Source organism: Panicum virgatum, chromosome 4N (genome assembly GCF_016808335.1).
Source record: "Panicum virgatum strain AP13 chromosome 4N, P.virgatum_v5, whole genome shotgun sequence".
NCBI classification, from domain to species: Eukaryota; Viridiplantae; Streptophyta; class Magnoliopsida; order Poales; family Poaceae; genus Panicum; species Panicum virgatum.
The window spans coordinates 22,969,696-23,041,784 of record NC_053148.1 but is presented as its reverse complement, the minus strand read 5'-3'; the positions used below and the strand labels follow the sequence as shown (position 1 = coordinate 23,041,784).

The window sequence follows — 72,089 nt, the reverse complement described above, 5'->3', positions numbered from 1 at the left end:
GAAAGAAAGACCTAGCATAAACCAAGCAAGGGATTCATGTTGCTACCTGCATGCAACAATTAACAGAAGTATGTACTCATCAGTTTCATAAAGTCTAGCATCTAAGAACATACCATGAAGTTGCAGAGACTTTTCATCCACAATTCCCAATGTACTGTTGTAAATATAAAAGCATATAGTTTGATAGATGCTAGGTAAGTTTCTGTAATTAATAACAACTCTATGTGACTACGTGTGTTTTGAAGGGATTGTCATTAATTGGTTATGTCACAATATGAAATGTGAAAGGAGACCCCTCAATTTTTATGAAGAACAGGCCAAGGACTTGGGTATGAAGATTAAAGATTAAGCAGATTTCTAGTATCAAGTGACACAAGGAGATGAATGAAACTTGATTTAGTTCAAGTTTTATAGTTTTTAATCTTCAATCGTACTATTATGGGGGTGGGGAGCTGTAAGTTAGTAGCTTGACCTAGCAAAGCTTGATCTTGAAATAGTTGCACACTTGCTCGAACTCAACGCCAAAATGTTTAAGGAATTTAAGAAGACACTTAGAAATGCAAAGATTGATGCTGGAACTCAAAGCGAAGTGGCTTGAACAAGGAGCAGCATGAAAGTAGGCAGAATCGATACCCTAATTATTATAAGCAATGGATTACTAAGGATTGTTAAGTCACAAATTTGACCATCAATTTACTGAAAAAATAAAGAAGAGCTGACATTTCTTACATGCATAGTCCCTCCTTCCACTTTTGTAAGGTGCACTGCATATCAAGATTCAAATTTTGCAATCTTTGATCGATAATTTGACTATTGATTTTTTATTTTATAATGCAAACTTTATATGATTGGATTTGTAATCAAGTATACTTTACCGTAATTATAAGTTTATAGCCATAAGTGATATAATATACGATAAATGAATGGTCAAAATTTTATTTGGAAGACCGTGCCATGTTATACTATACCTTGTTATCCTGGTGCCGCCGCCGCCTCCTCCTTTTGCAGCAGTAGCTAGGGTTCAAACGGTAGAGTCTCAGAACGTGAGAGTTTGAGATGAAAGAGGAGAGATTTTGGATAAAATTAGGGGCACTACAATCCTTTTCCATTACTCTGAGTATTTTTCCATCCAATTCGTTTCCACATTTTAAGTGGGCATCCAACTCAGAGTTGAAAATAGGGGTGAACGGTGGCTTCACTTTGAAAAAAAAAACGGGATCAACACTTGAAAAGATAAAATTACTGACTTTGGAAAAGGGACAAGAAGGAATGCCAATAACCCATGTTTATTTTATTTGCCGACATGTTGTGGATAAATTCACGTTTGCGCGATAAAATCAATGACAAGTTAAGAACAAAATCACTCTTACTTAATATCCCACGGAGAAAGGACCCTGATGCAAAAAGATGATCAAAATAAGAACCATTTAACGAGTCATCCTCCATTTTGTTGTTTGGCTACATCATTAATGAATATAGGATTGCATCGTTTTCACTCTATGGGCTAGTTTCGAATCCATGGGATCTCTCGTGATGAGCAATCCATGTGATCCCTGACTTGTTTCCTAAGCGCGGCACCTTTCGGATCCATAACTTTTCCCATGGTGAGCAATCTACGCAGATATCATTTGAATAAGATATTTAATTTTCAATAAGAGGTTTTCCTTCTCTGGATTTAGCTTCCCTTGTCCAAATTAGGCCTAATTGTTCACGGCTCACATGGCTCGCCTACCCTACTGCGGTACTTCCTCTATCACCAATTAACTGTCGTCAATAGTTTTCGTGACGAAAGGTTGACTTGATTTTTAGAAAATATATGCAATATTTGTACCCGCTAATAAATTTATTAAAAAACTACTCACTCCGTCCTGTAAAGATTGTTTGTTTAGGTTTCAAATTTGTCCCACAAAAACTGTTTGTTTAGATTGTAGTAAACTTCATCTAATTAAAGCAATATTAATTACCAAGAAAGAATTGCATTGAAAAGGACATGAAGCCAACCAAATGTTTACGTTTCTGGTTCGAATGCATCTACATTTATGGAAGATCTAGGGAACCAAATAAACTTCGCGGTCTTCAATCACAACTCTATAGTTAATTAGGAGTAACATAATCATTTTACACTACTAGTAGTATGTCTGAAATTTTTCTAAACGAACAGTTTTTTGGGACGGAGGGAGTAGATTCAAATATCTATCTATATTAATTATGTACCATAAATATTAATATTTTGTTTATATATTTAGTAAAGTTGTTTGCCGAGAAGAAAAACAGTATATATTTAGAGCATCTCCAACCGACTCTCCAAATAGATCTGACTAGCTAAAATTTTAGAAAAAACTAAAAAAACAGCATCCAACAGACACGCTATCCCGCCCGCCACGCTATCCCATTCGGCAAAACGCGGGTCTCGGACGGCATATTTGCCTGACCGGCCTCGCTCGGCATCTTGCCCCTCCGTCTCCCTCCTGGCCTCCTCCCGCACCGCGGAGGGTGGCCGGGCGCAAGGCGAAGCCCCTCCGCCGCCCCTGCCGTCCGCTCTGCTCAGCTGCTCCAGCCTCGGCACCTGTGGTCCTCCAGCCTCGGCACCCGGCGTCCTGCAGCTCCTCCAGCCCCGGCAGCTCCTCTTGCAGCCACGGCGGCGCGCAGACCTGGACAGCGGCGCACGGACGTGGCCGGCGGCGCGCGGACCTGGGTGGCAGCGCCAAGCTCCCGGCAGAGGTTGGATTCTCGCTCCTGCTGCGCGCGCGGTGACGAGATGGACATCCTGGAGCTCGCCAAGCTAGCCTTCTCGAGGGTGCAGCTCAACGTTGGCAAGATTCTCGGCTGCATCCTCCTCAGGGGGCCAACGAGGGTAATATGGTGCAGCTCGCCTACGGCTACGAGGCCGCCGTGTCCGCCTACTACTTGCAGTTGATGGCCCCGCCGCCAGGTCCTGCTCCCGTGTTCGCCATGACCGCCATGGGTCGTCTCCTCCGCTCAGCAGCTCGATTAGTCCAGCTCGAGGCGTTTCGGTTCGATTCCTTCCGTGAGAAGCTCCGCCAAGACCTCCCCTACGAGCTCCCCAACCCGGCCGCCTTCGCGTCGAGCCCGACCGCCGTCGCCTCCTCCCGCGCTCGTGGCCGCTGTCGAGCCCCTCGACAGTCCGTGGAAAGGGAAAGGAAGGGATGACATGTGGGATCCACGTGCCAGCGTGTGAGAAGGGGAAGAGTTGCATAAATGGTTAGCTAGACTGTTGGAAAGTACTACAGAGACAATTTTAACTAAATGAAGAGTTAAATGAGAACTTAGCTAGTTTGATTTGTCTAGACTCTCGGAAGAAATAGTTAGCTAGACTGTTGGAAAGTACTACAAAATAGAGAGATAATTTTAACTAAATGAAGAACTAAATGAGAACGTAGCTAGTTTGATTTAACTCTCGGAGGAAGTAGCAGTGAAGAAAAGAATCTGAAGAAATCTACTGTTGCAGCGCATGTAAAAGTGAGTACATACCGACTACGAGTGTCAAGCTTGAAGCAGTTGAAACCAGCTGCACTGCAGTGTACATCCGCCCCGGCCTATCCATCACGCACTACAGTCCACAGTGGTTTTATTTGGAAGTGCAAGAATTCTAATGTGCACATTTTCCGAGAAGAGAATCTCGCATATATGGTGTACTAAATGAAGTCTATTTGCAAAACTTTTTTAGGAATAGATGTAACTTTTCGCGACGAATCTAATGACGGTAATTAATCGATAATTAGCTACAGTGATGCTACAGTGCAATCCTCTAATCGCGCGGTCAAATGACTCATTAGATTCTTCAGGTCACTAGCGCAGGGGTTCTGAAGTTGATTTTGTAAACTGACTTTTTGTTTGACACCGTAATTAGTGGTCAAAGTAGTTACTATTTCTAGCGCGCTACTACCTCCGTTTTTAAATATATGTCGCTTAAGACAATCTATTTAGTTCAAAAATAATCTAATTTGTTTGTCATAAACGTCATATATTTAAGAATAGAGGGAATATAATTCTAGCACGAACCAAAGGACCAGTGAATCAGTAAGCCGTCCGTCCAACCACAAGCAAACCCCAGCCGACTTCTCCGTCGATTTCTCTTCCAAAAGTTAAATTGAAGACAGAGCATCGGAAACTCACTCCCACCGCCGCACCCCTCCTGCCTACTGTCCTGCAAAGAAAAACCCCAGCCCAAACAAAACCCCATTTCCGTCCCTAGTTCCTCCCTACCCTCATCAATCCTGCAGTCTCCAGGAGCAAAGAGCGATCCTTCCCCTAGGTACTTCTTCCTGGCAGCGAATTTTACTTCTGTTTCTTGGATACGAGGTTTGGTGTTCCGATTGTTGGGGTTTGGGTCGCGGAATTTCCCCCCTATATTGAGCTAATGTGGGTATGCGCGCGCACCGCCGCACTTGAAGGGAATCGGGTAGGCTACACTAGCATCACTACCGCATATACCCAAGATACTTGCGAGTAGAAGATCATAGATCGTTACCACTAGACGCGCAGCGCAGCGGAAGAAGTCGCGCGTCGATGTAGAGGAAGTAGTCGATCACGTCCCACGAACCGAACTCCTCTTACTTGATCCCAGCAGCCGATCAGCGCAACAGTAGCAGCAGCGTCTCCACGGAGTCCACACGTACGGGGATGAAACGCGGGGCGTCGGTGTGCTAGCACCGCACGCACGGCATGGGCGGCGGCCGAGAGAGAGGGAGGGGCGGCGGCTAGGAGGTGGCGCAGCTCTCTGGTCGTTGCCCCCCTAGCCCCTCCCTCGTATATATAGGGCGTACTAATGGGCTTCTATCTCATAGGCCCATTAGTAACCCTAATCCCTCTTGGATCAATATCCTCTTGGGCCTTTAAACCGTATTGTGATGATGGGCTCTTGGGCATATCACCAACAATCTCTCACTTGCACTAGAGACAATCATACAGGCAAACTTTCCAACATTCCAAACCCCTTAAGTGTGTGACCCGTTAGGTTCATGTGTAGGTGGTCGTGATCGGAAATCATTTCCGAATCACAAGTCAATAGCGGCACCTAGCAGGGCATAGTGACTCACAAATACACATAAAGATCATATCGGCCGAACCATAGATATACTCATACACTGATCCCTTTGCCACATGATACCAGTCAAGCTCAAAGCGAGATGCGTGCCACCTTTGTGATAGCTCGACCATTCTCTCGATCTAATAGTGGATTCTATTCATAACTAACTTTTAGTCATCATGATTAACTCTTTAATCACTTTGGCATGGCCATGCACTTTCAAATCCAACTATCTCGAGGGGCCCAGAGATACCTCTCCCGTTATCTAGGAGGGGCAAATTCCATCTTGATCCGCTCACATCCCATTCCATGTTTTATGACACACCTTTAAGCTGCTTTTGTAACTACCCAGTCACGGAATAGCGTTTAGCAGCCCCAAGATGCACCACTACACACAGTGAGAAACAATGGCGATCTCAGGTCTAAGGATCCAGTAGGTATAACACTCAAGAACAACTGATGGCACATACAAAATAACAATCCCAACATTGTCTTGGAGTGGGTCAATCCAACACCATGTTCACCAACATGTGTCCACATCATTAATCCGATATCTCCATATCCATGATCCGTGAAACATGATCATCAATTAATGCATGTGCTAGTCTCAACGTCGTTGTTGTCCCACACAACGACATAAACTAGGGATAATTTAGAATCATATCATTGTCAACAAAGAGTTTCACGAACAAGTCACATACTTGATAATCAATGTAAAAATAATCATCCATGGAACAAATAACAATTATTTATCATTACATAAACATACTCATGACACAGAAATCTCCCACGCACACTAGAATCACTGATGTAAGTATCTAATACCCATAGATCTCATGTGCGCCTCATGCTTTGGTTGTGGGAGAGGCTTCGTCAACGGATCAGCAACGTTTGAATCCGTGTGCACCTTGCAAACCTTCACATCACCTCTCTCAACAAAGTTACGGATGAGGTGATACTTCCGCAGTATATGTCTGGACTTCTTAGTTGTTCTAGGCTCCTTTGCTAGTGCAACGGCACCACTATTATCACAATAGAGGTCCACTGGACTGGACGCACTAGGAACAACACCCAAGTCAGAAACAAACTTTCTGATCCAAACAGCTTCTTTTGCAGCTTCGGAAGCTGCAATATACTCGGCCTCTGTCGTCGAATCAGCCACCGTATCTTGCTTGGAACTCTTCCAGCTCACTGCCCCACCATTGAGGCAGAAAACAAAACCGGATTGCGATTTGGAGTCATCTTTGTCTGTTTGAAAACTAGCATCGGTGTAACCCTTTACAAGGAGCTCATCTTCGCCTCCAAATATTAGGAACATATCCTTAGTTCTTCTCAAGTACTTAAGGATACTCTTTACAATTGTCCAGTGAGATTCACCGAAATCTGACTGATACCTGCTCGTAACACTTAGAGCAAAGGAAACATATGGGCGCGTGCAAAGCATAGCATACATGATCGACCCTATGGCTGAAGCATAAGGAATCGTACTCATCCTCTTTTGCTCATCAGGTGTCGTAGCACACTGACTCTTGCTTAGAGTAATGCCATGTGACATTGGCAAGAAACCTTTCTTGGAATCTTGCATATTGAACCGATTCAATATCTTGTCAATGTACGTGTCTTGGCTTAATCCAATTAGGCTTTTTGATCTATCTCTATAGACCCTAATACCCAGAATATAAGCCGCCTCTCCTAAATCCTTCATCGAAAAACTCTTTTTCAATGAGTTTTTAACGGCTTCAAGCATTGGAATATCATTTCCGATCAGTAATATGTCATCCACATATAGGACCAGAAACACAAGTGCGCTCCCACTAGCCTTTTTGTAAACACAAGGCTCATCTTCATTCTTGATGAAGCCAAACCCTTTGACTACTTCATCAAAACGAATATTCCAACTCCGAGATGCTTGCTTCAATCCATAGATGGACCTCTGAAGCTTACATATTTTCCCAGCATTTTTAGGATCGACAAAACCTTCAGGCTATGTCATATGCACATCCTCACTTAGATGTCCATTAAGGAAAGCGGTTTTGACATCCATTTGCCATATCTCATAGTCATAATATGCGGCAATTGCTAGGAGAATCCGAACAGACTTTAGCATTGCGACGGGCGAAAAGGTTTCCTCATAGTCAACACCTTGAATTTGTCGGAAACCTTTCGCCACCAATCGTGCCTTATAGATGTGAACATTTCCATCCATGTCTAATTTTTTCTTAAAAATCCACTTACAGTCGACATGTCTTACACTGTCAATCTGATCGACCAAGTTCCAAACTCGATTATCATGCATGGATTTTAACTCGGATTCCATGGCTTCAAGCCATTTGTCGGAGTCGGGTCCCATCATTGCTTCTTTGTAGGTCAAGGGCTCATCATTTTCCATCAATAATACGTGGCGCTCCTCCGTAATAAGGAGGTTGAGCTTGTCAGTAGCGCGACGTGCCCTTACAGACCTTCATGGGGCTGGTGCCTCAACTACGGGTTGTGCAACATCCGAACGCGCTACATGAAAATATGTTGGCGCCAATCTAGGGCCAACACACGAACGCGCTTGATCGCGCAGCGAGCGACGGCACAATTTGCAGCGCCTATGCTCAGACCGGTCAGACCGGTCGGGGTAACCGGTCAGACCGGTTCGCCGGTGCAGAACGGCGAAATCCGACGAACGCTCGCCCGGGAGGGACCCCGTCAGGGCAAACGCGCGTAGGGTTGTTCTAGGATCGGCAGGCCACCTAGAACGCCTTCAGACGTCGCGGAGACGAAGGAAGAACAAAAGGGTTGGAAGGAGCTAGGGTTTAGAGACAAAAGTAAAGGCAATAAACATAAAGAAAAGTAATATATTGATGTATTTTGATCGATTGGATCCCTCAATCGGCCGTGGCCCTTTATATTTATAGGGTGGGTGGACTTGCCCCGCAAGAAATCCTATTACAAGATCTAAATCTATGAAAATCTCTAGTTGTACTCGGACTCTGCTCGGACCGGTCAAACCGGTCAAACCGATCGGCTCCTGCCGAATCGGCTACATCGTCAAAGACCGGTCAGACCGCCTGGAGCGACCGGTCAGACTGGTTGGTCTAATCTGCTGCCAATTTTGGTCGTCAACATATGCCCCCGTGTTCTTTTGCAAACCTTGCGTGCCAAAGAACACTCTTCTGGACCAAAATTATCTAAAGGCGATGATCAATGATACATCGGCCATTTTTTGTGCTAAGGGCGATAAAAAATATCGGCCATGTCTTGCTTTCCTTCAAGTTGATGATGAATCAATTCGCTTCGGTCTCCAAACTTTCTTCATGACTATTGGCTTTGTTGGCTTGACCTCCACTTCTTGCCCTATCGTTTCTTGCTTGCCTAAACGTTGCAATCTTCGCTTTTGAGTGTGAGATAAACCAGAGGGACACCACCTCGGCTGTAAGTATTTTGAATCTTTATTCACGTCCTTCTCACCCTCTTTGCTGCAATTAAGCTCTTTTTCGACCAGATTATTGTTAATCGGTCTTTGTGGAATACAATTTGGATATATAGAAGGATATTGAATATAATAGGGCTGCATATACATCCTACTATAATCCAAAGGTGTATAATAACAAGGATACGACCAGAACCATGGAGCGATCGGCTCAAAATTTGGCATAACAACACAATTACCTTGATGTATGCGAGAATCCGATTGCTCACTGGATGTTGACGTTGACTTGATACCCTTAGCTTCATCTGGCCGTTTCTTGTGCCTCTGAATAATTCCATCCTTCTCATACTTGGCCAGGAGCTTTTTGAAGCTCGACCTTGTTCTAAATTTGGTCGAGGAGGAATTTCCAGAATCACTGGGAGTACCGGTCAGACCGGTATGGGGACCGGTCAGACCGCCCTGTGGACCGGTCAGACCGTTCGACGCACCGGTCTGACCGGTTAGATTGCTGCCGGTCTTATTTTCTTTGTGTTGCCCCCCGAGTGTTGATGTCCTCGTTGAAGCTCGAGGAGTCTTACTCTGCAGCACCCTTTTCTCATGCCTTTCCTCACCAACCACCACATTTTTCCCTTTAGTCGATTCGGCTTGATGCGGCCGAATTAATACTTTTGGATTTGACAACTCAAGTGTATGAATGGAAAAAGGATTTTGATCAATTTGCATCACAGAAATAACCAATCGTCCTTCATTTATAGCCGATTGTATTTGTCTACGAAGAACATTGCAATCATTAGTGGCATGAGAAAAAGTATTGTGTAACTTACAATATGCACGCCGCTTCAATTCCTCCGCCGATGGAATAGTGTGAGAGAACTTAATTTTCCCAAGCTTTGCTAATTCATCAAAAATTCTATCACACTTTATCACATCAAAGGTGAATTTAATCTCATCTTGCCGATTTTTAGAAATCGGCTTTAAAGAAGTACAAGTGCTGGGCTTATCACTAGATGACCATACAAATTCAGCAGCATATACTTCATTACCCTCATCATCTGAAGATTCTCCTTGTAGCATATGCATACTAAGACGATCGGGTTTAAACTTATACTCTTTGCTTCGGCTTTCTTGAGCCAAAGGCCTCTGCAACACTTGATTAACAGTTAGAAACTCATATCCTTCTAATTTTTCTTTAATATGAGACCTCAAACCATTAAGAGCTAATTCGGCAAGATCCTTTTCAGAAATAACCAAACTATAACATCGGTTTTTTGTATCTCTAAATCTTCTAATAAATTCAGCAACAGACTCATCATGCTTTTGCTTAACCGATGTTAAATGACATAGCCTCAACTCATTTTCACCATTATAAAAATGATCAAGAAATTTACGCTCTAATTGAGACCATGTTTGCACAGATTTAGGAGCTAATGCCGAAAACCATGAAAAAGCAGTGCCAGATAAAGACAAAGGGAACATTCTAATTTTCAAACCCATAAATTCCCATTTGTGCATTAAACTGACTAACATGCTCCCATGTAGTTCTACTATCCTCCCCAGTAAATTTAATAAATTCTGGTACTCTAAAATTCTGAGGATAAGGAATAGAATCAAAACTCTCAGGATACGGCTTTTGACAGACTAGAGTTTTGTCCTTCAATTCTACGCCGAAAGTTTCTTTGAACATAACAGCCAAATCTTTCTTATGTTTCTCAAGTATTTGATTAAAATAAGAATTATTTGGCCTCTGAACATTGGCGCTAAAACTATTCGGCATTTGCGGTGCATGATTCGGCTGTGTATATGATGTTTGCTGCGAATAACTATTGTTTGGCATTGCACCATATGCATAGCCCGAACTTTGGGGAGGCATAGTATACGGATTATAAGGCGCTCCTCCGTAATAAGGAGGTTGAGCTTGTCAGTAGCGCGACGTGCCCTTATAGACCTTCGTGGGGCTGGTGCCTCAACTACGGGTTGTGCAACATCTTGCACATCCCATGGATCTTCAGTGGGTGCTGAAACAGTTTCGGGTGTTTCCTGAATTTCTTCAAGTTTCACCTTGCTCCCACTAAATCCTTTTGAGAGAAACTCCTTTTCTAAGAAAACACCATTGCGAGCGACAAACACTTTGCCTTCCGCCTTATTGTAAAAATAATATCCTTTGGTTTCCCTAGGATACCCCACAAAGAAACATTTGTCTGACTTTGGAGTGAGCTTATCTGACATCAAACGTTTGACATAAGCCTCACATCCCCAAACTTTGAGAAAAGATAATCCGGGACGCTTCCCAGTCCATATCTCATATGGTGTCTTCTCAACAGACTTACTTGGAACCCTATTCAGTGTGAACGCAGCAGTTTCAAGAGCGTAACCCCAAAATGACAATGGAAGATCAGCTTGGCTCATCATGGACCTAACCATGTCTAATAAGGTTCGGTTCCTCCATTCGGATACCCCATTCCATTGAGGTGTTCCGGGCGGAGTTAGCTGCGGAATAATTCCACATTGCTTCAAATGATCACCAAATTCAAGGCTCAAATATTCTCCTCCACGATCAGATCGCAGAAATTTAATTGTCTTGCCTAATTGATTTTGTACTTCATTATGAAATTCTTTGAACTTTTCAAACGATTCAGACTTGTGCCTCATTAAGTAGATATAGCCATGTCTACTAAAGTCATCAGTGAAAGTAATGAAGTACTGAAAACCAGCTCTGGCTATTGAGCTCATTGGTCCACATACATCGGTATGTACAAGTTCCAATAAGTCACTCGCCCTCTCACTATGACCAATGAAAGACGCTTTGGTCATCTTTCCAAGCAAACAAGACTCACATGTGTCAAATGATTTAAAATCAAATGAGCTTAATAATCCATCTTTATGGAGTTGTTCAATGCGTTTCTCATTTATATGACCTAAGCGACAATGCCAAATAAAAGTGGGATTCAAATCATTTGGTCTAAGCCTCTTAGTATTAATGTTATAGACAGATTTATCCTCAAGATCAAGAACATATAATCCATTCACCATTGGACAATGAGCATAAAAAATACCATTGCAAAAGATAGAACAACGTTTGTTCTCTATTACAATCTTAAAATCACCAACTTCTTCCAAACATGAAGAAGAAATAATGTTCTTGCTCAAAGCAGAAATGCAATAACAATTATTTAATTCCAAAACTAATCCGGAGGGTAGAGACAAGTGGTAGGTGCCGACCGCCAACACCGCAACCTTTGCGCCATTGCCGACACGAACGTCCAACTCGCCTCTTGCAAATCTTCTAGTCTCACTTAGACCCTGCAACGATTTGCAAGTGTGAATCATCGATCCAGTATCAAATACCCATGATTCACTAGAAGATAATGCAATATTTATTTCTATAACATTTATACCTGAAGTGGAAGTCTCACTTCCCTTCTTCTTCTTCTTTTCTTCCAAGTACTTCTTGCAGTTCCTAGACCAATGTCCCTTTTCATGACAGTGGAAGCATTCATCTTCAGAAGTAGGGACAGATTTGGCCTTAGGTGCTGGCTTTAGCTTAGAGCCCGAGGACTCACCACCAGAACTCTTTTCCTTGCCTTTACCTTTGGGATTAGGAGGCGTCCAACGCTTCCTCTTTTTGTTCCCCTTCTGAATCATTATCACATGATTGGGATTCTTCTTAATGCTCTCCTCTGCTGTCTTTAGCATCCCATGCAACTCACTCAATGTTTTATCCAAGCCATTCATCTGAAAGTTCATGATAAAAGGCTCATAGCTCGCCGGGAGCGACTGGAGAATAACATCAGTAGCCAAGTCTTGGTGAAGTTCAGAACCAAGTCTGTCCAAAGTCTCAATGTAACCAATCATTTTGATCACATGAGGACTGACTGTGTTACCTTCTGCCAGCTTGCACGCAAACAAGGACTTTGAGATATTGAACCTCTCAGTCCTGGCTTGGTTCTGAAACATCCCACGCAGCCCCTCGATCATGGTATGAGCATCCGCATGCTCATACTGCTTCTGCAGATCAGGGGACATGGTGGCGAGCATCAGACAGCTGACATCAAGTGAGTCATTGCAGTGCTTCTCATAAACTCTGCGATCAGCAGCAGTTGCATTGTCAGGGAGATCATCAGGATATGGCTGCTCAAGAACATACTCCTTTTTCTCTTGCCTGAGAACAATTCTCAGGTTGCGGTACCAATCAATAAAGTTTGTTCCATTCAACTTTTCTTTCTCAAGAACAGAACACAAATTGAAAGCGGAATTGTTACTGGCAGACATGATCTACAACATTAAAGTAAAGCAAGATTTCAGCACTAAGTTTATGTAAAGACTTTCATTAACTGATTTAACAAAAGACAACCTACTATATCAAAGTCATCTTCCCTCTAATGACATGTAGTGGTTCAAGATCCATAATCACTAAAATTCTAGTGAGCTTTAGCATCACGGCTAGAAAAGTAGTGATACAGGTAAGTAACAAATTACTAATCACATCTCTATGCGACTCTTGTTTGTTGGGTGGCATCCAATGCCCCGGCCCCAACCCTATGCCTTAAAGCCCAAAACTGTTTTGATAGCTTTGCTGAGTAAACCAATACTATGCTTGTGAATGTCCGACATCCACCCTATACAAAAGTGATAGCTGAGGGTACTCTACTTTGGTAAACCTACCACACAACGATCAAAATTTATAGGTGCAGCTATTGGTAAAAGCATCAAAACTCAACCTTTTCTGAGGGAAACTATTCTATCATGATTAAAGCATCCACCATATGTAAAAGCATGAAAGAATAGTATGACAGGAAAATAAACATCACAGGCATATAATCATATTATATTGTGAATAGTATGGCCTCTTGCATCACAATGGGCTCCATTGTCATGGCTCCATTGCCATCCGTCCTGTCTTGTGGTGATCATCATCGCCATCATGATTGAAGCCTCCATGAAAAGATACTAAGCTACTACATCTAATAGCTAGTGAAATAATTACATGAGGATTCAAACATCACAAGTCGACACGCAGGTCATTATACAATAATGGTGCAACCTCAACCCGGTTGTGTTAACTTGCGACACGCAGGCCGCACAAATCATCACATAGATCATCACATGACATTGAGGCCATACCATTCACATCACACGCTGCAAAAACAAGTTAGGCGTACGACGTGTTCTACCAAAGTAGCGCTTAGGAAGCCGCTACAGCGAGAAAGCAACGGCGGTCCCGCTGACCTATGAAAATCTCATCAGAGTGATCGCATCACCTCAAATCCGAGCCATTCATAATGCCTCAATTTTCACTAGGTCAATCACATTGACCGTGCAAACTTTGCACTTGAGAAGACTGCATCTACACATGACCTCGATCTGTTGGTCCAATCTGCTGACTTATGCACACAGTTAGTCCCGATGGTGATTCCAGCCGGTAGGGACATGTCGTATGCATAACAGAGAAAGAACACAAACTAATCTTTTGTCACATGCCGCGCAATCAACTCGCTCCAGTTTTAACCCCTTTATGACCAATTGATCTAATCAAACCGTGCAAAAGTAATAGATCCAATCTACTACAACAACATATCACATATATGCAAATGATCCAGACCAAAAACTATGCAAGATGGCTCTGGTACCACTGAAGGGAATCCGGTAGGCTACGCTAGCATCACTACCGCATATACCTAAGATACTTGCGAGTAGAAAATCATAGATCGTTACCACTAGATGCGCAGCGCAGCGGAAGAAGTCGCGCGTCGATATAGAGGAAGTAGTCGATCACGTCCCACGAACCGAGCTCCTCTTACTTGATCCCAGCAGCCGATCAGTGCAACAGTCGCAGCAGCGCCTCCACGGAGTCCACACGTACGGGGATGAAACGCCGGGCGTCGGTGTGCTAACACCGCACACACGGCATGGGCGGCGGCCGAGAGAGAGAGGGAGGGGCGGCGGCTAGGAGGTGGCGCAGCTCTCTGGTCGTTGCCCCCTAGCCCCTCTCTCGTATATATAGGGCGTACTAATGGGCTTCTATCTCATAGGTCCATTAGTAACCCTAATCCCTCTTGGATCAATATCCTCTTGGACCTTTAAACCGTATTGTGATGATGGGCTCTTGGGCATATCACCAACAGCACTCTCATGTTCGTCGCTCCAATCATCTCTGTTTTTTCGGGCGCGATCGTCTCGGGCAGGAAGCTCACGGGTTCCTTGTGCTCCCGTCTCTCCCGTTTGCCTGCTCCTACGGCTACGGTACCCAACGGATGTGAGAAATTTGTTGTTTGAGGGCTTTTTGTTTGGTTCAGTGGGCGAGATTGGAGTGGCCCTGTGGGAGTATGGAGTCGCAGTGGGAGGAGCGAAATGCTTCCTTTCTCCCCTTGTAAAGCATTCTGCAAAGTTCATTCCACGATTGTTGTGGCTTTCTGCGTGCGGTTCGTGTCTTCGTGAGATGAGTCTTTCATGAGAGTTTCTTGATCGACCAATTTTGCGGTAATAATTGTTGTGCAGCTAGGCCCGGCACAAGGCACTTTCATGCAGCTTTGTACAATTGTACTTCCATTCCTGGTTCCTACTTTCTAGTTTGTCACTACTTCTGCTGTTAAAAGGACTAAGGGGCTCGGCTCGTAGCTTTATTCATATCAGATGATAAATAAATGAGGCCGTGCCACAAAAATCATCTTCTAGCCTACCAACGTGCTGATCAGTCATAGATGAAGATGTTTTCCAAGCCGAATCCCAAACATGATGGTTGGATTGCACCAGAGGGAGAGATGTGTGTGGGTTGTCTAGGTGCATCCAGCAACAAATAATGTGGAAAAGGGGTGAGATGGAGATAAATGATATTGTGCATGCCTGAAGGGCCACATGCATACCACAAGTTTTGAGGGGTGGAGGGGTGCTACTGATAGATAGCTTAGTTAGAAGAATGGATCCCCCTCTTTATAACATTGTCGCATTAACAATTGAGATATTTTTTGGATTTGTTTTTCCTAACACCTTTTCTTTTTGACAACTTTGCAACGGGTTGTGCTTCTGATCGTTCTGCATTTTCCCTTTGCCATGCTCTATTACTCCCTCACTTTTTTTTTTCAGGTTAAGCAATGCTGGACTTTGTTGATCTGTCCAGTGATGATGAGTTGATGACGATGATAATGTCAGAGAAGAAGACACTGTTCTTGGAAAAGGTCAATCAGTTAATTTGAAGGCAGAAATTGTTGACTTGGCTAGTGATGAGGACATCTTTGGAGGAGAGCATCTTGCTCATGGACAAGGTGATGCTGCTCGGGGCACATCATTTCTTAAACAGCAGGTCTTTGCTGATGATGGACAACCTGAAGCTGCCCAGTGCACAGTAACGTTACAGATGAAAGAACTTACAGCAGATGATGGGCAAGGTGATGCTGCCCAGTGCACAGCAACGTTACAGATGCAAGAACATACAGAAGGTGATGGACAAGGTGATGCTTCCCAGATCATAGCCACATTAAAGATGCAAGAACTTAGAGCAGATCATGAACAAGGCGATGCTGTCCAGTACACAGCAACATTACAGATGCAAAAACTTAGAACAGATGATGAACCAGGTGATGCTGCCCATTGTGCAACAACATTACAGAGGCAAGAACTTACTGCAGAAGTTGGACATGGTGATGCTACCCAGTGCATAGCAACATTACAGACGCAAGAACAACTTATAGCTGATGATGTACAAGGTGATGCTTCCCAGTGCGCAACAACATTACAGAGGCAAGAACTTACTGAAGAAGTTGGACATGGTGATGCTACCCAGTGCATAGCAACATTACAGATGCAAGAACAACTTATAGCTGATGACGTACAAGGTGATGCTTCCCTGTGCGCAACAACATTACAGTTGCAAGAACTTACTGCAGATGTTGGACAAAGTGATGCTGCCCAATGCACAGCAACAGTACTGATGCTTGAACTTGGAACAGATGATGGACATGGTGATGCTACCCAGTGCACTACAATATTACAGAGGCAAGAACTTACTGCAGATGATGGGCAGGGTGATACTGCTTATTTTACACCAACAGTACAGAGGCAACAACTTACTGCAGATGATGAACAAGGTGATGCTGTCCTGTGCACATCAACAGTACAAAGACAACAACTTAATGCAGATGATGGACAGGATGATGTTGCTGTTTGTACAACAACATTACCACGGCAAAATTCTATTTCAGATGGCACACAAGATGATGTGGATTGCTGCACAACAGAATTGCAGAGGCAGGAATCTGATACAGCTCGTGGAAAAGGCAATGCAGCCCAGCCCACAACATTAGATAGGCGGGAGTTTCTAATAGTAGGTGACAACATGCAAGAGACTATGCAGTTCAGAAATTCAGAAGATGCTACCACATCCTTGTCGAGAACACAAGAAGGGAGTCACAGGGTAACTCAAGCACCGAATGCAGAACCATTACCCCGGCAATTTTGGAAAGCTGGAGAGTACAGATTAGCTACTCAAGCTGCTATCAACAGTATGTTATTAACTTTCCTTTTCAAGCTCATCAGTCTATAAACAATAAAAATCAATCAAACATATATGTCCTATTTAGAATCCACATTCCTTCTACACTTGTGTGAGAACCTCTTACACGAACCCCATTATTCCATGGTGCCCCACCCCGAAACTTGAATTCCATAAAAGTAAAATAGAATATACATTGGGAGTTTTATATTATATGTGTATAAATGATAGAGCTGCAGCCATCCTGCAGTGCAAATTTAAGGAAAGGAAAACCCCAACTGGTTATGTCAGATGATAGTTTTCCCAGCAGCTGGGCATGCTTTTGACTTTTGACAACCCTATTACCATTTGCACCCTCCCCTATTTCTTTCACTTAATTTTTTCTGATGCATGAGTTTCACATTTTGTAGATGACCAAAACCACTTACGGGTTCATCCCAAGTTTCTTCATTCTAATGCTACTTCGCATAAGTGGGCATTTGGTGGTAAGTCATACTAACACTGAAAGATGGAACTTTTATGCTTTCGCATGAGCGCATCTGTGCTCTTAATTGTGGAAATCTAGACAAGCTAGTGATGGTACTGATTAACTTCTGCTATACAGCTATTGCAGAGTTGCTCGACAATGCTGATTAAAATAGTACTCCCTCCGTTTGAAATTACAAGGAGTATTTTGTTTCATTAGGACAAGGTTTTGACTGATGATTTTGTGACACAAACTTGATGTTACTGATGACTGTGCTTTGCATCACATGGAGTAATCATTGGTCAAAACCTTATCCTAATGAAATGAAACGCCTTGTAATTTCAAACTACGGGAGTATCAGAGTACGGTTTTAACTAGCTTCATTCATATTTTTCCTGATTTTGTATATTATCTTTTATTTTGCATGGACAAATGGAGTAGGTAAACAATGGGGCAACCTTTGTCAAAATAGATAAGATGAAGCATTCTCCTGATGGGGATTATTCATTGGTGATAGAAGGTGATACTCCCTTAGTCTCTTTGTCCCTTGGCACTTTAGTAGTTTCTAAATAATTGACACTTCCACAATGCTAATCAGTGTTTTCCAACTTACCCTATTAAACTTGTTCATTCCTGTTTTGTCACCTCATTTTGCATATTATTGGATTTGCCAATTAGAACTTCTACTTAAACAGGACTTGCCTAGTTACTTGTGCATTTTTTCTGAGATACTAGTTTTGTGCATTGGCCTGTGGCGATTATGTACCATCTACCCTGTTTTTATTGTTGATATTCTTATTGTTCTCTATTCAAGACGATGGAGGCGGCATGAGTCCAGAATCTCTTCGACATTGTATGAGCTTTGGATTCTCTCAGAAATGCACCACTTCATCCATTGGGCGATGTAATGATTCCTAAAAATATTTTGTGTTGCTTGTTCCATTGCTATATATGAAATTCACTGACTTGCATAGTCACATATACAGATGGAAATGGCTTCAAAACTAGCACGATGAGGCTTGGGGCAGATGCTATTGTATTCACATGTACAAAAGATAATAGGTATTTCCTCATTTGTATATTCAATTCGTGGCATCAGCAAAAACATTTAACTTGATAGAAACAGGATTAGGGTACACCATAATAGCCCACCTTCAAATAACCCGGTTTTGCCTAAACTATGTAAAGTGAACTACTTCTTTATTGTTGAATTTATTGCAGAGAGTATGATTTCATATGGAAGCCAAAAAGTCTGATTTTGTGATACTTCATTAATTTCTTCTTGTTTATGCCTCCACCCTTCTAAGGCTGCTATAGGTCCTCTAAGAAAATACCCAACTGGTTACATGTGTGATTAGGGTCTAGGCTGACGTTTGTAACCTGGTATAGAATCTAGTTTGGGAATTTCTACCAACTATAGTCTCCAGCAATGTTTCAGTTTTTACATTTCAAAAATTGAGGTTGTTGATTAACGTGCCCAAAGTTAGGAATGAATATATCATACCAAAAGATACCGTGATAGAGAAATCAGCCTAATAGAAACGTTTCTACTATCAAGCATTCGCGTTCGAATAGATAACATAAGCTGTCCTCTTCTGTTCATTATATCCCAACCTATCAACTTCTACTATTAAGTCCTTTTCTGCTCCAGCTTTTAACCGAACCAATCTTCAGTATATTGTTCAGTTATTTTTCATTCCATGACACAACAATTTGTAATGTTTTTACTTGATAGGAGACTGACACGAAGTGTCGGATTGCTGTCTTACACATTCCTTATGAGCACTGGGTGTGATGACATATTTGTACCAGCGGTTAGTTTGTTGAACTTCCTGACTTGTATGTTATATCATTACTGTTCAGGGATGGCATATATGTTATTATTAATTTTAGCTATAACTGAAACTTGTCTATGTATATAATTGGTAGTAAGTTACTATTATGTAATTCTAATTTCTCCATGTGCAAGCTTCCTCAAAAGAAAAAAGCTTGGCCGTTAATTAGTTTTGCTTCATCTCACTCCAACGTAATAGCTTTACCCCATTAGGAACAGTCTTCATTCTTCAGCAATGCAATTAATGTTTACATTTTAACTGTGCCAACCCCATATGGTACCTCACTATATCTTATCGCAACAAGTATCATTTATTTCCCCCCTCCCCTCTCCCCCTTCTAGGTTGACTATGAATTTGATGCCTCATCTTCAACTTTCAAGAGGATAATGAACTGCGGTGAAAAACAATTTTCATCTAATCTTTCCACTCTTTTGAGGTGGTCTCCATTTTCTACAGAAGGTGAATTATTGAATCAGATAAGTTGCATATCCTCTATTATCAGCATAACCATTTTATTCTGTCTCTTCCATGATTTGCACTTTTGAATATCTGTTGAATGTTTAATATAAATCAACTGCTAAGCAGTATATTTAAAACCAATTATATGGACATAGTAGTTGCTTCTCATTCTCAGATGCAATGTTATTCTTTTCTTATTGATATATTGTTGTCAGTTATCACCAATGAGGTATTACAATATTAGGATTTATGGACAAAGGATTGGTGCTCATTTCCTAGTATATCAAATATTAACTGTTGGTGGGCGAAGTAGTTCCAGGAGCCAGGTGTTGTACAATTGAAGCATGTAAGGTGCAGTTCTTGTATAGGTTGTGGTTTACAAACTGTATTACTCCCTTTATCTAAAACTGCTAGAAAAGATAATTAGATATATTCCTAATTTTTGCACACTTGGTAATTGCCTTAGCAATTGTATTAAATGAGAGGATTCAGGTACTAGTAAAATTAAGGTGAGAATTGATGTTTTGAATATCCAACATTTGTCTCTGCTACTAATTTGCATAACTTAAAGTTCATAATAAATTCTTAGTCATTTGAGAAATATCCTTTAAAATTTTATGCTGCTTTGCTACCACTAAAGGATGCTATGTTGTTTAAATTTGCTTACTACTTCAATGCTTGTCCTGACAGTTCAGCGATATGGAGGGCCATGGCACAAAAATCATTGTATTCAACTTGTGGTTGAACGATACATTGGAAATGGAGCTTGACTTTATGATTGATGAACAGGTCCAGATTTGATTATCTTCTTTCAATAGCTCTCAGTTCCATGCTTATGTTTAGCTTGTACTATGTGAATTTGCTATAAAGTATGTTTTGTTTATTCTTTTCTGTTCTTACCCACTTAGTTGTCAAGGTTTGTGAAGTTCATTTTACAGTGGCATATACATGTTCGTGATTTCCACAAATTACACTGCCGGGTCGAAAATCATGTTCTCATACATGATGAGGGTGGACCATAGTTCTAATGCATTTTCATTGCTCCTCAGCTTTGCCTTTTTCATCTTATATGCAGTTGTGCACAGAATTTTGCTCAAATAAAACTAACACGTGGTGTTGTAGGATATTATAATCTCAGGAGCACCTGAGCTACGAGCAGGACATAATAAATTAGAACAGATGCATGTAGCAAACCGTCTTCGATATTCACTCCGGGTAAGTTTCATGTAGTAAGTAGGGTTTTGCAACTTTTATTTTGAATGTCTTACAAGCTATTACATTGGCAGGTTTATGCATCTATACTACATGTACCTGAAAGCTTTCAAATCATCCTGTGTGGACGAACTGTTGAACCACATTGTGCTATCAATGATCTCAGGTTCCGTGAATGTATCAAATATCGACCACAAGTTGAAGTAACCACGGAGGTTTGTTCTAGCTGACTAAATTTATTACTAATTACATGTGGACCTATACACAATTTTCCAACATGAAATGATTGTACGCTGGAGGACTCGTACTAGTTTGAAGCAGTACCCCTTTTGTGTCAAAGAACATTCTGTCTAATTACGAAGATACTTTAGATTACTGGAAAGTATGCAAGTGCACTAACAGCTACGTATTTGCTTATTCTTAGCCAGGTTGATGTCATTACTACAATTGGCTACTTAAAGGGTGCTCCACAACTTGATATCTATGGATTTAATGTCTACCATAAGAACCGTCTGATACTGGTAAATTTTTAATTTACTACATGGCTTACTGCTTTTGAATTTGCCACGTTGGTCTTACTGAATTTTGTCCATGCACTTTATTAGTTATTTACGAAGCAAAATTTCACAAGATAATGCGGGGAACCTATATAGTTTAAAACAAATGAGTGTATGACTGTTATGAATGGGAAAGTTTGCATATAAGACAGGAATTCAGACTCCTGAAATGCCACACCAGTGGTTCCTCAAAGTAAGCCACTACAAAGGCAGGCTTGAGTCTTGAAATGTCAGTTTTAGGGGTTGATCCTGTTTTAAATGGGAATCATATCACCTTCAAAGCCCCCCCCCCCCCCCCCCAGCCCCCCGGACGCGCGTGCCCAAAGTAGGATCAGGTCTGGCTCCCTGCATGCTATTTAGAACTCAACACATATGGGGTGGTGTATTGTGAATATCATTCTTTGGAGTTGCGTTCAAAATAGTATGATTCTTTGGAGTGGCATTGTATAAATTTTCCCCTTGTCAATATATAGTGAATTGTTGGAATATCATGATAGAACTAAACAGCCACTGCTATAAACTTCTCCTTCCATGGGGGCACTGTGCATATTAGGTAGGACATGTTTGGGTTTTAGGTTTTCCCTCTTTTTTTACATTCAGTTTTTGTGTATTTCCTATGTCTTAATTCACCTTATTCCAAGCCATGTAGTGTACATCACTGGTTATTGTTCATGCCACTGCCAGTATGTCACTATATCATGACATTGACAAGTACCTGCAAAAACTAGGAATTAAAGTCATTAACTCTTCTGGTTATTTTGAGTTCTATAATCTTTTAGGTTTCACTTCATATAGTTATATTTTTTTAGTTACTATGTAAGGATAGGATTCTTATCACTATGAACAAAACAATAAATGTGAAGAAGTTCTCAGCCACCCACGTGGTGCAGTTGCTGTTATCAGCATGGTCATATTGCTTGGGTTCAGGGCCATCTTGTTCATAACAAGTCACCGCTCCTATTCAGTTATCTTTATACCTTATATTCAATGCTTATGGGTCGTGTTTCATTCATTCGTCGATCCACATTTTTGTTCCTCAGCCCTATTGGCCTGCAGGCTCATATAATTCAAAGAGAAGAGGCATTGCTGGTAAGAATTCCCACTGTAGTTTTGACTTTGTTGCCTTGCTCCTTATTTTGTGTGTTCCTGGCAGTTTTTAGTATGGGTTAATTGGATCCATACCATTACAATTTTTCAAGTTCTCCGATCTGTCATTACAATTCATCTATTGTGAAATTTGCCATTATAAATCTTTGTCTACCTGATTCTTGCCATTTTCTACGTCTTTTAGATCCTAGACCTACTGTCAGACTACTACTGTACACGCATCTTCCGTTTGAACCAAAATACCCCACTGCTTCTCTCTTCCTCCACTCGCTGACATACGGGCCCCACAAGACAGCTTCTCCTTCAACCTCCAGCAATCCACCACCGGTCCACCACGCAACCGCCGATCTCGACCATGCCTTGACTGCGTGACGGAGCCCTGCCCTGCCACTGCTACCACACTCATGTGCAGCTCTAGTGGGCACCGCTGCGTTAATTCGCCCCCTTTCCGGCTCGGAGCTCCTGGCTTGCGGCTCCTGCCGGTCGGTGGCGGGGCTGAGCGAACTGTGGCCTGCGTGCCCGGGGGAGGCCGCGACGCGCGGTGGTGCGTCGCAAGGCCGCGCGGTCCCCCTCTCTAGCGGCCTCAGAGCACCGCATCCGATCTTCACCTTCACGAGCCGCTCCCGCAGCACCTCCAACTAGGACTGCTGTTGCCATAGGTCCACCCTCCACTTGCGCTCCCCGGCCTAGGGATCGCTCTGATCAGGAGCCGCCCACTGCTCCTTGTAGCCCCTGGAACGAGGGGAAAGCAAAAGCAAACGCGAACGCATTTGGAATTGAATCTGAGTACTCATCATCAAAATTTGACTTGCGAGCGAGGAATCGGAAGGATTTGAGCGAGGAATGGTGGGGGTTCGGGGCGAGGGGGGCGTACCTTCCGACCGCAGGCAGTGCCAGCGGCAACGGATCGAGTAGGCGCCACCGCGGTGAGCTGTGATTTGCCTTTGCTTTCTTTGCCCTACTTGCTTGCATCCTCTCCACTCCAATCGAGATGCAAGCAGCAGCTCCCCTATCTCCAAATCAAAGCAAGCAACCGCTCATCCTTGCTCTACTTCCAAGCCACCAGCACTAGTGGGGGGTTGGCTGTTGCACGGTGCTGAGCTCCTCTAGCAAGCACGCGGACGCGGAGGACTGAGGGCGGCCGGCTGCGGTGTGCTCTGGCGCGTGCGGACATGCAGGCAGGCAGCGAACGCGGGCGGCAGTGGCGGTGAGCAGACCAACGGCCGCGGGGCGGTCCTCCGGTGGCGGTGTTGTGTTGGCTGTTGACGCCCTCCTGTTCATTCGAGCTCGTGCTGGGGTTGGCAGCCGAGGCTGTCGAGGACGAAAGGTTGGCTGGAGGTTGAAGGAGAAGCTGACTTATGGGGCCCACCTGTCAGCGATTGGAGGAAGAGAGAAGTAGCAAGGGTATTTTGGTCTATATGAAAGATGCATATGCGTATAGTAGTTTAACAGTGGACCTAAGCATCTAAAAGATGTAGAAAATGGTAAGAACCAGGTAGACGAATAATTTTAATGGGAAGTTTCAGAATAGGTGAATTGTAATGGCAGATCGGAGAACTTGAAAAATTGCAATGGCATGGGTCCAATTAACCCTTTTATTAGATGTATATAACTGTATTTGAGTTGTATAAGTCTTGTAACTGACTTTACTTGTACTCCAAGCCTATACGGCCTATATATACAAGAGGTCACCCCCCCTCCTTGGTGTGTGGTGTTTACCCTAATCATACCTCTCTACATGGTATCACGAGTCCGGGCCCCCTTCTGCCCTGCCGTGCGCCCCATCCCCCCTCCCTTCCGCTACCCTAGCCGCCGACCAGGGGACTTCCCCCATCGGTGCCACCCCTCCTCCACTGCGCCCTAGCCCTAGGGCGTTTCCCCTCCTTCCCTGCGCCCTACTTGGGCTCCAGCCACACCACCACCGGCGCCCCCTTCCCTGGGCTGTGCCCTCCTCTTCCTAACAGATCCAATCTGTTGATGTCCGAGGTCACCAGCTCCTCTTCCTCCGCTGCTGCGTCTCCTACCATGGCTGACGTGATCAGTCCCTTTGCGACCATCAACGTGAAGGCTCACGTCCCCATCACCCTGGAGCTTCGTTCCCCAAACTACACCAAGTGGAGCGCCTTCTTCCATGCCATGTGCGGCAAGTTTGGGCTCCTCAAGCACATCGACGGGACCCCTGCTCCCAAACCCGTTGATGAGACTTGGGCCCAGAACGACTGCTGTGTTCGCACATGGCTGTATGGCTCCGTCTCCGAGTCCGTCCTCGACTCCACCATGGCGCCCGATCAGACGACGCACCAGCCTTGGGTCGCCATCAAAAATCACTTTCAGGTGAACAAGGCTCCCCGCTCCATCTACCTGAATCATGAATTCCACTCCATGACTCAGGGCGATCTCTCCATTGAAGACTACGCCAAGAAGATGAAGGTCGCCGCCGATGCGCTTCGCGACGTTGGTCAGCCTGTTTCAGAGGCTACCCTCGTCCTCAACCTCTTGTGAGGCATCAACCCACGATTCAGTGCCACCGCCGACTTCATCGCCGGGCAGAAGGACATGACGTTCACCACAGCTCTCGATCAGCTTGGGTTGAAAGAGCTGCGCCTGGCTAATGAAGCCCAGGTCGCTGCTGCCACTGCCCTGGTCGCCTTTTCGCCTTCCATTGGCTGCAGCAGCAGCAGCAGCCGCCTCGGCGCCCTAGGAAGAACAGGCGCAACGGCGGTGGCGCCCAGCAGCAGGCGCGCCCTCCCTCCCTAGTGATGGATAAGTCTTTGCTGGTTAGTCAGCATTGTACCTCTGCAACATCTCTTTGCTGCAGCACATGGTCCTTGAGGGACTGTCTGTACTGGTGGTCTGGTGGTCTTTGTGGGGCTGCAGCATCTTTCCTTACTGCAGCACGAAGTGGTCTTGCTGCCCTAGGACAGCATCTTAGAGGACAACATATTTGACTGGTTAGTTTTAGCTTTTAGACTAGCATCTTAGACTAGTTTAGCATGTGCCTTGGCTGCCTGCACCTGGCTGCCTATAAATATGTACCCACCTCTCCCGTGGAGAGCATGGCATTGTGAGTGTAAATGAAGAAAAACCAGAAAACTTCCCCAGCTCGAGTGTCATCCTCTCATCCATGAGAGTAACCATTGAATTGCTAACATCTGGTATCAGGGCCGTACTTTTCTGTAGACTGGATATCTCTTGTTCCTCTCCTTCCCAAGCAGCCCAGCCACTCCCAGCAGCTTGCGCAGCAGCACCAGCACCGGCTGCCTCTCCTTCCCCGTTCCCTTCCCCCTCTCCACGCAGCAGCCCCTTGGAGGCGCGCCATGTCCGACGCACCGTCTCAGCGCTCGGTCGCCTCGAGCGCACGGCGTCAGCGAGACGCCGAGCTCGCCGCGGCAGAGGAGCGCAGGCGAGCGACGGCTCAAGCCACTGCAGCAGCGGCGAGGGCGGCTAGACTGGCTGCAGCGGAGCTAGTGGCGGCCAGGGCGGAGGTGGAAGCAGAGGAGGCGGAAGATGCAGCGCGTGCGGCGGAGGTTGAGGTTGAGACCTTGCGCGGCAGCCTCAGCGTCTCCATCGCCGGCGACACCACCGCCGGCGGGGACCTTGAGGAGCTGGAGAGGGAGAGGGCGCGGGAGTAGACCGCGCGGTGGGCAGCAGCCCACCCCGACGGCGGCGGCCATGGTGGCGGCGGCGCCCCTGGCGGCGGCGTGCATGGAGGTGGCGGCGCTCCTGGCTGGGGCGTGCGTGGCGGCGCCCCCGGCTACCACGACATCCAGGCGGTGGTCCGGGACGTTGGTCCTAGTGGCGGGTGGCCAATCCTCACCAAGTCCAACTACGTCGAGTGGGCCGCAGTGATGAGGGTGAGGCTCCAGGTGCGGTACATGTGGGATGCTGTCCAGTACGACGACGTCGACTACGACGAGGACCGTCGGGCGTTGGATGCGCTCATCGCCGCAGTCCCTCCCGAGATGCAGTTCTCGCTTTCCTAGAAGGAGACTGCCAAGGAGGCCTGGAACGCCATCGCGGCGGCTCGCATCGGCAGCGACCGTGCCCGCAAGTCCACACTGCAGGCACTTCGCAAGGAGTGGGAGAACCTGGCCTTCAAGCCAAGTGAAGACGTCGATGACTTTGCTCTCCGTCTTAACACTCTGTTGCAGAAGATGGTGACGTTCAGCGATGACACTTACGACGAGGAGAGAGCTGTTGAGAAGCTCTTCCGATGCGTCCCCCCGAGAGGTACAGGCAGACCGCTCGCTTGATCGAGTCTCTGCTGGACCTCTCCACCATGACGATCGAGGAGGCGATTGGTCGCCTCAAGGTCGTCGACAGCGACGAGCCACAACTGTGGCAGGCCCGGCCACCGGGCTAAGGACTGCCCGCAGTGGAGGCGTGGGGGCCAAGCCCACGTCGCGGAGGCCCAGTCGGATGACGAGGCGGCTCTGTTCCTGCTTCACGGGGCCATGGAACTGCACCCAGCGGCACCATCCGCCACCACCCTACTCCACCTCGACGAGCCGCGTGCCCGAGTCCTCCTCGGCAACGGCTCCGACGACGACAGGATCGACGACTGGTACCTCGACTCCGGAGCCACGCACCACATGACTGGATGGCGGGAGTTCTTCTCCGACCTGGACACCGACGTAGGTGGCTCCGTCAGGTTTGGGGACTCCTCTGCCGTGGAGATCAAGGGCGTGGGCTCCGTGATCTTCACCGTCAAGTCCGGCGAGCATCGGATGCTCACCGGAGTCTACTACATCCCGGCGCTGCGGAACTCCATCATCAGCCTTGGGCAGCTCGATGAGAGCGGCTCACGCATGGTGATCGATAGCGGGGTCCTCCGCATCTGGGACCATCGTCGCCAGCTTCTCGCCAAGGTCGTTCGAGGGAAGAACCGCCTCTACATCCTCCACGTCGGGGTGCCCCAGCCTCTTTGTCTTGTAGCTCGCAGGGACGACGAGGCATGGCAGTGGCACGAGCGCTTCAGGCACCTCCACTTTGAGGCCCTGAAGCGGCTCGGCGCCAAGCAGATGGTGCGAGGCCTCCCGTGCCTCGACCACGTGGAGCAGCTCTGCGACGTCTGCGTGCTGACGAAGCAGAGGCGGCACCCCTTCCCCCAGCAGGCGAGCTTCCGAGCCAGGGAGCGGCTCGAGCTCGTGCACGGGGACTTGTGTGGCCCGGTGACACCGGCCACGCCAGGAGGACGGCGCTACTTCCTGCTGCTCGTCGACGATCTCTCCCGCTACATGTGGGTGATGATCCTCGGCAGCAAGGGAGAGGCTGCGGACGCCATCAGGCGTGCTCAGGCTGCTGCGGAGGCGGAGAGCGGGCGCAAGTTGCGCGTGCTGCGCACCGACAACGGCGGTGAGTTCACGGTGGCCGAGTTCGTGGCATACTGCGCGGATGAGGGCATCCAGCACCACTACTCCGCGCCGTACAGCCCGCAGCAGAACGACGTCATCGAGCGGCGCAACCAGACGGTTGTGGGGATGGCCCGGGCCCTCCTCAAGCAGAGGGGGATGCCGGCTGTCTTCTGGGGAGAGGCGGTGGTGACGGCCATCCACATCCTCAACCGCTCGCCCACCAAGGCACTCGACGGCATGACGCCGTATGAGGCTTGGCATGGGCGCAAGCCGGCGGTCTCCCACCTGCGGGTCTTCGGCTGCCTCGCATTCGCCAAGGAGCTTGGCCACATCGGCAAGCTCGACGACAGGAGCAGTCCGGGAGTGTTCATCGGCTACGCGGAGGGCTCGAAGGTCTACCGCATTCTCGACCCGGAGACACAGCGTGTGCGCACGGCGCGCGACGTTGTGTTCGACGAAGGGCGAGGATGGGTGTGGGACAAGGCGGTGGCCGACGGCTCGGCTCCGACGTACGACGACTTCACCGTCGAGTACGTCCACTTCGAGGGAGCTGGGGGAGTAGGCAGCTCTTCTTCGCCGAGCGTGCCTAGCCCGGTCCCCGAGCCTCCACCGACTCTGGCGCCTGCTACACCGGCGGCACCACGCTCTTCAGCCACGACTCCGGCTGCGCCGAGTTCCTCGGCTGCACCACCACAGCCGGCGACGCCACGCACTCTAGCACCGACAGCCACTCCTCCAGGCACGTCTACTCCAGCACCTGCTCATGCTGAGCATAGCCTGGTGGAGTTCGCTACTCCACTCTCTCACGACGAGGAGCGCATCGACGCGTACCACGACGGCGAGCCGCTGCGGTACCGCACGATGGAGGACATTCTCGGCGTAGTTGCACCTCGCGTGCGACGACGGCGAGCCTCGGTCTTTTGCAGAGGCCGAGGGACACGTGGCATGGCATGCCGCGATGCAGTCGGAGATGGATGCGGTTGTGAAGAACCACACCTGGGAGCTTGCCGATCTCCCTCGCGGTTACCGCGTGATCACTCTTAAGTGGGTGTTCAAGCTGAAGAGGGACGAAGCCGGCGCCATCGTCAAGCACAAAGCTCGCCTGGTGGCACGAGGTTTTGTGCAGCAGGAGGGGGTCGACTTCGACGATGCCTTTGCTCCCGTGGAATGGATGGAGTCCGTGCGACTTCTCCTTGCGCTGGCTGCCCAGGAGGGCTGGCGCGTCCATCACATGGACGTCAAGTCGGCGTTTCTCAACGGCGACTTGAAGGAGGAGGTCTACGTGCACCAGCCGCCGGGGTTTGCGATCCCCGGCAAGGAGGGTAAGGTGCTACGTCTGCACAAGGCCCTCTATGGCTTGCGGCAGGCCCCGAGGGCGTGGAACTCCAAGCTGGACTCCACGCTCAAGGGGATGGGCTTCAAGCAAAGCCCGCACGAGGCGGTCATGTACCGGCGGGGCAATGGAGGAACTGCCCTGCCGGTGGGTGTCTACGTCGATGACTTGGTGATCACCGGCACCAAGGAGGCGGAGGTGGCGGCGTTCAAGGAGGAGATGAAGGCCACCTTCCAGATGAGCGACCTGGGGCCTTTCTCCTTCTACCTGGGGATCGAGGTGCACCAGGACGACTCCGGTATTACGCTTCGACAGACCGCCTACGCCAGCGCGTCGTTGAGCTAGCTGGGCTCACCGACTGCAACCCAGCCCTCACTCCGATGGAGGAGCGGCTGAAGCTGAGCCGTGACAGCACGGCGAAGGAGGTGGACGCTACGCAGTACCGACGCCTTGTGGGGAGCCTCCGCTACCTCGCCCACACACGGCCGGACTTGGCGTTCTCCATCGGCTACATTAGTCGGTTCATGCAACAACCGACGACGGAGCACCAGCAGGCCGTGAAGAGGATCATCCGCTATGTTGCGGGGACTCTCGATCACGGTCTCCACTACCCGAGGTGCCCTGGGGCGGCACACTTTGTCGGGTACAGCGATAGCGACCACGCCGGCGACATCGACACCAGCAAGAGCACGAGCGGGATCCTCTTTTTCCTCGGCAAGTGCCTTGTTAGCTGGCAGTCGGTCAAGCAGCAGGTGGTGGCCTTGTCCAGCTGCGAGGCCAAGTACATAGCGGCCTCCACCGCGTTGACTCAGGCACTCTGGCTCGCTCGACTGCTTGGTGATGTACTCGGCAGAGACACTGGAGCGGTGGAGCTCAAGGTGGACAGCAAGTCCGCTCTGGCCCTGGCGAAGAACCCCGTTTTCCACGAACGGAGCAAGCACATCCGGGTGAGGTATCACTTCATCCGAGGCTGCTTGGAGGAAGGAAGCATCAAGGCGAGCTACATCAACATCAAGGATCAGCTTGCGGATCTGCTCACCAAGCCCCTTGGGAGGATCAAGTTCCTTGAGCTTTGCTCCAGGACTGGGATGGTCCAATCTTCCCATAAGACGACGCACAAGACTTAGTGGGAGAATGATGGATAAGTCTTTGCTGGTTAGTCAGCATTGTACCTCTGCAGCATCTCTTTGCTGCAGCACATGGTCCTTGAGGGACTGTCTGTACTGGTGGTCTGGTGGTCTTTGTGGGGCTGCAGCATCTTTCCTTGCTGCAGCACGTAGTGGTCTTGCTGCCCCTAGGACAGCATCTTAGAGGACAGCATATTTGACTGGTTAGTTTTAGCTTTTAGACTAGCATCTTAGACTAGTTTGGCATGTGCCTTGGCTGCCTGTACCTGGCTGCCTATAAATATGTACCCACCTCTCCCGTGGAGAGCATGACATTGTGAGTGTAAATGAAGAAAAACCAGAAAACTTCTCTAGCTCGAGTGTCATCCTCTCATCCATGAGAGTAACCATTGAATTGCTAACACCTAGCGGGCCCGTGGATCTCCCATGGGCTACTCAGGGAGGATGGCAGGCCGGCCACCAGGGTGCTGGCGCGCACGCTGGACCCTCTGGGTTGGGCAGCTGGGCCGGGCAAGGCCTGCTCGGCTCTGCCATGCAGGCGCACTCCGCCTTTGCCCCGTCCCAGTTCTCCCAGCCATCGACGCCCTCTTGGGATCAGGCTGGCCTCATCGCCGCTCTTCAGCAGATGTCTGTCCAAGGCTCGACTCCGTGGGTCTTGGACGCCAGCGCCACCACTCATATGCACTCTTCTGAAGCTATACTGCTCTCCTGTACTCCTTTACCGCATTCTTATATTGTTGTAGGCAATGTCACTCGTATTTCCTATCACGTCTCGTGGTCAGTCTACCCTTCCCACCACAGCTTCCCAATTCGTTCTGAACAATGTCCTTGTCGTTCCCTCCATAGTTCGTAACCTTCTTTCTGTCACTCGCGACAATGGTTGTTCAATAGAATTTGATGCCTTTGGTTTTTTTGTGAAGGACCTCAGGACGCGACGCGTGATTCTTCGCTGCAATAGTGATGGCGACCTCTACACCATCACTACTGCAGCGCCAGCCACTGCCCACGCCCTCCTTGTAGCATCTACTTCCCTGTGGCATCAGCGTCTTGGTCATCCTGCTCCAGCCGTCGTGAGGGGAATAAGTCTGTGTCATCTTGGTCTTTGTGGGTCTCCACCTAGGACATCTAGGACAGGTTTGCTGCCCCATCCAGGACAGCACCTAGTTTCAGTTTTCTTTTGACCAGCATCTCTGCATGTTGCAGCTCAGATCCTTGCATGGTCCCTGTGCAGCACGTTGAGCATCTTAGACTAGTTTGCCTTGGCTGCCCTGCAGCCCCTTGTATAAATAGGTTACCACCTCTCCTGTGGAGAGTATGGCTGTGTGTTTGTGAGTAAAGAAAACCCAGAAAATTGTTCCAAGTTCACTGTCATCCTCTCAGCTCAATGAGAGTAAAAATTGAGCTTCTAACACGTCGTTGCTCCGCTTTGCCAGAATAAGCACATCACTTGTACTAAAGCATATTGTTCCTTGTGTCATGCCTATCAGCTAGGCAAACACACATGTCTCCCTTTTAGTACCTTTACGTCTCGAACATCTTCACCTTTTGAGTTAGTGCATTGTGATGTTTGGACGTCTCCTGTTCCTAGTGTTTCGGGTTATAGATATTATTTAGTGATTCTGGATGATTTTACTCATTATTGTTGAACCTTCCCTCTTCATCATAAGTCTGATGTTCATGAGCATATTGTCCAGTTTATTTCCTATGTGCAGACCCAGTTCAGCTTGCCGGTAAAATGTTTTCAGACTGATAATGGCAAAGAATTCATTAATACTCCTACTACTACCTTTCTAGCATCTCGTGGCATTCTTTTTCGTCATTCTTGCCCTTATACGTCCCCTCAAAACGGCAAAGATGAGCGTATCCTTCGTACTCTAAATAATTATGTGCGTACCCTGCTGATGCATGCCTCCATGCCGCCACAGTATTGGGTCGAGGCATTATCTGTAGCGACCTATCTTCTGAACAGGCGCCCATTCACCTCCATCTCAGGTGAGATTCCGTATGTGGGTCTTCATGGCAGCCCTCCCACCTATGATCACTTGAAGGTTTTTGGGTGCCTCTGTTACCCTAACCTCCAAGAGACCTCGCCTCATAAGTTAGCCCCCTGGTCTGCTGCTTGTGTGTTTTTGGGCTATCCTTTGGCACATAAAGGCTATCGTTGTCTTGACCTCTCGACTCATCGCATTATCATCACTCGCCATGTTGTGTTTGATGAGTTTTCGTTTCCGTTTGCTCGCGGTGATCCCGTTCCATCTTCTTCTTTTGACTTCCTACAAGACAACGATTTGGATATATTTGCGCCTTGCTTTACTAACAATGCAGCGGTTCGGGCGACGTCGCTCCATCTTCGGATGTTGAGCAGCCGCCTTCTTCGTCGACATCTGGCGCCACTAGTGCTGGTGGGTACGGCTCTGTACCCCCACTGGCCTCTTCTCCAAGCGACTCCGGTACTGGTGGGAGTGGTTCAGTACCCCCCACCAGACTCTTCGCGACCGGGCGGGTCGCCTGCTGCTCCACAACAGCCTGCTGCCCCTTCTGATCTGCTTGGTCATTTTGGCGTAGTCTACACTCGTCGGCCTCACCAGCAGCTTGCTGTTTCGTCTGGCCGATTCAGTCAGGTCTATGTTCGACGACCACAGCTGCCTGATCAGGCTGCTGATCCGCCTCGTCGCCTGCCGTCTCCACCTCCAGTGAGGCGCCCCATACATGGACCTATTCCTATGCGGTCTGCTACTGTACGACAGCCATCAGCTGGTTCATTCAGTGTGGTTCCGCAACCACCTATGCGCAGTTCTTCGCCGCCTTCTGCTTTGCGGCGTCTGACTCGCCTTCAGACAGGTACCATTCAGCCTAAGAGCTATAAGAATTTGTCCACTGCACATCTTGTTGCCTCTCCGATTCCATCCAATTATCGGAGTGCGCTTGCTGATTCCAATTGGCGGGCTGCTATGGTGGATGAATACCAAGCACTCATGGATAATGGAACCTAGCGTCTTGTTCCTCGCCCATCAGGGGCCAATGTGGTTACAGGCAAGTGGATCTTTAAACATAAATATCATTCTGATGGTTCTCTTGCTCACCATAAGGCCCGCTGGGTTGTCCGTGGTTTTTCACAACATGGAGTTGATTATGACTAGACTTTCAGTCCTGTGGTGAAGCCTGCAACTATCAGGACGGTTCTCAATATTGCAGCCTCTCGTCATTGGCCGATCCATCAGCTTGATATGAAGAATGCCTTTCTTCATGGACATCTCGATGCGACAGTATACTTCCAGCAGCCTCCTGGTTTTGTTGATCCTGCACATCCTGATCATGTCTGTCTGTTGCAGAAGTCGATGTATGGTCTGAAACAGGCTCCTCGTGCTTGGTACCAACTTTTCACCACATATATTCGACAGCTAGGCTTTGTTCCTTCAGTATCCGACACTTCCTTGTTTGTCTACAAGGATGGCTCTCAGATGGCCTATCTTCTGCTGTATCTAGATGACATAGTACTCTACTTCACTCTATTATTGGTCGACTTAATTCTCAGTTTGCTATGACTGATCTTGGTGCTCTTCATCACTTTCTGGGGATTTCAGTTACTCGGTCTCCTGATGGTCTCTTCTTCTCACAGCGACAGTATGCTTTGGACCTCTTACAGCATTATGGTATGAATGATTGCCATTCCACCACGACCCCAGTTGACTGTAAGTTCAAGATTTCTGCATCAGATGGACCCCCTGTTGCCGATCCCTCTGAATACAAGAGTATAGCTGGTGCTCTTCAGTATCTGACACTCACTCAGCCTGATCTTACCTATGCTGTTCAGCAAGTCTGCTTGTTTATGCATGATTCTCGAGAGCCACATCCTGCTTTAGTCAAGCGCATCCTGCGCTATGTCAAGGGTACCCTGTCTTCTGGTCTCCAGATTGGTGTTGGCGCTGTTGACTCCCTCACAGCCTACTTTGATGCAGACTGGGCTGGCTGTCCTGACTCTCGACGTTTCACTTCTAGCTATTGTGTATATCTTAGTGACACTCTAGTCTCCTGGTCTTCGAAGCGATAGACTACTGTCTCTCGCTCCAGTGCTGAGGCTGAATACCAAGCAGTTGCACATGTTGTTGCCGAATGTTGCTGGATACGTCAGTTGCTTCAGGAGCTTCACATTCCTCTCTCAAAGGCTACGGTCGTCTATTGTGACAATGTTAGTGCAGTTTATATGACTGCCAATCTAGTTCATCATCGACGGAAGAAGCATATTGAGATTGACATCCACTTCGTGCGTGAGAAGGTTGCTTTGGGAGAAGTCCGGGTTCTTCATGTACCTTCTTCGCATCAGTTTGCTGACATCATGACAAAAGGAAGACGTCTTCCTGTACAGTTGTTCACTGAGTTTAGGTCCATTCTTGGTGTCCGACAGGCTCCCCCTGCGACTGCGGGCGGGTATTAGATGTACATAGCTGTATTTGACTTGTATAAGTCATGTAACTGACATTACTTGTACTCCAAGCCTATACGGCACCTTTTAGTATTAAAGGTTATGGACTAGAATGATTATATGCTTTTTTGAAATTGATATTATAGTAATTTTCCATTTGCTAGGGGTTTTGGAGGCAAACTTCATAAGACCTACACATGACAAGCAAGATTTTGAGAGGACGGGACTTTTCCAGAGGCTTGAGACACGATTAAAAGACATGGCAACGGAGTATTGGTCAGTTCACTTTTAGTTAAAAAGTTCATTTTTTGATTGGGTCTGTTTACTGCATTACATAGTGGATATGCACTTCTTTTATGAGGGACAGATAAGGAGTTGACAAATTGCACCATCCATGTTTGCCAGGACTCACTATCACCATCGGGTTGGTTACACTCAGATTGCAAAAAGGCCTCCTCCACTACATTGTATATCAACTACTGCTGACAACGATGATCATAACTTAGTAGCTCAAGCTACCACAAATACTTGCGGATACGATTCAAGAGCCAGGGCATCTGTAGCATTGCACCCTTGTTCCAATGGATATAGCATGCAATATCCTTTGCGTGTTGATCTTGATTCCTTGACGGATCAAGTGGGCTATATATGCCCTTCGACGAGCATAAATATGGGGACTACATCATATATATCACAAAATGCGCCTCATCAATGTCAAACTGGTTAGGTTCATTTATATTTGATCTCCTTTGATTATCCTTGATGTTTTTCTGATTGATATTCTGAAAGCAGAATTACGCAAACGAAGAAAGCCTTGCTCCGAGATTTTCTGGAGAGCTCAAAAAAGGCGGAACACCAGTGTTTATTCTGATGAACCTGTAAGTGACAATGTTATTGAGGTTGGAAATGTGTTCATTACTTAATTGAGCTGTTTTCACATTAATCAATTTCTTTTATCTAACCTTCATTCCAATATTTCTAGGAGTCAGAGGAAGGGTTTAGAGTTGTACTTGATCAGAACACCATGCTAAAGGCTGAGTGAGTAAAGCAAACTTTTTTCTTTACTTGACAGACATTTTAATTACATATTGGATTCTGCATGTCCATTGTTAAAAAAGCTGTCTTAAGAATCTGGATCAACAAAGTATTAAGAAAATGGCTTCCTACCATAGGAGGGGGCTTTTGTATTGACCATTTAGATCATCACTGGTTAAACACCATGAGGAGGATGTACGGGTAGTGAGCTGCTTGGGATGAGAGAAGAGACTATAGATGAGCCAGATGAATCGAGATTATGGCATCTTTATTGCAAAATGTAATAAAATTCTAGCAATTTTTCTTGTTATCATTAAGAAATAAATTAGGAATAAAATGAATAAGCACAATGAATTCAAGATTACAAATATGTAAGGGAAACCATACAAAATTAGAGATTGACTTCCATCCGCAGACAGTGTTCTATAATGTATCTTGTCTGTAACTGTGTTAATGCCCAAACTTGTCTGGCAGTCACCTATGACCTTGTACCCATAATTACTTGACAAGCTTGTTTGCAGCCTATGATTTCTGCTATGTAGCTTGACTTGATGCAAAGTGTCTAATCTAGCAGGGTCAGGATCCACTGGCTTCGGTAAGAGTATTTGTTATGTTTTATTTCAGCAATGATCTTACTGGGCTCAAACCAAGCAACATAGCAAACAAGAATTTCAGGGGCCCTATAGTTGGTTCGTTTGGTTGGTAGATGCACTCCTTTGTAGAGTTCTAAAATTAGTAAAAGTTAATATATTGCTACCCCTGCATTTGTGATTCAGACGACGACAACAACAATAACATAGCCTTTTTTTCCCAAATAAGTTGGGGTAGGCTAGAGATAAAACCCGAAAGAAATAAGTTCAAGGTTCAGGCACATTGATAGCTAGTCTCCAAGCGCTCCTATCCAAAGCTATCTCTTTAGAGATATTCCAATCCTTATGGTCTCTCTTAACCGACTCATCCCACGTCAGTTTAGGTCTACCTCTACCCCTCTTTACATTATCGACCCGCTCAAGAACCCCATTACGCACCGGCGCCTCAGGAGGCATTCGTTGGACATGTCCAAACCATCTCAGCCGATGCTGGGTAAGTTTCTCCTCAATTGGTGCCACCCCGACCCTATCCCGAATAACTTCGTTCCGAACTCTATCCCTCCTTGTGTGCCCGCAAAACCACCGCAACATCCGCATCTCTGCTACACTCAGTTACTGGACATGTCACCTTTTTGTAGGCCAACATTCAGCACCGTATAACATCGCCGGACGAATTGCTGTCCTATAGAATTTGCCTTTTAGCTTTTGTGGCATCCTCTTGTCACAAAGGATGCCAGAAGCTTGCCGCCATTTCAAACAGCTAGCTGAAATTCTATGCCTAACATCTTCATCAATGTCGCCATCCTTTTGTAGCACCGATCCTAAATACCGAAAAGTATCCTTCTAGACCACCACTTGCCCATCTAGACTAACGTCTCCCCCCTCATGCCTAGTCGCGCTGAAATCGCACATCATTTACTCGGTCTTGGTCCTACTAAGTCTGAATTCTTTCGACTCTAACATGCGTCTCCACAGCTCTAACTTCCTATTAACCCCTGCCCTACTCTCGTCAACTAGCACCACATCATCAGCAAAGAGCATACACCAAGGGATCTCACCTTGTATATCCCTTGTGACCTCATCCATCACTAAAGCAAATAAATAAGGGCTCAATGCTGACCCCCTGGTGTAGGCCTATGTTAATAGGAAAGTCAGTGGTGTTGCCATCACATGTCCGGACAAACGTCGTCGCATCCTTGTACATATCTTTAATGAGGGTAATGTACTTAGTTGGGACTTTGTGCTTCTCCAAGGCCCACCACATGACATTTCTCGGTACGCATTTGTGATTCAGAAAATAGAATAATTTGGTCTGGGCTTCTTTCTCAAAAAAAACTTGGTTAGTCATGCTACAAAAATAACCACTCTGCTTACTCGTGAAGGTGCTCTGAACTCGAGGCGGCAGGAAAGCAGCTGACATCTAAGGTAATGTGTTCATTAACTAACAGTAAATAGCTTCTGTTCATTAACTAACAGTAAATAGCTTCACGGACAAGTTTATAGATTAGTTCAGGTCTGGTCTTGTGAAGTTGTTCCCCACCAAGGGAAAACGAAATGTAACACGTGGTTTAAAGAAACAAACTTATGCTGCGATTCTCTGGTGAAATGCCTTTTGTTCGTCCGGCAACTGTTAAAACTCACAAAGACCTGTTTATCAACACAAACCTTTCATCTTGTTTCCTGACAGAGATGTTGCGCTCGCTTGTCCTTTAACAGGCAGAGGAATTGAGAAATGAACTTGCCGTGTGGCGACGGGTGTACAAGAACCTAACCAATGAATTGCAATTCTACAATGGCCTTCAAGGATTCCGTTCCGTCATGGTGGTGGACACGACAGCAACCCCGGCATTGGATTCATATGAGTGAAGGAAGGCCCTCAAGTGTTTTGGTAGCTGTATTAGATCTAAGAGATATGATCTGAAATATGCAGTGCAGGCGTAGCGGAATAGCTCCAAGAGATCCTTAGTCCTTAGACAATCACTTGAAAGACCACACATTGGACTGAAGATATTCCCAGCCTGTGTCATTGCCCGGAGAGATGTTGCAGATGATGTTTACATCCCAAGATATTACCAGGTTTTTTTCATGGCTATAGGCCTGAAGGCTGGTGGGGGTTGCATTCTACGGCCTCGCAAGTCGCAAATCTAGCTTCGGCATGATTGGCCACCATGGGTGTGTGTACCTATGAGATATCATTCTGGCATCTCTGTCGGCTTGTGCAGGAAAAGGGCCCCACGCGGCCTGTGTAGCCCTGTTCCGTAGTATTGTCCCATAATCCGTGTCTTCTTTTTCAGCTTTGGCCGTTCCTTCTCGCAAGAAAAAAACCTCAGCCGTCCATGAGTATAATCGAATCCCAAAAGAAACGGACGATCATGCAAGCAAAGAAATGTCGCTGACACGTGACACCGAAAGTAAGCAGGTCTCAGGAAGCTAACGCAAACATCGGGAAAGAACCCAAGCAGAGCGATGCTGATCCAGATCCAGATGTGCACTTCAACGTCAGCTCCCACGTCAAAATCAAACCATCTTTGCCATGGCTACTGCAGACTGTTTTATTTCAACACTGCCCCGTGTCATGCACGGTTTCTATGTGCTTTGCTCTTACCTTTAGTATTTGTTGCTTTTCTTCATTTCGTAGAGGTACAAACGGAAGGGAAGGGATATGATATGCACAGCTCCGTGCCTCGGTGCCCGTGCCAACCTTCAGCGCCCTCGATCGGTTTGACATAAAGCTTGCTCATCTTGTTCAATCCCAAGTGTGAAATGTCTACTTTTTAGCTCTCCCGGAGCGAGAGCCATGATTTGGCGTACATGCTAATATATATATATATACACACACACACACACACACACATACATATATATATACATATACATATACATATACATATATACATATATATACATACATATACATATACATACATATACATATACATACATATACATATACATACATATACATATACATATATATATATACATACATATATATACATACATATATATGTATATGTATATATGTATATGTATATGTATATGTATGTATATGTATATGTATGTATATATATGTATATATGTATGTATGTATGTATATATATGTATATATATGTATATATATATATATATATATATATATATATATATATATATATATATATATATATATATATATATATATATATATATATATATATATATATATATATATATATCACTTGCTCACACAAGATACTAAACTCTAAATTCTAAACCCTAATTCTTAAACCAATCAACCAACGACGGTTGGTGGTAGCATCACCACACGATAAGCAGTTGGATGGATCCATGATATAGTTGGGCCACTCAAAGAGGCTCGTGTGGTACCTTGAGCTATGAACGATTGTACATATCCTTCAGTCGGGTACTGAAGATGTACGTTATGTCAATATGGAAAGCTTGGCAACGATGATGTGTAAAATTTTTGACGTGGCTCGCGGCCGGTACGGCAGCGACTCTTCATGCGCAATTCTCCTACGAATTCTCGAAAACCATCCAACGGAAAATGAATATTTAGCATTCGTGGCGATCAACCGTATGTGTTATTCGTATTTCCGTCGCTCCGAAGTTTTGAACAGTTGGAGTGCATCGCTAGCCTTTCCAGAGTAAGAAACAGAATCGTAAGGTCTCGAGCACACGCCTAGTCGCAGTTTCTGGCTCCCAGCCCGTGCCGATTAGGCGGGCAGCTGCGCCGTCTGCACTCCGCAGTCCGCAGACGTCCACGTCATAGCAGCTATCATGCGGCACGTGTGCTTCCATGCGACTATGCGAGCCACTCGAGCCAGCCATCGCAGGCTCGGTGCCAGGCCCAGGTGTCAGGCACATGGGGGTGGCGGCACACCACACGTGGACGCCTCGCGTTCGTCCGCGGGATCCCAGCCGGGCCCGGGGCTGCCTGCGGTTGGATCTCGTGACGCTTTTGCTTTCCCCAAGAGAGAGCAGCTCCTTAGATTTTTTTTTCTTTTCCGTCTTCTTGGGCCTGTCGCGACCCTAATCGTGGGGCAGGGCGCGGCGGATGCGTTGATTTTCAACAGGCCCCGCCGACCGCAGCACCACGCTAACTTCACCCATCACCCTCGCACAAACGCAAGCGTATCTGATCACACAAAGCTAGAGTTGACAAGAGGCATGGTTTGAGATCTTCTCCAACAGTCCAAGTTATCACTGGCTCATAACTACAGTAATTCGAGATCGACACATTGCTTCATAATACCTTGGAATCCATGCACAGAGGGGGAGCCATCTCGAGGCTCGCTCTACGGCGTGACCGACTACTAGTTTTGGCATTGTTCACCGATTCAAAAAATTATGAGTTGGCTTGAAAGTCACTCGTTGGAGGAGACCTGAGTGCGTGCTTCTTCTTTTCTCACGGTCATAGGACAGTCGTTTATATTTCTTAGATAGCACTAGCAGTGCAAGTGTGCAAACTTGGGCTCCCTTCCTCAATTAACATATATGATAAGAATCTTTAATTGATCCATATCAATATCTAACTTTTTCGTTTCATGTTGTCGCAAAAGCTTTGTTCAAAGCTAGGTTATCCGTCCAAGTAACACTCAAATTCTCATCGCAATTATTCAAAATAAGTCAACGACAACATCGCTGAGAAATTGAGTGGAAAGCCCCAAATTAAGGCAAAAGGACCATGCTATATTTTCAGCTGTCCCTCTTTAAAAGGTGACATCTCAATTTTTCCGGATGATATTCGGACGATTTTTCCGCTTGATATTTGGACCGCACTACCTTGGAAAATGGTGGAAACCGGAAGGGAGTGGGATGCAAATTTGGTATTTGGTTCCCTGTCGCTGCCTCTCTCCGCGAGAAGATAATTTGCGTCGCGTCCACCCATGCCAGTCCGTGAGAGAGAGAAGCGAGCAGCGAGACGCGGCGCTGCTGACACCCGCGCCCATTTCCCACCCTCCCTCCTCCGCTGCCCCCGCTTCGCCTCCCACTTCCTGCCCCCCATCCTCCTCCCACCATCATCATTAACCAGCAGCAGGCTCGCTTGCTCTTCGTCTCTCTCGGAGCCTCGACCCTGCTAGCATCCGTGAGTGTGCAAATGATTTTGTTTTCTATTCGATCGGGATGATCTCGGTTCTTGTTCGAGGCTCCGTGCACTGCATTCCACTCACCTCGTGATAATATCTGCCTGATCTTCGTTTTCTTCTCTTTTGTTTCTTTCTAGTTTCTGCAGGAAGCGAGTGAGGAAGCGGTTGAGATTCGTCCGGGGGCGTGAGGGAAACGAAGCGAGGGAGACGTTGAGATTCGTGCCATGAGCGGATTCTCTGCCGCGGCCTCCGCTGCTGCGGCGGAGCGGTGCGCGCTCGCGATCCGCGCGCGGCCCGCGGCCTCCTCGTCGGCGACGAGGCAGCAGGCGTCCCTCCGCCGCAGCACCGGCCCGCGCCTACCCGCCACGCTCGCCGCATCCCGCCGCGGCCCTGTCGCGCCCCGCGCCGTCGCCACGCCCGCCGACCGCGCATCCCCTGACGTAAGGGCCTCTGTCTTCCGCTAATGCGCTCAACCTGTCTGACGATTCGCGTGCCTCACTCTCCGCCGCTCTTGTTGCAGCTTGTCGGAAAGTTCACGCTGGATTCCAACTCCCAGCTCCAGGTGCGACGGCAGGATTCAAGTTCATTCACCATTTGCTAGGACTACGAGGTTGTGCTTTGTGTAACATGATTAAAGCATTGTGTGGGAACAGGTTGCAGTCAACCCTGCGTCACAGGGATCAGTGACGGAGATCGACCTGGAGGTGACAAACACCACTGGCTCCCTGATTCTGCATTGGGGTGCCCTTTGCCGAGACAGGAGGTGAGATAGGCCCTGCTTCTCTTGCCACTTTTGATGAGACAATACTATCCCTTATGCTCTCATGTCACTTACAATGCATGTTTTTAGATTGAGATTGCTACAATTGACTTACATGGCTGCAGAGATTGGCTCCTCCCATCCAGGCGACCTGATGGAACGGCCGTGTACAAGAACAGGGCGCTTCGGACGCCTTTTCTAAAGGTCAGTCTTGTTACATTATGGATCTCTTTGTTACCACAGAACAGTCTGGTTAGCAGTAATGTCCATAACTGTGCAGTCAGGAGATAACTCTACTCTGAGAATTGAGATAGATGATCCTGTGGTGCAAGCTATTGAGTTCCTCATCTTTGATGAGACACAGAACAAATGGTAACCCAGCCGTTTTCATTACCATGTAGCACTGTTTATTTGTTTGAATGCAAAAGGTGTATCAACTATGCAAAACTCTACATTGCACAGGTTTAAAAATAATGGCCAGAATTTTCAAATTCAGCTCCAGTCAAGCCACCATCATGGTAGTGGCGCATCTGGTGCCTCGTCTTCTGCTACTTCTGCCTTGGTGCCAGAGGATCTTGTGCAGATCCAAGCTTACCTACGGTGGGAAAGAAAGGGAAAGCAGTCATACACACCAGAGCAAGAAAAGGCAAGCTTTTAGTATTTTTTTCCCTCTTCAGTCTGGAAAGAACTCAATGTACTATGTTGATTAAAAATAAGAGGTGGTGCATTTTTTCTCCAGGAGGAGTATGAAGCTGCACGAGCTGAGTTAATAGAAGAATTAAATAGAGGTGTTTCTTTGGAGAAGCTTCGAGCTAAATTGACAAAAGCACCTGAAGCGCCCGAGTCAGATGAAAGCTATTCTCCTGCATCTCAAATTACTTCTGATAAAATTCCAGAGGACCTTGTACAAGTCCAGGCTTATGTTAGGTGGGAGAAAGCAGGCAAGCCAAATTATCCTCCTGAGAAGCAACTGGTAATGCATTGATTCAATAGCGTAAAATAGCGTGTTGGCTTAACACTTTATGGAGGTTCTTATCTCACAATTTGCTAGGTCGAGTTTGAGGAAGCAAGGAAGGAACTGCAGGCTGAGGTGGACAAGGGAACTTCGATTGATCAGTTGAGGAAGAAGATTTTGAAAGGAAATATTGAGAGTAAAGTTTCCAAGCAGCTGAAGAACAAGAACTACTTCTCTGTAGAAAGGATTCAGCGCAAAAAGAGAGATATCATGCAGATTCTTAGTAAACATAAGCATACTGTCATAGAAGAGCAAGCAGAGGTTGCACCAAAACAGCTAACTGTTCTTGATCTCTTAACCAATTCATTACAGAAGAAGGATGGCTGTGAAGTTCTAAGCAAAAAACTGTTCAAGTTCGGTGATAAACAGATACTGGTTAGGATCATTATGATATTCTTTATATTTCCAGATCTTTCTTCCACCATGCTAATTAAGCTTCTCTCTTCTTAAGGCAATCTCCACCAAGGTTCTAAACAAATCAAAAGTTTACTTGGCAACAAATCATACGGAGCCACTTATCCTTCACTGGTCACTAGCGAAAAAGGCTGGAGAGTGGAAGGTAAAATTTCAAAATTGTTTCCAGTAGTTAAAGCCACAAACTCAGCAGCTTTTTTAAACACTGCTATCAGTACCAATGCGGTGTTATTTAACTGTGCAGGCACCTCCTTCAAACATATTGCCATCTGGTTCAAAATTGTTAGACATGGCATGCGAAACTGAATTTACTAAGTCTGAATTGGATGGTTTGCATTATCAGGTGGAAATAACATCTTCAACCTGTTATTTTATTCTTATTTTTATTAGCCCTCCTGCTATCTCAAGGCTCTTAATTTCCAGGTTGTTGAGATAGAGCTTGATGATGGAGGATATAAAGGGATGCCATTCGTTCTTCGGTCTGGTGAAATGTGGATAAAAAATAATGGCTCTGATTTTTACCTTGATCTCAGCACCCGTGATACCAGAAATATTAAGGCAAGTGTTTCTGTCCATTTTACCTTTCAAACTTTAAACTATTGTCTTTGTTTTGTCTATGCAACTAGTCGCTAAATTGTGAAGTAACCGATCTGTTCTTAATTGAAGGACACTGGTGATGCTGGTAAAGGTACTGCTAAGGCATTGCTGGAAAGAATAGCAGAGCTGGAGGAAGATGCCCAGCGATCTCTTATGCACAGGTCAGGCACTAAAATATCCATAATAATATGACTGAATTTTACATGGAAAATTCTCCTAAACTACTTCTACTCCTTGACAGATTCAACATTGCAGCAGATCTAGTTGACCAAGCCAGAGATGCTGGACTATTGGGTATTGTTGGACTTTTTGTTTGGATTAGATTCATGGCTACAAGACAACTGACATGGAATAAGAACTATAATGTGAAGCCACGGTATATACCTGTCTTTATTATTTACTTCAGTAATGTTTACTCTCTGCTTTAAAAGTTAAAGAATCAGAAGTTGTCCCTTTCTTTTGTGCGGGAACATAATTGAAAAGTTGGTGTTCTTGCCACTACAAGTCAACACGATTTTACCCCTCGTCAACGGTCAAAACAGTAGCAAAATCGCGTTGACTTGTGAATAGTAAGGGCAAATCACAAAGTTGGAAAAAACAAGGACAAAATCACAATTGCACTGCAAAGTAGTCGCGGAAACACAAATGCCCCAAAATAATTTGGCTGTTTGTCCTGATAAAAAACAATACAATTCAGTACTCAGAGAATATTATATTTCTATAAATGAAAAACATAACTCATGTCGCATTCTTTCATTCTTTGGCATCTCATATTGATTAATAACTACGCAGTGAGATAAGCAAAGCACAAGATAGGTTTACAGATGATCTTGAGAACATGTACAAAGCTTATCCTCAGTACAGAGAGATATTAAGAATGATAATGGCTGCTGTTGGTCGTGGAGGTGAAGGTGATGTTGGTCAACGTATTCGTGATGAGATATTAGTAATACAGGTAAAATTAATGGTCCTAGGTGAATATACACCTACTTTTATTCATTGCTTCACTGAATTATACGGTTGGTAGTTCTGATCCAAAAGATAGACATTGTGAATAATAATAAAATGCTTGCTGCTTTTATAGAGAAATAATGACTGCAAAGGTGGAATGATGGAAGAATGGCACCAGAAATTGCACAACAATACAAGCCCAGATGATGTAGTGATATGCCAGGTATTGGATATTTTGAATTCTTAATACTGTAAGTATTTAAGCATTGAGGTTTTTATGGTTATGTCTCTCCTTGGGCAGGCATTAATTGATTATATCAAGAGTGATTTTGATATAAGTGTTTACTGGGACACCTTGAACAAAAATGGCATAACCAAAGAGCGTCTCTTGAGCTATGATCGTGCGATTCATTCGGAACCAAATTTCAGAAGTGAACAGAAGGAGGGTTTACTCCGTGACCTGGGAAATTACATGAGAAGCCTGAAGGTATGTAAAACACTTAATATGGATATAAAAAAAGTCATGCAAAAAATCGGTGCATTATCTTTGAAATTGAATATGGTATCTTCTAAAGAAAACATAGAAAAACACATATTGCACTATCAGTTCCGGGAAAAAAAAAGATCTGCCATAAAGAGTATACAGTCAAATCATGTATTAGCGCTGGCTCTTTCTGCTAATGGTATGTTGTGTTCTATTCAATATATGCTTTCAGTAGTAATATTCTGGTGTTGACAACATCATTGTTGCCTGGTACAGTATGAACCTGTCCTTGAGTCTCCTCATTTTTTCCTTATTCATGTAACAGCTTTATATCCTTCCAATAAATAATGATCAACTGCGAAATCATTGGCATCTACAGTGAACTGTCCATTGTATTTTGATTTTGAACAACTTTTTTTTCCTCAGAACACACAGCAATAGCCAAGCGTAACGACCTTACATGACTAAAACAACAACCTTACATTGGCCAAAATAGCCAGGTAGGGGAGAGAAGAGAGAGAGGGTTACCCTGCAGCAGATGTGGCAATGGCTGATGACGTGGCCGTCCCGGTTATCAAAACATGCAAATCCACTGTTATGTGGCCAAAGCCTGTAATGAGCTGGTTTTGGAAACCCTGGGGATTGAGTAAACAATTTTATAGTTTAGAAGGTTATGTGGATTCGGCCATAGTTGAGGTTAGGAATTTGGAAATTTCCTATTTGCTTGATAATTTAGTCAAGAGATTAGATAAGTATTGATAGGAGTTTGTTTCAGCTGGTTGAGATTGGATTTGGTTTCTTAGGTGATTGGTTACCCTTGCTCTATAATTGGGGATTTGCTTCTTTAATAAAGCAAGCAGGACTAAACCCAATCCTTCTCCCTCTTCTGTTCCGACCTTCGCTGATGTGACCACTGATGAGGTCCAGGTCCATGTCCTCCCGTCAACCCCACACACCTACAGCCTAAGATCTAATTCACCCCAGGACGCCCAAGCTCGTGAAAACATCCAACTAATCATGCAAATCTCCTAATATAACAACATCATTTGCAGTCAAGCTGTACCTTTTCTTGGTGCCAAAAACAAGACATCCATTTCATCTCCTTATAAGGGACATTTTCTCATCGTTTCTGCGATTGAATATTCTTAACCTGATGTAATCTTTGAATGAATGCTATTCTGATTTGCTCATTCTGTTAGGCTGTGCATTCTGGTGCTGATCTTGAGTCTGCTATAGCAACTTGCATGGGATACAAATCGGAGGTATCATTCTCATTCCTTTTCATTCCACTAGAATGCTTTAGATACCTGCGCTCATATCTAATGAACTAACTTTTGGGTACAGGGTGAAGGTTTCATGGTTGGTGTTCAGATCAATCCGGTGAAGGGTTTGCCATCTGGATTTCCTGTAAAAATCCCTCACCTTCTTTTCTCAACGCATGTACTTTCTAAGTTTCTTATATTTGTGACATTTACATGTATAGGAATTGCTCGAATTTGTGCTTGACCATGTTGAGGACAAGTCAGCGGAACCACTTCTTGAGGTCAGTGATATAATCCAAGTTCCTGTTTGTAATAAAATAAAGAGCAGGTGCTGGGTTTGTTATGACAACTCAAATAATCAGATCTCCCATAGCTGCTTGAATTTTTTAAACCACAAATTTTTGCGGTTACTATGTGAATCACTTGTTGCTAACAAAATGCTACCTTGTAGGGGTTGTTGGAAGCTCGAGTTGAACTCCGCCCTTTACTTCTTGATTCACCTGAACGCATGAAAGATCTTATATTTTTGGACATTGCTCTTGATTCTACTTTTAGGACAGCAACTGAAAGGTCATACGAGGAGCTCCACAATGCAGCACCCGAGGTTGGTCACACAAATATTGTCTCAATGATGCAGTTTTTTCCTGTATTGCATGTTACTTTTTAGCTTATCCAAATTTGTAACCTCATGTTGCCGTTTTCTTAATCCAGAAAATCATGTATTTCATCAGTCTTGTCCTTGAAAATCTTGCCTTGTCAATCGACGACAATGAAGACATCCTGCATTGCTTAAAGGTACACTTTCATTTTTTAAATGGCATGGATATAGAAATGACACTTTCTATAGAATGTCATTTGTTCCATTGAAAACAATTCTTTGTTTGAATTTGTTTTTTGCTTAATAATGGGGATGCTGTCTATATGTTTTTCCGAAAGGGATGGAACCAAGCCTTGGAAATGGCTAAGCAAAAAGAGGATGATTGGGCTCTCTTTGCTAAAGCATTCCTTGACAGAATAAGACTTGCCCTTGCAAGCAAGGGAGAACAATACCATAATATGATGCAGCCCTCAGCTGAATATCTTGGCTCATTACTCAGCGTAGACCAATGGGCAGTGAGTATTTTATAGAATTCAAATATAATTTTATCAAAAAGTTATTATTAAAATATTATTTTGGCAGGTCAATATCTTCACAGAAGAAATTATACGTGGTGGATCAGCTGCTACTCTGTCTGCTCTTCTGAACCGATTTGATCCTGTTCTAAGGAATGTTGCCCACCTTGGAAGGTAAAATGTAAAATCTATGACTTAAGTTGAATTTCGTTTCCATTACACTCCCTGTTTCTAAAGTGATACTAGTGATCCTCTCCACAATTTTATGTGTACTGCTGAAATTAAATCTGATAATAGACCCTATTACTCTGCACCTGACATCTGTCTGCTGCTAACAGTTGGCAGGTTATAAGTCCAGTTGAAGTATCAGGTTTTGTAGCTGTGGTTGATGAGTTACTTGCTGTCCAGAACAAATCTTATGATAAACCAACCATCCTTGTGGCCAAGAGTGTCAAGGGAGAGGAAGAAATACCGGATGGAGTCGTTGGTGTGATTACACCTGATATGCCAGATGTTCTGTCCCATGTGTCAGTCCGAGCAAGGAATAGCAAGGTCTTTTCTCCACAATTATATTGCATCATTTCTAGGATTGCTTCCCTTGTACTAATGTGACATACCATCCTGTTCCTATTGAAGGTACTGTTTGCGACCTGTTTTGACCATGGTACCCTGTCTGAACTTGAAGGATATCATCAGAAACTGTTTTCCTTCAAACCTACTTCTTCTGATATCACCTATAGGTACCTGAAGCTATTTTTTGAACTTCATGACTGATGAAGCTAGGTTACAAAAGGGTGATAAATATTTTCTTCTATCAGACTAGTTCATTCATTTGGTAGCTTAGATCTGTTTTGATATTTTGGAAGACAATTTGGACCCCCCCCCCTCCTCAAATATGCAGGAGAGGTGCTCATCGTTTGTATTAAGAAAGGAAGTCTAAAAAGCAGCACTATTAGATATAATTAGAACTTTCTGGTTCTTGACCTCTATCTATTCTACCATTATTATCTAGACTCTTTGTATTAGATAATAATGGTACAATACAAAGAGGTCAAGAACTGGACAGTTCTAACTATATCTAATAAGCACAAATGCACTCCCACAAAAAACAACACATAAACATTGTGTTCACACACTGCAACACCCATGCTAGCCACGATCGGAGAAACAGAACCCAAACACGCTCGCGCGCGCACACTTGCAACACCTTCGCTAACCAGGTTCAGGTAACTGTGCGACTAAATAAAAGGAAAGATGACAACCAAGCACAGTTTTGGTATTGTTAGCAACGGCAAACAAGATTTGATTACAGGGTTAATGTAAACTTGTTCTGTAAAGTGTCTAAATTCCTGCCTATCTATCACCATGTGGTCATACTTTATACTTTATACACAACTTATCATTGAACTACACTTTTGGCACATCGTCATCTAGGCGATCATTTGGTTGGTCCCACATATCAACTTGCCAATATTTCACGGCCGACCTACAATAACCTGTCAGATGCTCGCAACTCATATGTTCCATTCAATAGGGAGATCTCGGAGAGTGAACTTCAGCAATCAAGTTCTCCAAATGCAGAAGCTGTCCATGCAGTACCATCAATTTCATTGGTCAATAAGAAGTTTCTTGGAAAATATGCAATATCAGCTGAAGAATTCTCTGAGGAAATGGTAAGTAATATAAATTTTTGCATTAGTAAATCTTCCATTCTTAAAGAAGACTTGATGAAACCAATTGTTATTATGCTGGTTTCCTTTTCTTTTGGTCTTGTGCTTCTAGTACTCACTTTTCTGTTTTCAGGTTGGGGCTAAGTCTCGGAATATAGCATACCTCAAAGGAAAAGTACCTTCATGGGTTGGTGTCCCAACATCAGTTGCGATACCATTTGGCACTTTTGAGAAGGTTTTGTCAGATGGGCTTAACAAGGTTGGTTGGTGGTTTATTTTGATGTATATACTTGAATAATAGAACTGCATGGTTGTTGGAGAAGTCAGATTCTTTTACATGTTTGAAATACACTACTGGAAGGTAACAACGTGCAATTTAATGTCGACCAATATCTAAACGGCCATTTTTGGCATTTGCATCACTATATTTTTTTTTCACGAGCCTGCTCTACGAGTAGCGTCTTCGGTAGTTGTAGCTCATATCTTCATAGTCTCATTCTACCATGAACTAATTTTGCTAAACCCTAAACCCTAAGTAATGCTCTGTCTAATATTATCTTTGATTATTGTAAAAGAACTTCCCTTGCTCGTTTGTGAAGGTGTCCTTCAGACAGGAGATGGAATTAACTGTTATCGAAGTAAATGATAACAAGAAGCCTCTTGTTGATTGGTTGACCAGTTTCAACTATCCTTTTTTTTTTCTTTTTGGTCTATGATCTTTGTACTATTGCCCACATAAAATTCTATTTCTCATTACAATGGTAGGTTTGGGGTACATATAGGCCAACCATGGGTATGGCTTAGAAACTAAGTTAAGCATAATTGGTGATAAAGTGCATATAGGCACCGCACGAACCATCCACAGACAAAGTACTCACAGGCACTACTAACACATTATTCTATCACCATCAGGACTTAATTCTAACATGTACTGTTTCTTCTTTTTTCTCTTTGCACAGTTCCTGTATAGACCCTTCTGTACAGTTTCCTAACAAATGAAAAAGATCAGTAGGGGACCCTCTCCTGTTCCATAAAAAAATGTTAAAATGGTCTTTCTAATATTTGATTGTTTTTTTTTATGGCAGGAAGTAGCGCAAAACATAGAGAAGCTTAAGAACAGACTTGCTCAAGATGATTTTAGTGCTCTAGGTGAAATAAGAAAAGCTGTTCTCAACCTTGCTGCTCCTACAGAATTGGTATGATACCTCATTATGCTTATATTTGTTGCAATTAAGTCTTAGTTATGACATTGATTTTTTTGTATTTCATGTATGTCTTATTTCATTTGTGTCTCAGGTTAAGGAGCTGAAGGAGAAGATGCTAGGTTCTGGAATGCCCTGGCCTGGCGATGAAGGCGATCAACATTGGGAACAAGCATGGATGGCTATTAAAAAGGTACCCTGATCTACACTTACTACTAATAACTGATCCATGCTTCATACTTTCTTGGTCATTTGCTTTTAAGTTTTAGAAACACCAGGGGCATTAATTTCTAAGTTAGCGTCTTTGCCTTTTCGTGGGGTCATTTGATCCCTCAGATTATAGATAGATCTGTTACATATATGTTTTAAACATGTATGGTAAAAAGTGAACGTAGGAAAATCCTTTTTCTTTGATGGTCATTGGGTATCTCAATTTTGTTTTTAGGTTTGGGCTTCAAAATGGAATGAAAGAGCATTTTTTAGCACACGCAAGGTGAAGCTCAATCATGACTACCTTTCGATGGCTGTTCTTGTGCAAGAAATTGTGAACGCAGATTATGCATTTGTCATTCATACTACGAACCCATCATCTGGGGATTCTTCTGAGATATACGCCGAAGTGGTTAAAGGGCTTGGAGAGACCCTAGTGGGCGCCTATCCTGGTCGTGCCATGAGCTTTATTTGCAAAAAAGATGACATGGACTCTCCCAAGGTAAAACCATCTCTCTCTAGTTCTTGGTATGCTGCTTATACTAGGTGAATACCATGCAATCTGCCTTCAGTTGGGATTTGAATGAACATGAACGATTCTGTATAGAAGTTGATGAATCTAATATATTGGGTGCTGTATTACCCTCGAAAATTCCAACTGAAACTCGAAGTGTGTTATAAGAAACATTTTTCTTTTGGTGAATAGTAACATCATCATCTTGCCCCCTTTTCCTTTTGTTTATCATGTATCAGAATTCCTCATTCTTTAATCACAAAATAGACTGGACATATTTATACAGAGGTGGAGTAAATTAATAAATAGGTGGCCTTTTTTTGGGGACAAATTTTCGTGTTGATTAGGTACCCCAACTAGGCCGGATTGCATAATTGCTACCAAGGGTGTAGTTAACTGGTTTTTTGCACAATTTGTAGCTACTTGGTTACCCAAGCAAGCCCATTGGTCTCTTCATAAGGCGATCAATCATCTTTCGTTCTGACTCCAACGGTGAGGATCTGGAAGGTTATGCTGGAGCAGGATTATATGATAGGTAGGGAATACTCTTTGAATATACATTAAGGTACTTAACGATTGGTTTGAAATTACAGATAAATTGTTTGTTTCTTCAGTGTACCGATGGATGAGGAGGATGAAGTTGTACTTGACTACACAACTGACCCTCTTATAGTAAACCATGGATTCCGGAATTCAATCCTCTCAAGTATTGCACGGGCTGGCCATGCCATTGAGGAGCTCTATGGGTCTCCTCAAGACGTCGAGGGAGTAGTGAAGGATGGAAAAATCTATGTAGTCCAGACAAGACCACAGATGTAATATGTATGTATAGCCAGCTCAAAAAGGCACTGTTGTACCCTTGTATGGTGGGATAGATGGGTTCTGTAGCATGCATAGTTGTATGTCTTGATGTACAACACATTTACACTCTCTTATACATGCATAGATATGCTGAAATAAGCATTGGTGGGATAAATGGGTTCTATAGCATGCATATTTGTTTATCTTGATGTACAACACGTACACTCTCTTATATATATGCATAGATATGCTGAAATAAGCATTGGTCGTGTACTGTATAGTTTGTGGAGCTCTTTATGACCGTTAAGTGTTTACTTCTCTGACTGGGAAGAGGAATGTGTTGACTTGAGCAATATAATCTTTTTTTTGGAAGTAGGAGCAATATAAATTTACATGTACACTTCTACAAATATCCGCACAAGATGCTGAAAAGTGCTGAAAGTGAGAAAGTTCCTGCAAATATCTAGTCTATGAAAAGAACAGCTCCTTGGAGATATCTGCAGCAAATATCTGAATAGAGCTGTCCAGTTGCCAGGAATACCAGACAGGCAGACACAGAAGGAATCACCACAGCACAAAAATGCTAGGGTTCTTCGGCACCTCTGCTGCTTCTGATCTCTGTCATTTGCAGCTTGGGAATGGATCAGTTCATCATGAACTGAATAGACAAAACAATTATAGACAGAGAAGTGTGATCAGGTGCTGCAGCACAGCGAGGGGAAGGACGAAGGACTACTACAAGGTTCTTGGGGTCACAGTTTATTCCACACCCCAGGAGATCAAGGGGGCTTACAGGAAACTTCAGAAGCAACACCATCCCGACATTGCTGGCTACAAGGTGCATCAGTTTCCCTTTGTTTCAATTTACCTTCTGCTTTCTTTTTCCCCCCGCTATCCAACCTATTCTTTTATTCATAATTAGGGTGTATAGAAGAAAATAATATCTGCTGTTGGTACGCTGTGAGCATGTGTTTTAGAGCTAACCTTGAAAATTTGGTATCTTAATGTTCAGGGTCATGACTACACACTGTTGCTGAACGAGGCATACAAGGTATTGATGAGGAACCTTTCCAGGCATGCTGATGGCAAGACTAGGGCCGGCTTCGGAAGTGGTTACACTGGGGATGGATATAGCTCCTGGAATGGCCCTGTGAGAAGCCAAGCTCTCTTTGTAGATGAGAACAAGTGCATAGGTATGTACTACCATCAACATCTCTGTTCGTAGAACGTGGTTACAGATTACAACTAACTCAGGTGCATCAAAAAAGGATGTAGGGAATGCGTGCATCATGCTGCGAGGACATTTGCCATGGACGACGATCTCGGCAGTGCGCATGTGGAAATCCAGTTTGGAGACCTGGAGCAACAGATTCAGGTTGTTTGGTTTTGTTTTCCGACCCAGCAAAGATAGATATCACGTAGTGCTTTTGCTAATTAACTGATCGATTAAATTTTGTGTGTAAGGGCAGCTGGCTGTGGAGTCCTGCCCCGTGAACTGCATCCACTGGGTTGACAGCCAGGAGCTGCCGATGCTCGAGTTCCTGTCCCGTCCGCAGCCGAAGGAAGGCCATGGAATCTTCGGTGGTGGGTGGGAACGGCCTAGGAACGTGTTCGCAGCAGCCAAGAACTTCGCCAAGAGACTCGAAAGGGTGGAGCAGGAACTTGAACGGGAGCAATCCTCCAGAAGCCACGGTTGTAAATCAAATCAGTGTTGGTCGCTTCAAAACATGAGCGTCAGAAACGTAAAACTGCCCTCTGTTTGAATATTGTTGCAGGGAATGCAGACTGCGAAGCTGAAACGGAGGCTCAGGCCGAGGCGAGGCGCCGCGCTGGGGAGGAACTCAGATGGAAGCCTCTGGTTGATGTTTGGAATGGGTTGAGGGGCTGGAGGAAAGGTGGAACAGATCAGTGAAGTGGCAGATCATTGTGGTTGGTCATTGATCCTTCGCATGGGCAAAACACAAAAGTCCAGCTGCAACCAGAAACCATGATAACATTTGCAACTGCAGGAAAAAGACTATTAGGAATGTACCATGGACGCTGAAAGAATAAATAGTGGTATATGAATACATGTTTCTTAGGATCATTGCTTGTACCGAAATGGAATAAATAGTGGTACTGGTATATACACGATGTTTCTTGGCATCATGGCTTGTACTCCCTCCGTTCCAAATTATAAGTCATTCTAAGAATTTTGGAGAGTAAAAGTTTTTTAAATTTGACTAAATATATATAACAAGATGATAACATTTATAATACCAATTAAGTACCATTACACTCTTTGTTAGATATATTTTCATAATATATCTATTTGATTTCATAAATTTTTGTATTTCTCTCTATAATTTTGGTCAAACTTTAAGATAGTTTGACTCTCCAAGATTCTTGAAATGACTTATAATTTGGAACGGAGGGAGTACTAAAATACCAATGGAATATCATAGCCTCACAGTGATACACATTAAATACTCCTGCAAGATAAACGTGCATGATGTTTATAGCACAAATGTTTGCAAATAAGAATGGAAAATTAACCTGTTAATTTTAGATGACTCCAGCAAAAAGACATGTAGTCTAGTGGTTACAAAAGTCTCGGTTGCACCTCAGGTTCTTGGTTTGACTCCCCATAGAAGCGAATTTTCTAGGATTTTACGACGGCATGCTTTTCAGTGGTAGGCGACGTTACCGTCTTCAGCGAAACACCTGGGGGTGATTTCGTCAATCTCGAGGATTGAATTTGCTGGCTCAACCTTCGCAGATGCTCATAGGGGTACGGTTTGCGTGCGTGCATGCGTTTATAGGAGTGAGTATCCGTGTGTGGTGAGTGTCTGAGTTGTACTGTGTAATCTCAAAGAAAATCTCAAACAAAAAAAAAGGCTGCTCAAAGGTGTATTAACTATAGCCACTACAATGAGAAAGAGACTGTTTGGCTGAGCTTCCGTTGTAAGTTCTATTGTCATGCAAAAGAGCCATATATACACTACAAACACTATTGTACAAACCCCTATCCACTCGCGTACGTCTTGTATGGTCATCGATGGCCAATCAGAAGAGTGGGAAATTAACCTGTTAATTTTAGGCGACTCCAGACAAGCGTATTGACTCCAGCCACCACTACAATGAGAAAGAGACTGTTCGGCTGAGCTTCTGTTGTAAGTTCTATTGTCATGGCAAAAGAACCATATATACACTACATACACTATTGTAGAAACACCTATCCAGTATGGTCACCGATGGCCCATCCGTGTTGGTCAGGAGACTGACATGAGAGGCTCATGTGGGCCTGGACGTAATAATACCAGCATACATACTCCCTCATCCAACCGGAACACAGTGTCAGTTTTATTTAGAAACACATAGTGTCATTTGGCAAACTTTCTGAAGACTATCCGCACTCATGATCCTCTATTTTCATTCTCTAAAAGAAATATTCCTACTTGGTCATCGAGATTCTCTTCTCTATACTCAGTTTTTTCGCACCCATCATCATCTATATCCTCTACTCGATGCCAACTACCAGCAGCCGGGCCGACTTGTCATAATTATTTAATCCTATCTCCTCCTACCCACGCACCCGACGGCCATCCCATCCCACTCTCTCTCCCTCCTTCCTCCCTTCTCGCTCCCTCCGCCGGCACCCTCCCTCCCTAGCTCGCGGCGAGCAGGGGTGCCACCCCCTCCTCCCACATCCTCCCTCCCCCTCCCTAGCCTCGAGCTCGGCCCTCCCCGGCGCACTCCTCCCTACATCCGTCACCGGCAAGCCATGGGGCCGCGACGCCCTCCCTCCCCCCCTCCCCCTCCCTAGCCTCGAGCTCGGCCCTCCCCGGCGCACTCCTCCCTAGATCCATCGCCGGCAAGCCATGGGGCCGCGACGCCCCCTCCCCTGCTCCATGCATGGGCTGGAGCTCCTAGTGGGGTGTTCCTGGCACAGGGGCGCGCGGTAGCGAGCTCGTGGCGCCCCCGATTCGGCCAAGGTAGAGCTCGGCCGGGCCCAAGGAGGTTTGGCGGAATCGAAGCGGTGCTTTGGGGAAAGGCTGGAGCGGCACACAGCGAGGCCGCACATCTTGATATGATTGTATGACTTGTTTTTCTCTTTGGGTCTGGTTTTTGACTTTGCAATAAATGTAATACAAGTATGCTTTGTCTTTGATACCCTACCCTGAGCTCCACATATAGCCATCATTAGTAGTAGGGTGAAGAAAAGGCAAGTCAAATGCCTTGGTGAGGACATATACACATTCAGCGATATGAGAGAATCAAATGAGGAGCTAAGCATGGTTTATTTTGAAAACTTATTGAAAAATCCCAAGTCACTTGACATGAGGATTAGAAGTGATTTGATTCAAGACCATTCCATGCCTCAACTGCCCAAGATAGTGTGATAGACACTTCAATGTTCACAAGTACAAGGTATGGTTTGAAATATTTCTTCTGTCCGCTTCATACTTTTGGAAGTCATGTTCTACCTTAGTCCTTTCTCCTTTACTTGAGGACGAGCAAAGGCTAAATGTGGGGGTGTTGTTGATGGCTCTTAAGTACCAATTTTAGACCGTCAAATCCTGCATAAATACGTAAAAGATGAGCAACAACATAGTGGTAGGGGCTTATTACTAACTATTTCCACAAGTATCGGTAATAATTTGTATGTTGGTGTAATAAGGGAGAAAACCCACCTAAAGAGCAAGGAAACACATTTCTCAATCCAAGGCAAAATGCATCGACTAATCAGGCGCATGCACACGGATTGGAGGGCCCCAAAACACATACAACCAACACAGTACAGCGTGGAGGCATGAATAATTGACCTAGGAATCTACCAAGCCACTTCGTGGACGAAATTGGGCCGGTTCGGGGCCAGAACCCAGTTGGCCGACCACTCCGGTTGGCCAACCACCCCGGTTGACCGACCTAGGATCGGCACAACTGACCTTGAGCTTCGACGTGGCATCTCCTTATTGGCCCACAATGACGGTTCCAAGTGACTACACCTATTTCTCCGGCCAAAAGCACCATAAACCCCCTTTATAAATATGAGGGGAGGGGCTTCAAATGAGAAACATCCATCAAGTGATCAACTCTCTCAAGAGATGCTTAGATCCTTGCTTGATTAGTGATCTAGAATAGGGAGAGGGTAGAGGTACTCAGGAGGGGCGCCGGTCTTCGGCGCTCTTCCCTAATTTCTACCTCTACGAGAGTGAGGGAGTAGTTTAGGAGAAGTGTTGGGGTGTCGGCATTCTTCTCAGAGCTTGTACCTCTACGAATGTTGCTACTTGTTCAGTAAGGATTCGTGGTTCCTATCTATCTCTAGTATTTTTCTTGGTATAGTAGATGCTAGTAGTGCTTGTAGTTGAGTGAGATTAGTTCTCTTACTTGCGGGTTCGTCGCTCCGTATTTATACGGAGTGCTGTAGTTCGCTACGGGTCGCATATGTAGTTAGACTGTAGTAGTAATTAGTAGTGTAGACATAGTTTGTAGGCTAAGGGTTATCCTTTGTTTACATTATATCCCACGGTATTTTAGAGGTAGGCTATAGGTGGTGACAACCCTATTGGTCCTCTGTAATCCTCCACATTCAGATATAGCATAGAGCTGTTGGCCGGAGTCGCCTGGCAGACCAGGTGTAAGTCGGTGCCCGAAGCGAGTATTATGCCCGAGAGATCGACCTTTAACTCATCTATAGTGCTATCTTTGGAATCCTCTCAGCCCTTGCCACTTATCTTGGTGTGTCCTTGGACTGACTAGAACAGAAGTTAGTGCACACATGTTCCTTGTGGATCCGATAACCCTTGAAATACTCTGAGGTGAAAGGTACAACGGTATCCATGCGCTTGTGGATTTATTCGTGATGCTAAAATATCCAACAATAAAGTGCCTCATATGAAAGATATTCAAAATCTTAGGCATTGTTTAAGGGGGAGCTCATTCTCAAGTTTGTGTCATCCTTGGGACTAACATTTTCTTCTAGTGAATTTGTAGTCTCATGGAAGAGAGTTAGAGAACTTTCAATTTGGAGTACGCTATCTAGTGCTCGCATGAAAGTGGTAACTTGTCCATAACTCTTATTTATTCATGTCACTAACTCCTGCATATCTATTCTCCATAATATAGTGTAAATTCCTTGAGCTGGACTTAATTGATCAAGTTAGTGCATATGAGCTTGCCTTCCACATATTCTTACATGTGCACTAATAATTGAGAAATTTAGCCTATATTGCGAGGTTTCATCTTTAATGATCCAAATTCCTTCCGCACTCAAAGGATCACTAAAGTGAAACTAGAAGCATGTGCAATTAACCGTGTTTGCTCTCTTTTGTGTTGTGATAAGTGAGAATTCCTTGAGAGCAAGAAAAATGGATTTAATGTAAAATATTGCACAATGCTTTGGCTAAATGGCAAAGGTATGGTATTTAAACTCATGTTTTTACCTTTGTGCATCTAGACCATTTTATCTTGCTAGTATGTGCATTTTCACGTCTTGAGTGACATAGAGTAAGTTCTTTCAAATTCCAATAGCATGATAGCAAGTGTGAATGTTTAGGATAGAATTTGGTTTTTGGTCTTTGTGACCCAATTGAGCTATTTGTGACTATTGTTTTACATGATTGCTTGTTGGCTAGTCACAAGTGATGAAATTAACTCAAGTCCATAAAATCCAAATCTATCTTTTCTACTCTCTTAAAAGTAGTAAGAAAAACTTGAAAACTTCGGAACAATCATCTACATCTATCTAGTTTCATCTGTTGACGCAAAAATCAACACACTGGAATCTGAAGGCACTGTTCGCCGAAGCTTCAGAATACAAACCAAGCGTGCCAGTCAGTTTGACCATTCAACTGACAAGGTGAAGATAATTCTTCTAATGGCAAAGGGGATCGGCCAATCAGGCCGATTTCATCCTGGCGCCAGTAGCGATAACAGCGTAGCAGAATAAAACATGATAAATGGATAATCAGCCATGATAAATGAATAACAACACAGTTCGCCATGAGGCCGATTTTCAACAAACTGATAAGTATAAGTAACTCATCGATTCTCTGAATTACATTTATTCAATTAATGATAATAAAGCTCAGGAGCTATTGGCTAGGAAACCGATAGAAAACGGAATGTCATTGGGCTTTTAATCCACTATGAACAAGACCATAAGCCAATAATGCTTCGACTAACATTACCACCAGTATTTCTAGATGAAATGACAGCGATGCGCCCGGAAATTGCAGTCTAGAAATACTACTAGCAAAAGATTAATCTAATCTCACCAGCCAATAGATCTATCCACAGTAGAACTCATTCCCAACAACACTTGAGAAGCAGCCAAGATTAAGATGCAACAGGCTATTGAACAATCTATCGTCTATTTTATCAGAATAAAGCTAATTAAATCAATCTGAACAACAAGACGACAGATTAAAGATAAATCAGCCGATACAATCTTACTGAAGGCTAGAATAATAGTGATTCTACCACATCTAGCAAGAGATAACACTCACAAGATAGGGCAAAATCGATAACTGACGAATACCGTAAATCCAGACAGAAGCAAATGTGCCGTTGGCCGAAGATCCAAAGGTACTCGATAACTGATGGATAAGAACCAGATTCAACGATAGCGATGCGCCCAGAAGTTGAGATCTGGGATACCCGGTAGGCGAATCTAGACGAAAGCACAGCGATACGCCCGGTGGTTAAAGCCTAGAACTCCTGGTAGACGAAGACCGCGGCGAACTGGAGATCGAAGCGATGCAGCCCAGCTTGCTGAAGAACTCATCGAAAATCTACATTACTCCTACTCCTAGGGCAGAAAGTTAAAGGTACTTGAGAAAGTAAATGTGTTTATATTGGTCGTGTGACAAACCTTTTACAATGGACGGAGGTACATATTTATAATCTAAACTAACTTGCCTGACAAGCAAAATCTAAACTAAAAGAAAATACTATGATAAATGGACTCTAACGTCCCTTACGTAGAGTCCTTGCTAATTAAGCTTCTTGCTGATCCTTCCATAAAAGATTGACTTTGATTGGCATCCCAACGGACCCGCCATCGGCTTCCAGGTTGCTTACTGTCATGTTCGCCAACCATGCATGTACACCACATATTCAGCCTTGCCACATCTCCAAAATAATATGCCTTTGATTAAACGTGTACAAAACTCAATTCGCATGTAGATCCCTCTCCTAGCCACGCACGCAAGCTTCTTCCTTAATTTTCTTTATTCCAATCAGCCTTGCCTCCACGTGACCAGCCATGTGCTATCCTTTAATACCAAGCGGAATCCATACGAGGCAATAACTCTCCACACATATGCATGCATATTCAGCCACATCAATTATCCATAAGCTCATACTTATTTAATTAATCTAGCTTGATAATTCCCTTATTTCATCGTGCACGCATGTCAGCTTCTTTGCCTGCAATTCCTACGAATGTAAGCCGATAGCCAATGAGCCCCATACTTCAGACTACATTAGATTTACGAAAATCTGGTATCAACATCATCAAGCTTTGATCTCAGTTCAAAATCCTTCTAAGAGAAACATCTTTGGACTTCAATTCCTAACTGCCTGGGGCAGCCGGTCTGATCGGTCTGCGCGACCGGTCTAACCGGTCTGTGCTAGTAGTTACTTTTTTACCCCTCACGGTGTTGGAAATATGCTCTAGAGACAGTCATATTTCCTTGTATTCATGATTAATAAAGAGTTCCTTGAATATCCATGGATAACAACTTATATTGATTAATGCTTATGTGAAGTATTTGTAAGACTCTTTACTTGTATGGATATTCTAAAATATTCCTAGTCGGAGTTTGTGTGAGGACACACATGAATATTAGACTAGCACATATGTTATTTGATTGACTACATTTCACAAGTCATGGACATGGGGATGTCAAACTAATAATGTGAACTCATGTGAGACATGAGACTGAACTGACCCAACACGAGATGATGACTTCTCATTACACAATATGTACGCTGTGTCCTAAGACTTGAGATCGTCGTATGTACTCAAGATGTGAAACGACTTACTTAGGAGCCATCAAACGCTACACCGTAACTGGATAGTTATAAAGTTGGCTTTCGGGTCTGTCAAGAAGTATGCTGTGAGTCATAGTCGGTCAAGATGAGATTTGCCCCTCTCTACTAGAGAGAGATATCTCTGGGCCCCTTGAGTGATTCGGATCAGGAAATGTATGGCCATGCTGGGGTTAAGAGTTAACCAAGGATTCTGAATCATAGGATCAAGAAAGAGTGGTCGGCTTCAAGCTAGACCAAATATTGTGAGGCAAAGAGAACATCATGTATAAGATTGTGACGGCTCGACTGATATGATTCGCGCGTGCATAGGAGTTGACACGTCTTGCTAGAGACCGCTATCAACTATTGGCGAGTAGGAGTACTTGGCCATGTCTATTCACGCGTGAGCCCATAGGGTCACACACTTAAGGGCCAGAAGCCTAATGTGGATGAGATCTAAATTAGACTGGGCTTTGATGCACTAATGGGCCTCAAGAGACCCATAGGGTTGGACCCTTGGTGGGGCCCATAGAAACCCACCTAGGGGGCCCGCCCAAGGTGGGGGCAAGGGCAGCACACCTAGGGCGCCCAAGGTGGGGCCCACTAAAGCCCATCTAGGGGCGCCCACCAGGACTATATAAGAAGGGGAGGAGGGGGAGAGGGGGCGCCCCATCTGGAGAAACCCTGGCCGCCCCCTTTCAGCAGTCGGCGCCCCCCTCTCCTTCCCGCTCCTCCTCTTCGTGCATCAGGCTCTAGTTGGTCTTGCAGATCTAGCAATCCGGAGTGCGACGCTTCTTCTCGTACATGTGGACTTCGTGGAGGTTATGCGCTTGCTGCACAAGGACGAGCCGTTCATGAGGTGGTTCACGCAACTGTACTGCCGGCTTCCATCTGCACTACACCGACGCGCTACAGCAGTTTCACAACCGCACGTCTAGTGATAATCCCGTGATCTATAACTACAGATAATTTTTGTTTTTGCTACCCCATATTCGTACAGTGGTATCAGAGCCAGTGCTGTCTCGTTATAGATTCGAATATGTGCATATGGAGATATGCGTAGTTGCAGATCGATAAATGACCTAGTTTCGTGAACTTGTTGTGAAGGTTGTGCAACGACATACTCCTACTGGTCGGTTTTCCGCCATCGGAGTTAAGCGATGCACATAAACCCGGTCACTGCGGTTGGAGATCAACGTGATTGGTCGAATCAAAACTTAGGGCATAAGCCAAATGCATGAGATGCATAGGGCAGTAGATTGGATCTACTGCGACTTCCGTCTTGTTACAAAAGCATGTGTTACAGTAAAACAGTCATAACTTTTGCATACGAACTCGGATTGAGGCGAATTTTATATCAATTTGTATCTACAGAAAAGTTAGACTTGGTTTTGAATAGCGTTGCTATTTTCACAAAATTTAGATTTGCCAAATTCGGCCTGCAAGAGAGGGTTTTGGCATTTTAAGTTCGGACATTTGTTGATGCGAGACGATCACACACCAAGCCCGAGAGCCCCGTACGCCAAGCTCGGACTGCACTTGATTCAAACCAAGGCGTGCCAGTCAATTTAACCTGTAAATTGATAAGAAAATAGCAAATAGTCAAATTTAAGAGTGTATCGACTGGATTTCCGAATCGCTCTCACGCCTAGTATCGGCAAGGCTTTGCCGATACATAAAACGACAGAAGATCGAGTATAAAGAGCGTGTAATAAAAGCGATCTACAAGGAATTAACAATGAGCTGTCGATACCGGTATGCAACTAGACGGCTAGATCTCGAGCCGACACATGCCAGGTAACAGTGTACAAACCCACAAATGTATGGATCTGGACAAAGCTAAGCTTGTAACTGATCTAATCCACTTTATAAAGTTTATTGTGATAAACAAGGAGCTTACAACCGATTAAACAGATCACTAAGCCGGGTAATTTGTGAATAGATCTAAACGAGAAAACAACGATGCGCCCGAAATCAAAGCTTAGATAAATTCGGTAAATTTTGAATAGATCTGAATGAAGCCACATCGATGCGCTCGGAAGGTAAACCTCAGATTTACTCGGTAAACAAAGACTTACCAGCAAACCAAGTCGCTCGAATATGAGGCGTCCTTGATCAGCTTGAAAGAACTCGTAGAAAAGAAAAAAGATGGCAATGTCGCCGACGAGAAAGTAAATTATGAGTAGTAAAGTTTGTTTGTTTGGATGTGTATCAATCTTTACAATAGCCGGGGGCTCATATTTATACCCCACGCTAACACAATCCTAGCCGTTTACGGCAAAACACGATTCTATTCTATAAAACAAAACTAATTCTTTTTTTTGACTGGAAACAAAACTAATTCTAAAACAAGATAACTCTTGCCAAACCGAAGTCAAAATATCTGGTCAATTTCTCTTCCTTCGGTCAACAAGATTTTCAACGGTGGTACATGATCACCCCTTCAAGTCTAACGATCGTACCACACAGAACCTTTTCTCCTTTGCAACACTCTTCCTTGACACGTGTTAAAATCTGGTGTCAACACATGCCCCCCAATTTCAGAGTAAAATATCTTTTTTACTTTGAAATTAATCTTTGTCATGATTATGCTGCCGAACGGTCTTCTCATTACTGCCATCTCGCTTCCCGTGCGGGTGGGCGAACGGAAATCTCTTCTTTCCCCTTCTCCTTTCATCTTCCCGTCCACACAACGGGAATCTGCCGATTCACCTTCCGTCTTTTTACCCATACGCTCCTCAATTAAATCCAGGGGTAAAAAACCATACCGACGCATCGCAACCGATTCATCTTCTTCTCCTTGGGCTATAAACAACCCCATCGGCACTGTAACTTCTCCTTCGGCCGTAGCCTCCTTTGCTTTCTTCCTTCTCCAGCGAAAAACCCCAGTCTTCCTTTCTTCCTTCGAGCAGATGGCTAGCAACAAGTGTGCCGGTGAGGGTTCCTCTGACACTCCTCCACCGCTCCGTCCCCATCTCGGGTAAGATGCTTCTCTTCTCCGCTAATGCTACCCTCCTGATCTGCATCTGACCAGTTCTTGATTTCTGCAAGGATGCCGACGCCGAGCTCCCCGACAACTTCCAGGCCCTGGACGAGGGCACCCAGGGGCTCATCTGCGACCTCCTCCGCCAACGTGATGAGGCCCGCCGCGAGCTCGATCGGGTGCAGATGGATCAGGTCATCATCCGCGGCCAGCTCTCCTTCGCCGACACCAGAGTCGCCAGTAAGTCTTTCTGACTACGCCTTCTTTTGCGATCATCCTTGATTTCTTGCTCTAAACCCTTCTTCTTTCAGACCTGGAGTCACAGGTCCAGACTCTCCTGGACGCTTCCCGAGTCGCCATAGACTCGGTGAATGCGAAGGGGAGCACCGTCGCCGCGCGCCTGCTGAATATTCCGGCCCGCGTCAAGGAGGTCGCCCGCCATGGAGCCCACGAGGTACCACCAGAGCCATCGACATGGTCTCCACCATGTCTGGAGCGGACTACCGGCAGTGGGAGCCGGTCTTCCCCGAGTGGGGCGTGGTGCGGGAGGACTTCCAGGAGCTCATCGACGACCTCTACTTCCCTGCTGACGCCATCATTGGTGACGTTAGCTTGGATTGGGTTGTCGGCAACCTCTTCGGAGCAGAGTCAGATTATGTTGTAATGTGTAACAGCCTATCTGGCTCTTTTTGTAAATATAATCAGTGGACGGGCCTCCTCCCCTTTCGCCTTTTGCTTCGATCTTGTTTCGATTCCGCTTTTAATTTTTTTACTACAATCTATGATCGTCATACTGAATGAACCAACAGATCTTCATGATCCGAAATCGAAAGATCATCCACAAAGAATTCCAATATCATAATGTAAAACCAAAACCAAAACTCAAATTCATGCGATTGGATTTGCATTTTTGATCTAAGGGCGATATATGTCACATCGGCCATGAAAGCACCTGAACTTGTTCGATTACGATCAAGCCCCTTCTTATTTTTTGCACTAAAGGCGACACTTTTTCTGCATCGACTATATTTGAAACCAACCGATCCTTAGTACAATCGGCTATGCATCTACCCACACACTTGGGTAGTATTTTTTCAGATATTTGCCATTAAGCGCACTGAAAAGCTCCTCTCCTTCCAATGTTTCCAGAATATATGCGTTTCCAGGAACACATCTGCTGATCTTGTATGGTCATTCCCACGTCGGAGACCATTTGCCAAACCTGGGATCCTTGGTTCCTATCGGCAAAACCAGCTTCCACACCAAGTCCCCTTGGTCAAAAGTTTTGGCCTTGACTTTCTTATCATACCATCGGCCCACCCTAGCTTTATTGGCTTCAATATTTATGAGAGCGTTCAGTCGATGTCCAGCCTAATCTTCCAACTCGTCTTTCATAAGCGTGGCATAATCCTCAGCTGTCAACTGATCTTGAAACGTAACCCGTCTAGAACCAAGCTAAGTCTCCCAAGGAAGCACAACTTCTTGTCCATATACTAGCTGATACTGGGACACTTTGGTAGCTCCATGGCAAGACATTCTGTAGGCCCATAAAACCTCATTAAGAGTTGTATGCCACCTCTTTGGTTGTTCTTCAATCTTTCTCTTAATCAACTTATTGATCCCTTTATTGGAAGCTTCTGTTTGACCACTGGCTTGGGCATAATATGGAGAAAAATTCAATAATTTAATTCCCATACTCGCAGCAAATTCTCCAAACTTCTTTGAAATGAAATAAATATACTGCCTTGATCGATTGTAATAGTCTGTGGAGTACCAAACCGATAAACAATATGTTCCTTTACGAACTCATTCATCTCTTTGGATGTCACGGTCTTCAGAGGAATTGCTTCGACCCATTTGGTGAAATAATCTGTTGCCACTAGTATGAACTTATGATTCTTGTCGGATGGTGGATATATCTGTCCAATTAAATTAATTCCCCATCCTCTAAATGGCCACGGCTTAATAATGGGATTCATAGCCGATGTCGGTGCTCTTTGCACATTACCAAATTTCTGACACTCTTGATAACCTTTATAATAAGTGAAGCAATCTTCTAACATGGTTGGCCAAAAGTACACATTTCTCCTGATTACCCACTTCGTCTTGTATGCCGATTGATGTGAACCACATACACCTTCATGTATTTCTCCCATCAAGACTTTAGCTTCTTCCTTGTCAAGGCATCTGTGCAAAACTCCATCAATCGTTCGGTAATATAACTCCCCCTCAAGCAACACATACTTAGTCGCTTGAAATCTGATTCTCCGGCTCACTTTCTTGGAGGGTTCTTCCAAATAATCTACAATCTCTTTCCTCCAATCATTAGCAGGCAACTTGAGAGCCATTACACCTTCTATCGGCCAATAACCAAAAGCAAGCTGTGCCAGCCGATTGGCATCACCATTATAAAGCTTGGGTACATGTTCTATGGTCACCTTTTTAAATTCTTTCAGCAATCGGCAACACTCCTCATGATAAACCCGTAGAATATTATCCTTGCACTCGTATATTCTGATCAATTGATTGACCACCAACATGGAATCCCCATATATCTCTACTGCATCAGCTCCGATTTCTTGTAACAGCCAAATTTCCTTAAGCAAAGCTTGGTACTCAGCCTGATTGTTAGTAGCAGTAGCTTCTATTGGAAAAGTAATTCAAATGTTGCCCCCGAGGTGACACCAAGACAATGCGAATACCAGATCCAACTCCACCGGATGAACCATCAAAGAACAATGTCCATGGAACTAGATCAACAACTCTTAGTTCTGGCCCACAATGTTGAACAACAAAATCGGCCATGACTTGTCCTTTAACTGCTTTAGCCGATTCATATCTCCAATCAAATTCTGATAAGGCCAGAATCCACTTTCCAATTCTCCCATTCAAAATCAGCAACGAAAGCATGTATTTAATAATGTCATCTTTGCTTACCACAACACACTCAGCCGATAATAGATAATGCCTAAGCTTGGTACAAGAAAAGTATAAGCAAAGACACAACCTTTCAATAGGAGAATACCTGGTTTCAGCATCCAAGAGTCTTCTACTGACGAAATATATCACACGTTCTTTTCCCTCAAACTCTGGAATAAGGGCCGATCCGATAGCACGTTCATCAGCCGATAAATATAATTTAAACGGCTTGTGATTTTGTGGCGGAAACAACACAGGAGGCGATGTTAGATACTATTTGATTTCATCCAATGCCTTTTGTTGTGCTTCTCCCCACACAAATTTCTGATCGGCCTTCAACTTCAGTAAAGAACTGAACAGCTATATTTTACCGGACAAATTAGCAATAAATCTCCAAATAAAATTAATTTTGCCAATCAATGACTGAAGTTCAACCTTTGTCTCTGGAGCCACTACCCGATTAATGGCTGTAGTAGTCTTCTGACTAATTTCAATTCCTCTTTCATGAACCATAAACCCAAGGAACTGACCGGCCGATACACCAAATGCACATTTATTAGGATTCATCTTCAACCCATGTCTTCTAGTACATTCCAAAGCTTTGCATAGGTCAGCCAAATGTTCTTGGTATCCCTTGGATTTCACCACCATATCATCAATGTAAATTTCTACAATCTTGCCGATAATCTCATGGAAGATATAATTCATGGCCCTTTGGTATGTTGCTCCAGCGTTCTTCAATCCAAAGGTCATGACAATCCACTCGAACAAACCAATATGTTCTGGACATCTGAATGCAGTTTTATGAACATCCTCCTCGGCCATGAATATCTGATTATATCCGGCGTTCCCATCCATGAAACTGATCACATTGTGTCCTGAGCAGCATCCACCATCATATCAGCAACTGGCATTGGGTAATCATCCATCGGCGTAGCTTCATTGAGATCCCTGAAGTCAATGCACACTCGTAGCTTCCCATTCTTCTTGTACACAGGGACCACATTAGATATCCATTCAGCATATCTGCATTGCCTGATGAACTTTGCTTCTATTAACTTTATAATTTCGGCCTTTATATCTGGTAAAATCTTAGGATTACACCGTCTTGAACCCTGCTGATGTGGCCGATATCCAGGTTTAATAGGTAACCGATGCTCAACAATAGATCGATCCAAACCCGGCATCTCATAATATTCCCAAGCAAAACAATCTTTATATTCTTTTAATAGCTTCACCAACTCTTGTTTATACTCAGGATCTAACTTAGCACTAATAAACATCGGCCTTGGTCTATCTCCATCCCCAATGTCTACTTCTTCCAATGCATCGGCCGATGTGAACCCATGCCCCAGTTTCCCTTCATCATCTAGGAACTCATCCATTAGGAACGTTTTGGGAAACCGACTGCTTGGATCGGTGGAAGTATAGTAACCATGTTAACAGGTGTAGCCGATGATTCTGATTGCTGATTATCATCGGCCCTTGGCTTGACACGCCAAATCTCTGACCCGACCCCTCTCCTAGGAGCCTCATTTCTTTCCTCTTCCAGCGCCTCTGTCTAACGCAGTCTCTGAACTCACCTCTTCTGCGATCTGGTCAAATACGCTGGAAACCACCGAGGCCGATCAATATTATCATGAACAGGCTCTCTTTCTGGATCCCTACGATGTGGGTACTCATCTGAAAGCTGAGCATCAGCAGTTTGCTCAACCCACTCATCGGCAAAAATCCTTCCTCCTGCAGGATCACGTAGCATGGTCCTGCCCCCCAGCCGATCATGCACTGAAACCCTGCCCCCCAGCCGATCATGTTCAGGGATGCGTCTGTCACCAGTCCTATCCCTGATAACCGACCCATGAGGCCTCTAGTCGAAACGTGGCTTCTTGTATGATCGGTCTTCACTGTAGAAATCGTTGCACTCTGGACAGTTGTCTACTGTCGGCAGAGTCAAACCTTTCTCCCAACAGTACACAAAGAAAGGACATCTCCAGTGCCCCTCATGTCATCGCGAAGATCCTTTTCGGTACTGTCTCCTCTCTTGGTCATGCTGGAACTTATTTAGCAACATCCGAGACGTGACCTTCTTCTTTGGTGCCGCAGATTCCTCTTTCTGTTGCAGCTCCTTACCCTTGGCTTCATCGGCCATTATCTGAGCTTTAGGATCAACAGCTCCAGACTCCTTGGCTGATTGCGACGTAAGCACCTTCATCTGCAGTACATTCCTCTTCCCTCCAACATCTACCATGTTAGTAGGAAACAAATGTCCATCAATCTTCATCGCCTTTTTGGGTGTCTCAAACTTGAGCCTACCCTGCTATATAGCCGATTGTATCTGCTGACGAAATACTTTGCACTCATTTGTGTCATGAGACATCGCATTATGCCACTTGCAGTACTTGATGTTCTTCAACTCCTGATCTGTCGGGATCTTATGATACAGCTTCAACTTAATCTGACCCTCTGACAACAACAAGTCAAAGATCTTATCAGCCTTGGTATATCAAACCCGTATTTCTCAGGTTCTTTGTTACCAAACGGACATGAAATTGGCTTCTTATTGTTCTGAACCCACTCAGCTGATCCCACCATCGGGTCACCATCTGAATCAGAGGCATCTAAGCAGTCAAAAAAATTAACTTACTTCTGAAAGTTGCTCCTCTTCTGCTCATATGGTTTGACCTCTCCCGTCATCCTGTGAGCCATCTAACTGATACTGTAGAACTCTTGGGAAGCATACTTCTCTTTGATGTGTGGCAGGAGTCCTTGGAAAGCAACTTCTGCAAGCTGCTGATCAGACATAACCAGACTAAAGCACTGGTTCTTAACACCCCTGAACCTCTGAATGAAGGCAGCGACCAATTCATCATTCCTCTGCCTCAAGTTGGTCAAATCGGTCAGCTTCATCTCTTCTATGCCAGAGTAGAAGAACTGGTGGAACTGCTTCTCTAGATCGGCCCAGAATATTATGGAGTTGGCTGGCAACGTCGTGAACCATGTAAAGGCCGATCCAGAGAGAGACATGGAGAACAAATGCACCTTCAATGCATCATTTTGAGCCGCTTCTCCACACTGCATGATGAATCTGTTGATGTGTTCCACTTTGGAGACCTCCCCCTGTCCAGAAAACTTAGTGAAATCTGGAATCTTGTACTTGTGGGGCAACGACAGTTGATCATACGTAGCTGGATATGGAGTTCTGTACATCAGATTCTGCTGCTTTGGCTTCAAACCAAACTGATCTCTCATCACCTCAGCAATCTTGGACGCCCAATCGATTTGCTGATCGTCAGTTGATGCTGGCTGTAGTGCTGGTGAAGCTATCGACAAAGCTACCGTTGCTGGCTGTGCACTGGGTGTGGCCATCAGCCGAGCAGCCGATGCAGTCCGCGCGACTTGCTGAGTGACTTGATTAGACGGTGACTAGTAGAGCACCATCTCACTACTGTGACTATTTTGTGCTGATCTCTAACTAGGTTGTTGCTGTGCCACAGGAGGTACGTTAGGCACATTCACGTGACGCACAAAACCAGTCACAGGATCATGGAATACCCAGGCAACTCCATTGGCATGAGGAAGTCTATTTGCTAGGACATCTGTAGGAGACTTGGGCTGTATCATCATCTCCAGATTCAGCTGCTGAGGTGTCCGCCACGGAGCCGACATGTTGTTTGGACTCGCTGGCGATGGTGCTGATGCAGGTATAAACAATGGCTGTGGAGCCGGTGCGGCGTCTTGAGATTGGGTCGGCTGTGAAGCCGACGCATTAACTTGCTGATTCATCGGCTGTGAAGCCGATGAGCTTGGTTGTCCTGCTGAAGATGGCACCATATATTCTGGACGCATACCAAATCCAGTAGTAGGATTCCAGCCAACTGGGAACCCTGTTATGTAGTTTTCCTGTGCATGCATAGCCATCGGTGTGGAACTGGTGTACACAGGAGGAAACTTAGTTGGTGTTGCAGTACTAATCGGCTGTGTATCTCTGAGATTCCCATCTGCCTGAGCCTGAGGGTCAATTGATGATGTCTCAGTAGCTGACCCCGTAGGGGAGAAAACCATCTGACTGGCCTGTTGATTGGCTGGTCCCACGAAGCCAAGCATCCCTCTATCTTGCAGCGTCTTGAGCACAGCATTGTGAACATAATTGGCCATGATTGGAGCATGACTCAAAAAAGCTTGCCCGATCGCTTGATTCATCATTTGCACCATCCTGTCCTCCTTCTGTGACTCATCATAGGGTGGAAGAGTAGGAAAAATCATACTTTTTTAATACCTCTCCACTCCTATTGGTACTGAAGGATAAAAGGCACCGCTGCTCATCAGCTTCAATGGGTGCCTTGAGTTCTGCTTTTTGCTCTTCCTTCAGCTGGTCCTTGTCGATTGGGATCTGATTCTGTGGGGAAGCCTTATCCTTCCCTTCAGTTGTTATCTTGATGCTTCTGGTCCCACCGGGCGTGCCAAAAGATGTGTTGACGCGAAACGATTAAGCACCAATCCCGAGAGCCTCGTACGCCAAGCTCGGACTGCACTTGATTCAAACCAAGGCGTGCCAGTCAATTTGACCTGTAAATTAACAAAGAAACATCAAACAGTCAAATTCAAGAGTGTATCGGCTGGATTTCCGAATCACTCTCA

The 72,089-nt window shown here is 45.0% G+C and overlaps 2 protein-coding genes and 1 pseudogene across 4 annotated transcripts; all 3 read left to right on the top strand.

Moving 5' to 3' along the window:
• Positions 1-15,208: 15,208 nt before the first annotated feature.
• On the top strand, positions 15,209-35,868 carry LOC120669241 (annotated as a pseudogene).
• A 5,390-nt stretch (positions 35,869-41,258) lies between these two features.
• LOC120669776 (alpha-glucan water dikinase, chloroplastic-like) lies at positions 41,259-52,804 on the top strand. 3 transcript variants are annotated; one of them, XM_039949621.1, is made up of 33 exons: positions 41,259-41,537; positions 41,676-41,978; positions 42,059-42,100; positions 42,192-42,301; positions 42,424-42,502; positions 42,579-42,670; positions 42,761-42,944; positions 43,038-43,271; positions 43,350-43,688; positions 43,765-43,872; positions 43,972-44,070; positions 44,151-44,285; positions 44,394-44,485; positions 44,566-44,700; positions 45,117-45,279; positions 45,409-45,498; positions 45,577-45,762; positions 46,959-47,021; positions 47,104-47,166; positions 47,243-47,302; positions 47,473-47,625; positions 47,733-47,816; positions 47,958-48,134; positions 48,202-48,308; positions 48,473-48,686; positions 48,771-48,874; positions 49,669-49,807; positions 49,938-50,063; positions 50,890-51,000; positions 51,101-51,199; positions 51,452-51,718; positions 52,150-52,265; positions 52,345-52,804. In XM_039949621.1, exons 2-33 carry the CDS (start codon positions 41,763-41,765, stop codon positions 52,547-52,549), a joined length of 4,392 nt encoding a protein of 1,463 aa, XP_039805555.1. In that variant the 5' UTR covers positions 41,259-41,537; positions 41,676-41,762; the 3' UTR covers positions 52,550-52,804. The 3 variants fall into 3 exon arrangements, with proteins under 3 accessions (XP_039805555.1, XP_039805557.1, XP_039805556.1); XM_039949623.1 differs by having other exon boundaries at positions 41,343-41,537; positions 41,685-41,978; positions 52,345-52,793; XM_039949622.1 differs by having other exon boundaries at positions 41,343-41,978; positions 52,345-52,793.
• Positions 52,805-52,949: 145 nt separating this feature from the next.
• LOC120669777 (chaperone protein dnaJ C76, chloroplastic-like) lies at positions 52,950-54,676 on the top strand. The gene is made up of 5 exons (XM_039949624.1): positions 52,950-53,369; positions 53,544-53,724; positions 53,800-53,906; positions 54,001-54,223; positions 54,307-54,676. Exons 1-5 carry the CDS (start codon positions 53,112-53,114, stop codon positions 54,441-54,443), a joined length of 906 nt encoding a protein of 301 aa, XP_039805558.1. The 5' UTR covers positions 52,950-53,111; the 3' UTR covers positions 54,444-54,676.
• Positions 54,677-72,089: the final 17,413 nt, after the last annotated feature.

Bases quoted from the DNA above. Each gene is read 5' to 3' on its own strand.
- LOC120669776 (XM_039949621.1), top strand. From the start codon at position 41,763: ATGAGCGGATTCTCTGCCGCGGCCTCCGCTGCTGCGGCGGAGCGGTGC. The intron at 44,286-44,393 runs GCAAGTGTTTCT...TCTTAATTGAAG, and splicing joins GTGATACCAGAAATATTAAG to GACACTGGTGATGCTGGTAA. The intron at 48,687-48,770 runs GTCTTTTCTCCA...TTCCTATTGAAG, and splicing joins TCCGAGCAAGGAATAGCAAG to GTACTGTTTGCGACCTGTTT.
- LOC120669777 (XM_039949624.1), top strand. From the start codon at position 53,112: ATGCTAGGGTTCTTCGGCACCTCTGCTGCTTCTGATCTCTGTCATTTG. The intron at 53,725-53,799 runs GTATGTACTACC...GCATCAAAAAAG, and splicing joins AGATGAGAACAAGTGCATAG to GATGTAGGGAATGCGTGCAT. The intron at 54,224-54,306 runs GTTGTAAATCAA...ATATTGTTGCAG, and splicing joins GCAATCCTCCAGAAGCCACG to GGAATGCAGACTGCGAAGCT.